The sequence below is a fragment of the Coffea arabica genome, chromosome 11e (assembly GCF_036785885.1).
Source record: "Coffea arabica cultivar ET-39 chromosome 11e, Coffea Arabica ET-39 HiFi, whole genome shotgun sequence".
NCBI lineage: Eukaryota > Viridiplantae > Streptophyta > Magnoliopsida > Gentianales > Rubiaceae > Coffea > Coffea arabica.
This window is the reverse complement of record NC_092331.1, coordinates 12411849-12483937: the sequence shown is the minus strand read 5'-3', so window position 1 is coordinate 12483937 and position 72089 is coordinate 12411849. Positions and strand designations below refer to the sequence as shown.

The 72089-nt window shown below is 35.1% G+C and overlaps 2 protein-coding genes and 1 pseudogene across 2 annotated transcripts; 2 read left to right on the top strand and 1 right to left on the bottom strand.

Annotated features, from left to right (window-relative positions):
• Positions 1-12507: 12507 nt before the first annotated feature.
• LOC140021656 (uncharacterized) lies at positions 12508-12831 on the top strand. The gene has a single exon (XM_072072943.1). It carries the CDS (start codon positions 12508-12510, stop codon positions 12829-12831), a length of 324 nt encoding a protein of 107 aa, XP_071929044.1.
• Positions 12832-41834: 29003 nt separating this feature from the next.
• Positions 41835-56292, bottom strand: LOC140021693 (tRNA-specific adenosine deaminase TAD2-like; annotated as a pseudogene).
• Positions 56293-59702: 3410 nt separating this feature from the next.
• Positions 59703-65300, top strand: LOC140021655 (uncharacterized). The gene is made up of 3 exons (XM_072072942.1): positions 59703-61316; positions 61657-65133; positions 65292-65300. Exons 1-3 carry the CDS (start codon positions 59703-59705, stop codon positions 65298-65300), a joined length of 5100 nt encoding a protein of 1699 aa, XP_071929043.1.
• The last annotated feature ends 6789 nt before the right edge of the window (positions 65301-72089 follow it).

The window sequence follows — 72089 nt, the reverse complement described above, 5'->3', positions numbered from 1 at the left end:
GCAACACAGAGGCGCGTGATCGACCATGACAGGGTGTCGAAACCTGTGCAATAATAAAAATAAGCCTAATTTCCAAATAAAATAGCCAAAACCCGATTCCAAGTACTGGAGCAGGGACTCTAGGTGTGCAATGGGTTACTTGATTCACCCTGTTCCCGAAGAGTTTGCTTGATCCGATATACCCGAATGAGATGACTTTTTTCCACAAATAAATATTAATTTATAAACAGGGCAAGTAGAGTCATATCCTCAGGAACTGGGAGTATTTGTCTCTTTCGAAATCCAAAAATAACACAGGGGGTGCTTTTTGTGCAGAAGTTGACAATCAAAGAAATTCAACTAATAATAAATAGCTAACTAGAAATTAAATGACAATTCACTAAAATCAAAGTAATAATAATTAAAAATCTAGTCAAGAAATAACTTCAGCAATGGTTCACCTAATTGATCATCGATGCACAAACAATTCCAATTATTTATTAATAAATAGGTTATAACTGCTAAACAAGCGATGACAGTCAACTCCTCCTTACTGTGTCGGTGATTAAGGTACGCCCGTTAATCACTGTTCTAATTGAAAAATAATTTAGGTACGTCCATAAGATTTAATTTTTCAATTATCTTACGTATTAGAGGAGCCCTATTCTAACCAAATAACGCACTACCAGGGTTATTTCGGATTAGCCCGCGCATCCCCCTGACACAAACCCAATCGTGCCAGTTCTCACTAATTTAAGGCAATTAAACAATTATGGATTTAAATGCCCTAGTTGACAATAGATTACCAAATTAACTAATTATCCGGATCCAAGACAATCAATTAATTAAATAATCATAAGCATAGCAATCAAGGAATATGCGAATACCAATAAATAAAAGAAAAAGATTAAATTAAATCGATCTCACAATTTTTAGGCGACCCAAAGCATCCATTGTTTCTTGACTAGAGTGAGGAAATTAGTTCATATTTGATGAACAAAATCCACAGGAAATTGAAACAAGAGTCGCGGCCATTGTCACAAAAATTGGGAAAATGCAATTCGTCTGCACAATGGAGGATGATGAAGCTACAGAGAAGAATTCAATACTTCCACTTTTTCCTAACATCCGAGGGAAGCTAGAATGCTAAAAGGCAAGAAAGGGAAAAGTCAAAGAAAGCAACTCCTAATTGCTCCTGACATGCGCAGGAGAGGTCCTAATCAAAAAGCCTGAAAGGGAAAATAAAAACCAAGCTAAAAATCGTCTTTTCTCTCTGCCCTCTCTATTTCGTATATAGTAGTCTTTTTTTCTTTTTTTTTTGCTACTGTGCGGCGGCTCTCCAAGGGAAGAGGACTCCAGCCTCCTGCCATCCCTCCTTTGCAGCAATTACCAAAATGGGCATAATGTCTTCTTTTTCAGAAATGCTCCTGAGACAAACTCTATCATTTGGACTCCTTTTCTACCAAATTGGCACCTGTTTTCATATTTTCGTTTCACTCCCTGAAATAAGTGCAGAATACTAAAAGTGAGTAGAATCCAACAATTAATCCACATCGGGTCAGGTAATAGGGGAAATTAATAACTGAAAGAGAAGAAGCAAGAGAGGAAGATATTTTGGGATGACATTCCTTCACTTCTTATGTGAGTAGTACAACTGACATATATATACAAGATTGAAATAATCTAGATCCTAAAATCAAGCTATCAAGATCCTAAAATCAAGCTAGAATAATTAGCTATCTACTTCCTATAATTAAACTAGGATAATCAGGCTAATAATCAGGCTATCTAATCCCTATAATTGATGTATAATATATCACACGTATCTAGATATATTCAACACTCCCCCTCAAGCTGAAGCATACAAATCATATGCACCAAGCTTGCCACATATATATTTTATACGAGGACCTCTTAGGGACTTGGTAAGAAAATCTGCAAGTTGATCACTTGAATTAACGAAACCCGTCTCAATAACTTTGGAGATCAATTTTTCTCTAACAAAATGGCAATCAACTTCAATGTGCTTAGTCCTCTCATGAAAGACTGGATTGGAGGCAATGTGAAGTGCAGCTTGATTATCACAAATCAACTTCATTGGGTCACTAGTCCCCAAATTCAACTCATTGAGCAATTGTTTAAGCCATATTAGCTCACATGTAGCCATAGCCATGGCTCGATACTCAGCCTCAGCACTGGATCTAGCAACCACATCTTGTTTTTTACTTTTCCAAGATATTAAGTTGCCACCAACTAGAATACAATAGCCTGTGGTAGAACGACGATCAATAGGTGATCCTGCCCAATCTGCATCAGTGTAACCAATTACTTGCATGTTTCCTTTATCAGTATACAACAATCCTTGGCCAGGTGCTCCTTTGATATATTTGAGAATGCGGAGAGCTGCATTCCAATGAGTATCACATGGGGAATCTAAAAACTGACTGATCACTGAGACAGAAAAAGATATGTCAGGACGTGTTACTGTAAGATAGTTCAACCGTCCCACAAGCCTACGATACTTTCCAGGATCCTTAAGTGGCTCCCCCTGTCCTGGAAATAATTTAATATTAGGATCCATTGGAGTTTCGACAGGCTTAGCATTTGACATGCCTGCCTCATCCAAAATGTCCAATGCATATTTTCGTTGGCAAATAACAACACCTTCTTTGGATTGGGCAACTTCGATACCCAAGAAATAACGAAGCTTGCCCAAATCTTTCGTCTGGAAATGGCCAAAAAGGTGGTTCTTTAATTGAGCAATTCCATCATGATCCTGTCCAGTGATAATAATATCATCGACATAAACGACAAGATAAATGCTACCTTTTGATGGAGAATGACGATAAAACACTGAATGATCAGCCTCACTACGGATCATGCCATATTTTTGGACAACATCACGAAAGCGTCCAAACCAGGCCCGAGGAGATTGTTTGAGACCATAGAGTGCACGTTTTAGTCGACAAACCATTCCACTAGACTTCCCCTGAATAACAAAACCAGGTGGTTGATCCATATAAACTTCCTCCTGCAATGCACCATGAAGGAATGCATTCTTGATGTCTAATTGGTGCAAAGGCCAATGATGAACAGCAGAAAGAGATAAGATGAGACGAACAGAAGACATCTTGGCCACTGGAGAAAAGGTGTCAGTATAATCCAGACCAAAAATTTGAGTATAACCCTTAGCTACTAGACGAGCTTTAAGACGATCAATTTGACCATCCGGACCAACTTTAACAGTATAAATCCAACGACAACCAACAGTTGATTTACCAGGTGGGAGTGGGACTAGCTCCCAAGTGGAATTGGAGTGAAGAGCAGCCATTTCATCTATCATTGCCTGACGCCACCCAGAGTGGGACATAGCCTCACCTATAGTTTTAGGAACAGACATGGACGACAAAGAGGACAAAAAGGCATAATAGGATGAAGACACGCGCTGATAATTGAGACAAGTATAGTTGGGACATTGATTGCGAGTAGAACGAATACCTTTGCGGACAGCAATGGGTGGGCTGGCTGGAGAGGAGATCGTGGTAGGTGACGAACTTGGAATAGTTCGTGAGACATCAGGGACATCAGCAGATTCTCCAACACCAGTATCTGGAACTGTAGTAGGACAATTCCCTACATTGCGTCTCTGGTAAGTGAGCAATGGTGGTGGTGATGCGGGTGAAGGTAAGGACTCTTTAGGAGGCTGACTAATGTCAGTGTCATGAGTAAGAGGAACAAAATAAGTAGAAACAGGAATATCTTCCGTGATTGTAGAATGCTCAGACTTGTTAGGCTGAAAGAAAGGAGTAGACTCAAAGAACGTAACATCTGCAGAGATGATGTATCGTCTAAGATCAGGAGAAAAACATTTGTACCCTTTTTGTGTTCGAGAGTATCCCAAAAATACACATTTGACAGCACGTGAAGACAGCTTATCTTTTCCAGGAGTGAAATCATGTACAAAACATGTACAGCCAAATGTACGAGGGGAAATAGAAAATAGTGGAGCATTAGGATATACAAAAGAGTAAGGAACTTGATCCTTAAGGACAGATGATGGCATGCGATTAATCAAATAACATGTAGTGAGAATGGCATCCCCCCAAAAACGTAACGGAACATTTGCATGAAGAAGTAAAGTACGTGCTGTTTCAACCAAATGTCTATTTTTCCTTTCAGCAATCCCGTTTTGTTGTGAGGTGTGAGAACATGATGATTGATGAATGATCCCTTTAGACTCCATAAAGGACTTGAAAGAGGTGGAGAAATACTCATGTGCATTATCACTACGTAAGATTTTTATGGAAACACCAAATTGTGTTTGAATTTCAGAGACAAAACTTTGAAAAATAGAAAACACTTCAGATCTATTCTTCATAAGAAACACCCAAGTACAACGAGAATAATCATCAATGAAAGTAACAAAATACTGAAAACCTAAAGTAGAAATAACACGACTCGGTCCCCAAATATCAGTATGGATCAAAGAAAATAGAGATTCAGCTCTACTATTAGCCCTTTTCGGAAAATGACTACGAGTGTGTTTTCCAAGCTGACATGATGCACACTCTAAGGAAGACATGGTAATAGATGGCACCATCTTTCGAAACTTATTTAAACTTGGATGACCCAAACGACTATGGATTAGCAGAGGATCATCTATTGCAGAACAAGATACTGGTGTTGGTAAAGACAGATGGTAAAGTCCCTGAGACTCACGCCCTGTGCCAATCGTCCGCCCTGTACCTCGATCCTGTAAAATTACAGATTCCTCATCAAATGTGACTAAGCAGTTAAGAGAACGACACAAACGACGAACAGATACTAAACTAAAAGGACAATTGGGTACAAAAAGAACAGAATCGAGAGGCACAGAAGGTAGAGGGTTAGCCTTGCCAATCCCTTTAGCTTGGGTTTGTGAGCCATCAGCAAGAGTAATATTGGGTAGAGAAGTAGAACTATGGAGTGAAGAGAAAAGTTGTGGATTACCAGAAATATGATCTGTGGCAGCAGAATCTAAAACCCATGGGCCAAGAGATGGAGATTGAGAGACACATGCGCTAACATTACTAGTGTGTACAACTGAGGCAGTTGGTGTGGAAGACTGTTTGGCTGTAAACCATTTCACAAAATCTTCATACTCAGGCTTGAGAGTTGGTTCTGAACTTGCGCAAGGTTCGGATTGAACAATATTCGCCACTTGTTGGGGAGGACGTCCATGCAAGAGCCAACACCGATCTTCTGTGTGGCCAACCTTTTTACAATAGTCACAGTAGGGTCGATTTTTGTTACCATTATAACCACCTCGACCACGGCCACGTCCACGACCTCCTCTTTGGCTGGATTGAGATGCCAAAGCTGATGAATCAACAACGATAGTCTCCGAAGATGATTTTGATTCATCCGGGAGCCGTAACAGCCGTGAAAAAGCTTGAGACAAAGTAGGAATTGTGGGGCTAGCAAGAATCTGGTCACGAATGGTAGAATATTCTGCAGGTAATCCAAAGAGAGCCAAAAGCATAAAAAATGTACCTCGCTGAGAGAGTTGTTCCTGCTGAGTTGCAGCAGGGGGTAGCAACTCATTGAAATCGGAAAGGACCCCTTGAATTCTGCCTAAGTAAGAACTCATAGGCATATCAAGTTTTCGAGGTGCAATGAGACTCATCAAATCAGAACAAACGGCATAAACACGAGATATATCATTAGTGTATAATACTTTGGCCTGCTCCCAAACACTAAAGCAAGTCTTATGTGGACGGAAAATTTGCTTTAGTGAAGAATCAATGGTCTGCCAAAGCATGCTACACAATTGAGCATCGATTCGCTCCCACTTGGATGGATCAGTCATAGTATCATCAGGTTTAGTAGTAAGATGATCTTTATATCCTTGTCCCATAAACCATAGCTCTACGTCAGCAGCCCAAGTAGAGTAGTTACTGCCTTTTAGTTTTTCGGTAGTAATAATAGTACAACCAGTAATAGATGGATTGGCCATGAGAGGAGTTGTGGATTTAGATGTAGATGTTATAGATGTATCGGATGTAGACATAATGATATCGGGTTAAAGAAAATCACCGGGTAAAATCACCGGGTGGGATGATTAGAAAACGAATTTCTCTTTCTAACTTGCTCTGATACCATGAAAGAGAAGAAGCAAGAGAGGAAGATATTTTGGGATGACATTCCTTCACTTCTTATGTGAGTAGTACAACTGACATATATATACAAGATTGAAATAATCTAGATCCTAAAATCAAGCTATCAAGATCCTAAAATCAAGCTAGAATAATTAGCTATCTACTTCCTATAATTAAACTAGGATAATCAGGCTAATAATCAGGCTATCTAATCCCTATAATTGATGTATAATATATCACACGTATCTAGATATATTCAACAATAACAAAATAACTGTTAAAATTGCAACCTATCAGACCAACTGGTCTCGAACAACAATGGCAGTATCCAAAACAATCAAGTACCTGCCGACGATAACCAACACGAGTTAGAAAATCCACCACCTCACATATGTCACATCATCCAACTACTTTCTTTCCATCTTTCACAAGTCCGACTGAAGGCACTTTTACATATCTCATCCCCAGTTTACCACACACCTACCCAAGAAACATCTTTATCAACCCAATCAGTCACTAGATTCCCCAAAGCTATCCATAAATCGACATGAACATTCCTGCTGACCCTCAAGGACCCTATCACCCCACCATAGAGTTTTTCATGTTGGATACCGCCTTTCAAACAAAGGCGGAAATGGGCGAGCCCTAGGCTCCGATTGACAAAAACCTACTAAAAAGATTGGATCGATTCGATGAATTTATGAAGAAAAATCAAGGTTTGAGCAAGCACAGGGATTTGGACTGTGACGAACTCTGCCTCTTCCTGAACATGCAATTGCCCATGGATTTTAAAGCTCCCAAATTTAGCAAATATGATGGCACCAGAAATCCAAAAATGCATCTTCACATGTTTGCAAATAAACTAGGAAAGCCGGTAAACGACGAGAACTTACCTGTACGTCTGTTTCTTGAAAGTTTGGAGAGTGATGCTTTGGATTGGTACTCTAATTTGAAACCTGAAGAGATGAAGACTTGGTTAGACCTATCGACGATTTTCGTGAGGCAGTATAAGTACAATTACGAACTTGCACCAACGAGAATCGCACTTGAGGGGACTAAGAGGAAACCGTCGGAAGATCATAAGACGTATGCCAAGTATTTGAGGAAACTAGATGCTAAAGTGGAACCCCCTATGACTAAGGACGAAATTATTCGAACATTTATTAAAACTCATGACTCGCCTTATTTTGAGGAAATTTTTTGAATGACTGGATTCTCATTTGTAGCTATTGTAAACAAGTTAGAGGAATTTGATGAATTCGTCAAAGCAGGAAAGATAGTCAACGTGTCAATTTTGAAAATGCAACTGGAAGCTTTGTAAGGTCAGAGTAGTAATGGCAAGAAACCTCAATTCAAGAAGAATGAGAGAATGCTTTCGTCTGGGATTAGGGCCCCCCGATTAGACCAAGATTTCAGAACTGACCCACCTACTCATCCCCCTACTCGTATTTTCAAAACTCTCGTCCTGTCTATCACACTACTATCAACCAATCCCGCCCCTGACCCAACTACACAAACATACCTGTACCACCTTTCCAAAATTTTCAACCAAATTTGCAAACTCGACCTTGACTTCCTTTTAATCCAAGACCAGTTCAACCAAATAACCAATCCTATAACTATCCTCAAACCAATGAAACCTAAAACCAAAATCAATATCGAACCTTCACCAACTTGGGTCGATCTCTCAACCAATTATATGAGCAAATTAAGATTGCTGGTAAAATTGGCGTGGTTTCTCCCAAAACCTACCCTAGGGGCGTCCTTCTTGGCTATGATGCTCAAGCCATTTGTGCATATCATTCTGGAAGTTCTGGACACTCTACTGTCAATTGTTGGGCATTAAAATATAAAATTCAAGATATGATTGATGCTGGAGATATAGTTTTGAGAAGAAGAGGTGAGTCAGGACCAAATATCAGTAAAAATTCACTTCCTAAACACAAAGGCATTGTAGGGGCCATTACCATTAACGAGGAGTTTGAGGAGCCCACCCAATACATCATGGATAAGAATGAAGTAATTGGAGTAGTTGAGAAACCTTTTGTGCTGGAGGAAGAGCTGTTGAAAAATAGTGAAGAGCTTTTTGTGTTGGATTTACCGGAACCTGTGGTGCTCAAATTTCCTGAACAATCACCTGTACATATTGCAAGAAGTATCGTAGGACTATAGTGAACCTGCTCTACTGATCGGGGATGTTGAGGTGCCCAAAGAGGAGAGGGTTACTGTTGCCAAACTTAGAAAGATCGTGGAGGAGAACTCTATGCCATTTAAGTCATCCATGACCGAAAAAGATGCATTAAATTTTCTTAAAATGCTGAAAAGGAGTGAGTACAAGGTCATGGAGCAATTGGATGGAACGCCTGCCCAAATTTCCATTTTAGACCTACTGCTAACCTCTGAATTGCACAGAGAGGCACTACTTTAGGTTCTGGGCAAGGCTCGGATACCAAAGAATATCCCAACTGACAAGTTCATGCACGTTGTGGAAAATGTTCTAACTACCAATCACATAAGTTTTTCAGATGATGACTTGACTTCCGAAGGAATTGGGCATAATAAGGCGTTGTATATCTCAGTGCGCTGCAATGAAAAGCTACTGCCTAGAGTTTTGATAGACAATGGATCTGCCTTGAACATCTGCTCATGGAACGCTCTCGTGAAACTCGAACTTTCGGATGTTAGACTGCGGACATCTGCAACGATAATAAGAGGATTTGATGGAGCTAGAAGGGAGCCAATGGGCGAAGTTGATTTGGTGCTAGAGATAGGACCCGTCCAATTTCAAACAGTTTTCCAAGTCATGGATTTCTCGAGTGTTTACAACGTGTTACTCGGACGACCTTGGATTCACACTTGTGGTGTCGTTCTGTCTTCTCTCTATTAGAAAGTGAAGTTCATTGTCAATGATCAACTTATCACTGTGTGAGCCGAGGACGATTGCACCATGATTGTTAATTCTACATCAAAGGAGGATGTTAGGTTCATGAGTATAAAGATTACGTCCCACATTGGTCTGAGAGATGGAGAAAGAGTGGTTAATATGTAAGTAAGGGCCCAAGACTTAATAACTTAAGGTTTTGGATCACAGTTCGGTTCCTGACTTACATATTGGGCTCTTTGGTGGACTCTCTCAAGGTGTTTCTCCCTAACAAATTGGTATCAGAGTTTCAGGTTGTGAGACTGGGCTACTTATGGACAAGTGGATTATTCTCGGAGTTGGACCGATGAAAATTCTTTTCTTGGTGGTGGACCAAAGTGCTAAGGAGTTTGGCTCCTGTTGGACCAGATGTACTATGGGTTTGGCAGGGGGTCCAGTTGGTGGAAGATGGAGCCAAGGGTTGGCAGAGGTTCAAAAAATTCAGTTTGAATGTTGAAGAAGAGAAGAGGTGACCTTAAGTGATAAGTTGGGCTTGCGTTGAGTATTAAGAATGGGCTCGAAGAAGAGCTTGTAAATTTGGGTTTAATGTGGGGGTTACTCATAAAGGGGAAGATTTATTAGGTTCACGAGTATAAAGATTACGTCCCACATTGGTCCGAGAGATGGAGAAAGAGTGGTTAATATGTAAGTAAGGGTTCAAGACCTAATAGATTAAGTTTTTGGATCACAGTTGGGTTTCTGACTTACATATTGGGCTCTTTGGTGGATTCTCTCGAGGTGTTTCTCCCTAACAGAGGAGAATGGTAGAAAAACTTTGGTCTCCCCCCATCATGTAGCTGATATTGTATCTGTGAATTAGATATCTAAGGAAAATTCGTTGACAAAGATGGGTATTCCGAAAGCTAGTGTAATGATGGCTAAGGAGATGATACGAGAGAGGTTTGAATTTAGCAAAGGTTTGGTACGAAATTTGCAAAGTATCCTGGAGCCTTTAGAGGTTTTTGGTAAGAAGGACACATTCGAATTGGGATTTCAACCGGCTACCAAAGACAAGAAGGAAATGCAAACTCGTAAGAAGGTGGAGAAGGAAGGCAAGCAGACCGCCATGAGTATCCCACCATTGCACTACACATTTCCTCGGTTATCTGGAATATTTCTGTCAGAATTGGAAAATGAGGGTTCTACTGAAGAGATTGAAACAAGCTTGTCTTAAATATTTGTCAGAGTTACCTGCGAGGAAGAGCCATTGACAAAAATGGAGTTTCCGGCCATCTCTGAGGGAGCCATGTAGAACTGGACTGTCGATTACATTCCCTCTCGAAGGGAATTTCGGTAAATTAAGGGGATTGTCCTTGGCCGAAATCTATCACAAAAACTGCTTTGTTTTAATTATTTGTTTCTTTTCAGTGTCATGTTAATACGCATTTTAAATGAAAATTTCACTCCTACTATACAGTTCCTGTGAAAATGTGTTTATTTCAACTAATATCTTATTTTTGCAAAGCACTTGTCTTTTGTTCTTTAATTCAATGAAAAGTCCTTGTTCATATTCATTATTTCTTGCTTGTTTATTGTGCATGTCTACTTTGTTTTCAGATCGTCAAAAAAAAATTATTTGACCCTTCGGGTATCACCATTCTGAAAGTTGATGATTGCAAACTCGATATTTCTCACGAATTTTGAAATTATGGAATCAAAAATCTAAAATGAGTGTGATAGCGAGGAGAAATCTGAGTCTATTTCAAAAATTCTTGAATAATATGAGGAGAAACCTAAATCGAATTTCGAAGAGACAGAAATTATTAATATTGGCACTAAGACGGAGGTTAAAGAAATCAAAATTAGTGTGCACTTGAATAAGGAATAGAGAAAAGAGATGATTGAATTATTAATCATATTCAAGATGTGTTTGCATGGTCGTATGATGATATACTTGGGATTTCAACAGACATAGTGGTTCACAGATTGCCGATCAATCGAAATTTTTCACCAGTAAAGCAAAAATCGTGCAAATTTAAGCCAGATATAAGTTTCAAAATCAAGGAGCAGATCGAGAAGCAGCTCAATGCCAGAATCGTCATGGTGTCTTATTATCCCATTTAGCTTTCAAATCTCGTACCTGTTTCAAAGAAAAGTGGAGAAGTGTGAGTATGCGTTGATTACAGAGATCTCAACAAAGGTAATCCGAAAAGATGATTTTTCGCTGCCAAATATTCATATTCTTCTAGATAACACTGCGGAGCATGAAATTGAATCTTTCGATGATTGTTTCATCGGGTATCACCAAATTCTGATGGCCGAAGAAGATAGAGAGAAGACAGCTTTCATCACCCCATGGAGAACCTTTTGCTATAGGGTAATACCGTTTGGATTGAAGAATGCTGAAGTCACCTATCAGCAGACCATGACCACTTTGTTCTATGATATGATTCTTAAGGAGATGGAAGTCTATGTGGACAATATTATCATTAAATCTAAGAAAGTTGAAGACCATCTCGTTGATTTGAAGAAATTATTTGAAAGGTTGAGAAAATACAATTTGAAGTTGAATCCTGCAAAATGTGCTTTTGGGGCTCCCGCCAGTAAATTATTAGGGCTCATTGTCAGTAAAAAGGGAATTGAGATTGATCTAGCAAAAATCAAGGTAATACGAGAGATGCCGATACCGAAAACTCAGAAGAACATGAAGAGTTTTTTGGGAAAGATCAATTTTATCGACAGATTTATCGTTCAGTTAATGGCTACATGTGAGCCTTTGTTCAAGTTCTTGAAGAAGATTGCCCCGATGCACTGGAACGAAAAATGTCAGCAAGATTTCGATAAGATCAAGGATTATCTCTGTTGAACCCTCCGGTCTTAGTGCCAATCAAGTCCGGTCGACCTCTGATCATGTATTTGTCCGTGTTGGATGAAGCTATGGGGTGCGTATTAGGACAATATGATGACTCAAGAAAGAAGAATCAAGCTATTTATTACATCAGTAAGAAGTTCACCGCGTACGAGGCCAACTATTCCTTTCTTGAGAGAAGCTGCTACGCTTTGGCTTAGGCCGCTCAGAAGTTGAGGCATTACTTGGTCAATCACATTACCTACCTCATTTCCTGCTCCGACCCTCTGAAATATTTGTTAAAAAAGCCTATGCTGACGGGACGTATGACGAAGTGACAAATGATTTTTTCAGAGTTCGATATCATTTTCACTATGCAGAAAGCAATCAAGGGTCAAGCTTTAGCAGATCATTTTGCTGAAAATTCAAGAGAAGATGATTACCAGTCATTGCATACCTATTTTTCTGATGAGAAGATCTTATTTGATGGTGCATCAGAAGACATGAATGAACAATGTCCTGGGTGGAGGTTATTCTTTGATGACGCTTCTAATTCTTTTGCAGCTGGAATAAGAGCTGTTTTACTGTCACCTGAGGGAAACCATGACCCTGCCGCTGCTAAATTATGATTTCCTTGTACTAACAATATGGCTAAGTATGAAACTTGTATTTTTGGATTAAAAATGGCATTGGAGATGGAGATAAATGATTTGATTGTGTTCAGTGATTCCGATTTATTGATGCATCAAACGCTCAAACAATTGGTGACTCGAGACTCGAAAATCATGGTGTATCATTGTAATCTGCTTAGTTTGGCCAATAAATTCAGAAGTCTAGAGTTTAGGCATATCCCTCATACTCGTAATGTTTTCGCTGATACTCTGGCCACTTTGTCTTCTATGATTCAATACCCGGACGAGCTGGTAATTGAACCTATTCAGATTCAGTTTCAAGATAAATCGGCACATTATCTGGTTGTGGAAGAGACATCTGACAATCGCCCGTGATCGAGAGCACGACTGTGTAGATTTTGTCAAAACATGTATTAAGTGTCAAATGCATGCCGATATTATACATGCTCCTCATACAGAGTTACATAGTATGATTGCTCCTTGGCCCTGCTCAATGTGGGGAGTGGACGTTATTGGAGCTATCGATCCCCCAGCTTCGAATAGGCATCGAATCATCCTGGTGGCGATCGAATATTTCACCAAATGGGTTGAAGCAGCATCTTATAAGAACGTGATAAAGAAAGTGGTATCGAATTTTCTGAGGGACCACATTATTTGTCGTTTTGGGGTGCTAGAGAGACTGATCATTGACAACGCCAGAAACCTCAATAATGACATAATACATGGATTATGCGAATAATTCAAAATCAAACACTGGAATTCGGCTATCTACAGACCTCAGATGAACAGAGCGGTAGAGACTGCAAACAAAAATCTGAAGAAAATCATTCGCAAAATGACAGAAAGACACCGAGATTAGCATGAGAAGTTGCCGTATGTATTAATGGCTTATCGGACTGCAATAAGAACTTCTACTAGGGCAATGCTTTATTTTCTCATGTACGGGATGGAAGCAGTGTTACCTACAGAGATTGAGATCCTCTCCTTGCGCATTTTAATGGAAGCTCAGCTGAAAGAAGCTGACTGGATCAAATAGAGACAAGAACAGTTGTCTTTAATTGATGAATGGCGCTTAAACGCTGTTTGCCATGGACAATGCTATCAAAGGAGAATAGCTCGTGCTTATAATAAGAAAGTCCGACCTCGATTGTTCAAAGAAGGAGAGACAGTTTTGAAGCAAATTCTTCCCATTCAACATGAAGCCAAAGGAAAATTTGCTTCAAATTGGCAAGGACCTTTCATCATCAAGAAAGTATTGCCTGGAGGAGCAATCATTCTCACAGAAATGGATGGACAGGTTTTTTCTCAGCCGATCAATTCAGATATGTGTAAGAAATTTTTTATCTGATTATGTGACTTTTCTTTTGAAATACCATCTAGGGTGGATTAAAGGCGGGCTTTCTTCTTTTCCCTTTGAACATCCTACCGCTAGTTTTTCCCTTTGAACCTCTAGAATAATTTAATCGTTCGTTTGATAGTTTCCCTAAAGATTGCCAACCCTACATTGGGGCAAATTTTATCTCCTATTTGTTATATATTAAAAAAAAGGAGTCAAAAGCCAAATTGAGACAATTTTTTAGTTTTAATACCCTCATACTGAAGCAAATGTTGATAGAATGCGGTCTTAGGGTTTTTGAAACCCTTTAAAATTTTGCCTTCGAGTTTTAACATTTCTTAACACCACACCTGACCTCGTTACAAAAACTGTAAAGTCCCGACCTCCATCTTAGTAGTATTTCTAATGAAAATCACTTAATCAAATGGCAAATGATGTCAATACACCTTCACCAATTTTACAAGGGAAGGGTTGTTGAATTGATGCCATCATTTCTTACAATACAATTCTGAGTTGATAAAGGCTGTCAGCAAGATTTGTTCATTATGTGAAAATCCGAAAGGGCGCCTTTTCAAAAAAAAAAGAGAAAAAGAAAAAGAAGAAAGAAAGAAAAAAGAAGGAAAAGAAAGAAAACCAACAGAAAACGAAAGCAAAAGAAAAAGAAAATAAAATGGGTGGGGATAACCTTGGTGAAACCTGGAAGGGCGCTAAGGTAGGGCTCTTGAATTATCAATTGAGTCAGGAATGGAAAGTTGAAGTTCGACTGCTGAGAAACTAGTGACTAGGTTCGTCTGGGTTTCTCCTCGTGTTGGGGTTCTTTTGGCAATACCGAATTTCAGAAATATGATATCCGAGAGGGTCAAATGCGATGTTTCTCTCATCATAGAAATGCCACTCAAGTTTGTATCTGAGTCTCCATGTTTGTTTTCATAAATTTAACAAGGGTCATTTTCTCATTAAAAATCATGTTACTCTATTCTTGTGTCATTGCATGAAATAATTTTGTTCAAAAATTTTATTTTTCGTACAATTAATCCAAGAGACAATCCCTATGAATTATCACAATTAGTGCGCAAGCGTATTTCTCATGATCTAAGCACCGTTGACTGAGTACAGGTACTAACAGATCAAGAAAGAGACATATAGAATTTCCAAACCAGACAATTTCTTGATTTCAAAAGACTTGCGTTTACAAGATTCTTAAGGCTCATGGGACCGCATAGTGGTGGCATTATGTGTTATCGTGATTATTTTGTTCTCTTTTGCAGGATTGAATTACGCACGCCTTCTCGAAGAGACGGAAAACAAAAATTATTCAAATCCAATCTACATTGGGGCAAATTTTATTACAAAGGTGATATCTGATCACTTAAGTGAGCCTAAGATTGGTTTAGAACAATGACAAAAATCACTCCACACCTTTTGATTCAAATACGTTTTCATACGATCGTTTGTTTCAGTGGGTTTGGATTTTATCCCACCGACCATTTTTATTTTGTTGGATTTGGGTTTTATCCTATCGATTGTTTTTTTTAGTTGAGATTGGGTTTTATTCCACCAATCTCGGCGAGTTTGGATTTTATCATTTTATTCCACCAACCATTGTGGGTTTGGGTTTTATCCCACCGATCGTTTTTATTTTGTTTCATCCCACCGACCATTTTTATTTTGTTGGATTTGGATTTTATCCCACCAACCACGGCGGGTTTGGGTTTTATCCTACCGACCGTTTTCATTTTGTTGGGTTTGGATTTTATCCCATCAACCTCGATGAATTTGGATTTTATCTCACTGACCATTTTTATTTTGTTGGGATTGAATTTTATCCCACCAATCTCGGCGGGTTTGGGTTTCATCCCACTAACCTCAATGGGTTTGGGTTTTATTCCACTGACCATTTTTATTTTGTTGGGTTTGGATTTTATTCTACCAATCTCGGCTGATTTGGATTTTATTCTACTGACCATTTTTATTTTGTTGGGTTTGGATTTTATCCCACCAACCTTTTTCATTTTCTAGATGTATGTTTTTCAATCCATTAGATTTATCTAGTTGTTTCAGTTACAGTTGAACTAAACAGATAAATAATTTAGTTTCTACGTTTTTATCTCGAGTTTCTTCGAAATCCAAACAAAGAGGGGCAAGCTGTAGACACCAAAATTTCATCATTTTATTTTTCTTATTTTTCTTCATTTTATACCTATTTTGTTCATTTTTAGTTAAATTTTATTTTAATTTATTTTTTTCATTTCTATTTCTTGAGAAAAATCATTTTTAGAAAAATCGAAAAAAACAAAAGGAAAGAAAAGAAAAAGCAGAAAAAGGAAACAAGAAAAGAAAAATCATCAAAATCAGTTTTGTAAAAAAAAAAATGCTGGCAACATTTGGAGCAATTTTAGTTCGTTTTTGCTCCTGTTTTCTTGGCCTTCCACGTTTAAACAAGGACTAAACATCTAATCTTTTGTTTTGACACCTAGAAGATTGATCAAGTAGCTCGAAAATGCTACAAAAAAATGCAGCACTATCCCCATAATTGTTTCTAGGTTTTGGGGGGGATTTGTTGCTATAAAAGGGCTCCAAAAATGCTGCCCTAGAAAAAGGGAGAGAATAGAGGCGGCGGACAAGAGAAAAAAAGAGAGAAAAACTGAGGGAAAAGGGAGAAACGGAAGGAAAGAAAGAAAAAGAAGAAGCAGAAAAATTCTTAACCAGGCTGATGAACCAACCGAGTTCCCGGTCAAATTTCGACTAAATCTCCGTTTCTTAGGGTGAGATTTATTTTTCTACATTTTCCTAGACGTCAGGCATCAACTTTTGTTCATAAATCATCCCATCAAAACGCCTCTAACATGGCCGAATTGGAGCTCGAAGTCGCGGATTCTCCAAAACTGCACGTCCCTGCGGCAAATTTTCTCTGAGCATCATTCTAGAATCTGTGCAAATTTCTTGCAGATTTTCACGTTCATTTTACTTTACCAACACTCTCAGGTAACTCTAACCCTTTCTTTGTTTAATTTGTCACACTTCCAAGAAGAAAAATGAAGTTTTTTGAACGGGAACTTTAGATCTTGTGCCATGAGTTTGATGAGTTTTATTACCTTTTTGTTGTTTTTTTTATGACGATTCTTCTGGATTGAAGCTTTTCGTTGTTCAGTTGATAAATCTTTAATATTTGTTTAAGTTTTTTCTTTTTTTCTCGCATAAACCTACCTGGGTTGTAAAAGAAAACCGCAACAAGAAACCTTCTGAATTTGCAGAATGTAGGAGAAAGCTTCGAAGGAGATGCATGGAAATTTCCAAAAATTGCATTTTTGCCCCCGAATTTCTAAATAATTCTGATATGGCAAAAAATTAGAAAAATCAATCATTTCTGCCCCTTTAAATTTTAATTTTCTTTGGCATGTTTTAATATGATTTTTGAACAGATTATTTATGGATTTTAGGATGAAATTTAAGGTTTAATAGTTTTGATGGATTTATTATTTTGATTGGGTTTGGTAAAATAGTAGAAGGTTTGGGTTGAGGTTTGTTTGGTTGGGTTTTGGTATAAAAATCTAGTCTATTTTATTTGGGTGTTAGGATTGGGCTTTTGTTTATTATTGGGTTTCGTATGGGTTCTGAGAGGTTGAAACCCATCCCTTTTGGTTGGTCTGATTTGGTCAAAGTGATGGGTTAGCCCGTCTCTTGTCCTTGAGGCTTTTTGTCGGGCAGGGCATCCTAGTTCAAGGAAACCTTGAAGATAGCCCAATGGACTGTTTCCTTTCAGATCTGATGACGAAATTGTGGATCTTTCCTCGTACTTTTAAGTAATTTTACTATGACCCTAGAAACTTTAGTTTTCTTTTAATTAGGTCCCTATTTTAATTGTAATTTGGTCCCTGAACATATTTTTTCTTTGATTTTGATCCAAAATTGTGTAATAATTATATTTTGACCCCTAAACTTTCTTAGTTTTGCAATTAGATCCCTGATTGTTTTTGTTTCTTAAATACAAGTTGCTTTTCTCCTTTAATTATTAATTATACTTTATTTAAGTGCTTTAATTGGTAGATTGCATGATGATTTCCATTTCTTTATGATTAAATTGGTGCCTTGATTATTTTGTTGATTTTGGAGTATAATTAGGGCAAATTTCACTCCATTTAACCACAACTTCAAGGGAGGTAATCTCTTTTATTATTTTAATTTTTTTATGTGTTCCAATGTGTTTTATGTGCAATTGCATGTTTTTGAGTGTTTTTTCTTTTATTTATTATTATTCATTTTTATTCATTTTAAGTTTCATTTTTATTTAATTTTAATGATTATTTGAGAGGCATTAAAATGTCAAATTATGATAGATAGGTGTTCAAGACATGTATTTAGCTAGCCTATGTAATAGATAGGTTTTAATTTTTGCTAAAAATGTATTTAGTTAGATAAATGTAATAATTAGGTAATTATTTTAAAATTTCCCCCTTAGATTGTAGTTAAGGGTCCGAATGTAATAGTTAGACTCTTATTTGCATTTATTTGCTTGTGTGCTTGCATGCTTGTGTACTTATGTGTTTACTCGCTTTTATTAGGGTTTTGCATCTAGAAATTATGCTTATGTGTTATGTGTTCTATGTGCAATATATGTTCATTTGCTTTAATTATGCTTTATATGATTTATTTAGTTATAATAAATGCATGACCACTACACTAGTCCAACGCTAGTTGTGGCCATTCTCCCCGATTTCTCACTAGGCCAACGTTAGTGAAAACTTGTAGAAATGGGTTAATCCAATGCTAGACCCTTTAGACCGTCCACGCGCTAGAATCACATGATTGAGTGACAAATAACTACATTTCATGCATATTTTCTACTTTTATGATCTTTACCATTTTGCATAATATTTTCTCTATATATTATCCCCCTTACCCTTATGTGTGCAAAACATGATATTTAAACTTGCATTCCATTTAGGAAATTAGATATAAGATTAGTTCATTTGCTTGACTAGGATTAGGAGAGTCGCCTTTCAAATATGGGAAATGGACGAGTATGGATTCTTAACCTTAACACGTTTGTATCTCCTCTATAAAAAGAAAAATTGAAGTCACGAATCTTAGTCCCCCGTACCGTTATTTTACATTCTTTTCCTTTAGGTCACATATATTTATTATAATTCTTCTTTACTTTGAATCTCATCTTTACATATTCGTGACCTCTTCTAAGGATCATTTTGGGCATCATAATTAATGTGATTTGCACCAATTAAATTTTGCAGAGATATTTCGACCCTCTCGACATTCACTAGGTCTAGATTTGCATCCATGTAGAAACATCCAAATGTGATAAGTTTTATAGGTTAAACTAAGAAAATTTTCGACTAAATCTCGCAACTAACTTTGGTTAGGTTGAAAGAGTGTTTTAGCTTTGGTTCTATCAAATCTTTGCCTTCTTTTCTTCAACCGTGACACCCGAATTCTTTTCTCTTATTTTCAAACTGCAGTCGTCTAAAAAGGGTTTCATTTATTTTTTATTAAAAATACATTTTTAGGTGATTTGGTACACTTTAACTCAATACCAAGTGGCGACTCCTATTTTTTCCTAAAAACCCTTTTTAGACTATTATTTTGGGCCAAAACCGTCGCACTTTTTAAGTCCCATTTTAGGCCTTCTTTTCCTTTTATTTTTCGAAAAACTCATTTTTTCATTTTTGCTCAAAATTAATCAAAATTTATTTTTTATAACTCGTAATTTTATTTTTAAAAAAATAGGGCGCGACAACAGTTCTACAAAAGACATAAAATCCAAAAAGTCAAGTGCCTCAAACAGATGGAAAGGCTAACCTCCTTTCTTTTCCCCCGCATCTACTACTACATTAAAGTCCTTAAATACAAGCCACAGCCCATGTAAAGGCTTATCTCTCAACAAACCACTCCACAACACCCGTCTTTCCTCCCCGTGCAAAGAGCATGGGCAAAAGAGACCGTCAAAGGGGCTGGGAAAAAATTATGGTAGACAAGAAAGGAGAAATGCTGCTCCCCCTCACCCAACAGTACAAGGTTAAATGGGGGCCATTATAAAATAACCATAGAGAACCAAAAGTATTGCACACTACATTATCAAAATGAAGCTTTTGTTGAAAAAATTCTGCAAGCATAACATTGACACGAGTTTCACAAACTACCAGTAGTTTAATGTGATTCAACAATATAATTTTCCTCAAACGCCTAAGTGAGAAGGTTTTGACAAACCTCTTATATTCCAGAACAATGAGTTAATCATCATTAGATAATGCTTGGAAAGAATTCGGCGATTTGGTTGTTGAAAAGCGTAGTATTCTATCCGAAGGGGCTATTGAGCGATACCCCTTATGCTTTTTAACAATCTGGAATGAGTCATCACTCACACACCGAACATCATTTGAAATGTTGGGCTGCACCACCTCTAGCATAGGTTGGCCTCTTATGGAAAGATTTCCTGCTGTAAAGGCAGCTGCATCATACTACTCTCATCACCTGGTATCCCACTCAGTGTGACCATCTCCAAAGCCACGAGGCGAGGCAAAACAACCACCTCCCCAGCCAATGGCTGCTGAGCAAGAGAAGCCCGACGTTCCTCCTCAACACCAGCTGCAGTACTCTCTTCGCCAGCCCCCATATCAGGCGCGACAACTACTGCATCAGAAAAAATTGTTGAAGATGGCACAGCCGCCATAGTCGTAGTGGGAATACCTTGCTGCCCCCTTGTCACCTGCAAAGAAATGCTACCCTGGACAGAATCGATCACCACAGCAGCAGGGGCTATTGTGGATGTCGAGGAAGAGACGGCTTGAATAATGTCACGAGCACTCTCCAAAATTGGAAACCATTCTTTGACAGCAGCCTACCCAGGCGCATCAGAGGTAATGGGGCCTCCAGACCGCTGAGTAAGCTGCACGTCTGGCAGCTCCTGCCCTGCTTGCAATGCAACCGAAACCTTGGAATCCTTCCTCAATTGATGAGACGACGGCCCAGCTGAATCAGCCTTTTGACAACTGCTATTTGAGTGACCCAAGTGCCAACAATTAGTGCAATATTGAGGTACATTCTCCCTCTAAAAAGGCTACCAGAGACCATCACTAGAGTTCTCAATTCCAATCCATACCCTAGACGGGGGAGGACGAAGTAAGTCAACTTCGTCTACGGCTGCGGGACTTTTCCTCTAGGGTTTCTCGAGTTCTTCTTCTAGCTTCGTCAATGACTGAAGGGCAACCCTCCTCCGCACACGGAACAGAAGTCCTTTGTCCAGCTGTTTGCGCTGGCTCCAACCTCTCCTATCCCTATTAAACTGCTCTCATCCCATAGAGGAGAAGCTGCAGTATTTTTCTCGACGGAGGACATCACCAAATTAGTGTCACCTTTTCGATTATCACTAGTTGGAAACTTCTCTCGGGGCCATCCCAAACTAGAGGAAATCAGGAAGTTCACCGGCTCCCTAGATTTGAAGGATACATGCACGGAGGGACGTATGGATGTTCGCCATGTACTCATTCACTGCTTGTCGGAATCGGACTTTCATCGTCTTTGGATGAGAGGAATCTGGTATGTGGATAAATTTCCCATGAGAGTCTTCAAGTGGTCTCCATCATTCCACGTGAATAAAGAGTTCTCGCTGGTCCTGTATGGTTCTCCCTCCCAGGCCTGCCTGTTCATTTTTTTTAACAAGCATTCCCTATTTTCTATTGTCCATTCTTTGCCCCATTGATGTTGTTGATTCTGACCTTTTTTTTGCCGCTTATATTGATTTTGTTGGAGAGGGATCTAGTTATATATTTTTTGTTCCCATATTTTAGAAGTGCTGGAAAAAATTTGATCAATTAATTGATACAAAAATCTAGTTTCCCAAAATAACTAATTATTTGCATGTTTAAGAGGAAAACTTCCATGGATGGTATTAGTTATCAATTATTCTTGGCACCATGAGCCAAAAGTTAGCACATATGCATGAACATATACTAGAACATTTATGAAACAACGGTGTGGTTATTAGAATTGACAAGTTGAACTTCTTATACTCAACAATTAATTAAAAGTGATTGTAAATTTATTATACAAAACTTCAATAACGTCCGCTGTTAAGCATAAACTTATTTTGAGATCTTGTGCCATCTCTTTTACATAAACTAATGTATTGTTGTAGATTTATTATTTATTATGAAGAACCCATAATCTTGATAAAGGGGAAAAAGAAAAAAAAAAGAAATTTTCTATGATTGCTGTGAAATTGAAGAATGTTTTAAACTTCAAAACCAATGGAATCCATACAGAAAAGACAAATACTAATTCTATGAATAGCTTAGAAGAAACAGATCGGTAAATTCTACTGCTTCAAACTTCGTCTCCACTCTCCACCAAAGGCATCAAGTACATTCCAGATCCTCCAGGAAAGCCGACTACAAGTTGAACTACTCGTTCCAACTGCATGCAAATAAAGGAAAATTAACAAAATCGTAATATTCGAATTAGATAAAGAAGTATATTTTATATATTCACAGATGTTAAATAGTCGAAAAATAAATCTTATAAAAGTAGTACATAAAGAGTATACCTCTTCTGTTAATTGAGCATTTTCCACGACCAACTGCTGCAAAACTAGTTGCTTCTCATTCTGCTGCTCAATGGTTAGACTTTCACCTGCAGGGCAAATAGTGTTCATTGATCTCTCTCTCATCATGGCATTCTCCAACTGAATTCTTTCGTTTTCTTCTCTGAGAACCCTGTTCTAAGCTCTTGCAGTTTGAATCTACAATAATATGTCAAAAATTATGTCATCTCAATTACTAATGCATAAAGAAGACCAAAGGGCTTTAGCTTTAATCATCTCAATTATGGAAAAAGTGGCACAATGAAATGCCTTTTGTTTTAAAGTACAGGAGGTTAAAATCGAATTACTATACCTTCGTTTTACTCCGTTTGTTTTGGAACCAAGTCGTTATTCTCTTGGGGTCAACCCCAAGGCCTTCTCCCAATTCATTTCGCTCTTCTTCAGTTGGACAGGGGTTATTCTTGAATAACCTTTAAAAAATTAGAAATAAGAAAAACAGCTAAGATAAGTGACAGGTTTTTGATATAAGTGCAAGTTTAATTCCGATTGATACCCGTTTTATGTCAAATTAGTAATTTAGGGCATGTATCAGGTCGATCCCACGAGGAGCAATTTAAACAAGTACTAGGTCCTTTACTTACTCTATTATTTAGACTACAATCAATTTAAGCAAGAGAATCTATCACTACTACTACCTAAAAATCTTAACTAGACAATTGCAAGATAACAAATGGAGAAAATTCACTAAATACTTGAGTCTAGGGATATAGATTCCACTTATGGCATAAACAACACAAATAAATAAATTTATCTCATGTTACAACCCTTGTTTAACTAGGGATTTATTTCCAATATTACCAAATCTCATTCTCATGATGAAATGACCTATAATAGTCTAGTTTTCCCTATTCTCATAGTGAATAACTAGTTCTACTCTTGTGTCCTTCATGAAATGCAAGTTTAATCCACTTAAGTGTACCTCTATTTTCATGAGTCTACTACTTAAGCTCTACTCATGTTGTTCCATCATTATTACCAATTTTCATTTAATAATAGCAACTAAGAGCTTGTTATTGGTGATCAAGCAACAACAAGGGATAAGCATGCACAAGTAGACAAGTTAATACAAGATGTAACAAGTGTAAATCATATTCACTTCATATCAAGTAGCCATAAGTTTCATCTACTCCCTAGATCTAGAAATTTAGCTACTCATGTGAGATATAACAAGAAAACACATAGGTTCATTGCATGAACACATCATGAATCACAAGTAAAAGATAGATTAGAGAAAACTTAGCCAAGGTTAATGAACAAGCTTCCAATGATCTTCAATTTCTTCAACAAAATGGTGTACAATGAAGTCTCCAATTGTTCTCCACAAAAGTTACTAGCTAGAGAGAACAAGACAAGACTAACTTCTAAGTTCTAATGCTAAAAATCTGATATGAACTCCTTCTACTATGTTCTACTCCTCTCTAATAATGTCTTTTCCTCTTTTTCCTTCCAAATTTGCCCCTCATTGAAATCATCACATCTTGCTTCTTCAAGTGTACAAGAGGTCTGCCAGCTTCCAGCCGAAATTTTGTGTGAAACATGAGTCAAAAAGTAAGTGTGAAATGAGCACAAGTTGTTCTACAAATTGCAGAGGAGAGAGGAAGATCCGAGGCCTAGATCCGAGGCCTAGATCCGAAGGGTGAACAGATGATCCGAGCTCGAATCCTCTTGCCTCAACATTTTCTTCATGCAGGATCCGAGGCCTTCTTTAAATCGATTCGAGCTCGGATCGCCTGGCCCTCGGATCCACTTCTCCAGAAGATCAGACGAGGGCTCGGATCTCAGGGTGATAAAATGGATCCGAGCTCGGATCCTTCTCCCCTGTTCGATCTTCAAATTCTTTTCTCTTTTGCTCCATTTTGCTCTTTGTTTCACTTGCATGTTGTCCTCCAACTAGCACATTATCTTATGTAAGTGTTTCATGCCCCGATAACCTACAAAATATCACATTTTTATGCATTAATCTACTCATTTTGCAACTTCCGATTACTAAACAATACTTGAAGCAATTTGCACCAAAAAGAGCTTAAATATGGCCATGAACTTCTAAGAATATGACAAAAGCTCATGCAAAACCGTACGAAATATATGTGAGATATTCACTTATCAATAAGGGATTAAAGAAACATATAACCACAAGAAGGATAGTCAAGACGAAATTTCTCTCATCAGTAGAAAGGGTAAATTTTACTTGATTTTTACAAATTTGTTCTTGTCTTATCTTGTGACGTCACCCCCCCCCCCCCCAACACACAAAACACAAGCATGCAGCTTTGCAGTGAATATTAGAACAAGCAAAGTATGAATAATTGTTAATATGTAAATTAAGACCATTATTTTTGCTATGATATATGAACTAAAGAAAATTCTATCAATCTTACTCTTCGAGCTGTTGAACCACTTGTCGAGAATTTCGATTATTATGATTCTTGCGCTTTTGTGTATCATTGGGTAAAACTTCATCATCGGATCCATTTCCACGGCTTCCTAAATCCATGATCTTTTACAACAAGAAAAGAGGGGTTTATGACCAATAATTCAATACATATAATAGCTAGCTAGGAGATGCTTATCTCAACCGTTTATGAAAAAAATTTTAGTGCTTGAGAAGAGACAATCACGTGCATGGTTAAAAAATGACACAACAAAAAAAACTTTGAAGATTATCATGTTGAACAAAGCTCAAACAAGTACACATTCATACACATGTCAAACAAGTAAGAAAAACGTTATGTTTCCACCTGGTTTAGAACTGCAAACGGATTGAGTTGTTCAAGGTATGCTTGTTTTATGCTCTGTATAATGTCTTTTATAGAGGGTTTTTTTTTTTTTTTTTTTTTTGCATTTGTGCAACACTTGTTGTTGTATAACGTAAGCAAACAAAGCACCCAGCTACCCACAAAATCATGTTAATGCAGTGAAAAATGGTGAGTGAGATTTTATTCAAAGCAAAGTAATTAAAGAATTGCCATAATTGGCGACTCTCAAATATGGAAAAACAAATATTTCATGATTGCTGCATTTATGATGGTCTAAAATATTCAGCTTTTTTTCTTAGCATTAAAGACTTAGAGTTCTATCTAAGGAGAGTGGAGAAGAATTTATTAGAAAAATCACGTGCATAAATCAAAAAATTGATTTGCTGAAGAATACACTTTTGAGTTTTTATTCACTAATAACTATGAGTTTGGTTAATAGGTGTAAATGTGTGTCATGTATTAGTTCTTTAGCAAAAGCATTATTAACTTGAAAAGGTGTTTAAATATAGGGGCATAATAAATGTTAGTGCGCATATGTATATATATATATATATGATAAGTTAGGTGCAAAATAAGTGCACTAATGAGTACTCAGTAGGAGCCTGCTAGAAAATTTCAATAAGTATTTAAAGGATTTTTCTAACTGCCCAATAGATCTCATCAATGTACCTAAATCAGACCAAACTTATCATGAATACACACACTAATGATTACTATCTCCCTTTGTATTTATGTACTTTTACTAATTAATTTTTTTTTTTAAATTTAACACCTCACCTATATTTTAATGAGTATGCAGTAGATACTTATTAGACAGACTCCTATTAAAAAGTTGTCCCTAGACCCAAATCAGGTTACAGGGTTATATCTATTTGAATAGAGTTTTCCTAATGTAGATGCTAATAAAATTGAAACTACATAGTCTGTGCAAGTGGAGTGGAAAAATAAAGAGAAAAAAAAAGTACAAATGAAGAAAAACTTAAAAGAAATTTTTGTAATGCTCCATCATCAGAATTCCTTTCTTAAGATCATCAGCATTTGCATACCTTTTGCACTTTCACACGCTTCCTTACAATAATAACACTGTGGAAAATTTGTAACCAACATATCAAATTATTTCTTATAATAACATTTATTTTGATAGGATGAGTTTATTATGAACGTTCAGGTAACGAAACGAACTTCAAATATTATTAAAATATACTCTTCTACTTGGTGCTTTTGGAGCACCAAATAAGCAGATTAAAAAAACAAATGAGCAACTATTAATGCTTTAATTATTATTATTTACTATCTGACTTACAACACTTTTGCACAAGAAATTTATCTTTTTTCAAAAAAAAAAAATACAGTTTTGATCCATACTTTCTAATTTTATGAACTTTAAGCAAGATATTTTTTGCCATTAGTAATCCAACTTTCATTGACCCTCTTCATGAATGGCACTTACTGAGTATGAGAACTACGTGTTTAAGTTATGGGTTATAAAATACAGCGAATAATGCTAAAAAATTTATACTATTTATGGTTGGAAAATCCCTTTTACTGTAGATTTAATTGCAACTGATAATGGATGTTGATAGCTTGAATTCATCAACAAATAGTTTTTTTTTTTTCAGATCATTGCCTTAATACATATCGAAGTGGATGTAGGCACTAAATTGGGGTAATTTGGACCAGACTAATGGTTCTACCAGTGTTTGGTAGAGTTCACAGCAAATTTTGTTTGACCAGATTATGTGAGATGTTCCATAAATTCTACCAAAGTTTCTGTTTTTCCAAATCATCTTTTCTCTTCCAATTTGAACTTTACATTGTCTTTGCCACCTCAGGCAAGAATCAAAGAAACCACATATCTGATGATTTCTTACGATGATATTTATTTGAATATGATATGATTGTTAAGTACATGTAACACAACGAATTTCAAATGTTACTACAAAGACAATTACATGAAAAATTAAGGGTTTAGAATGTTTACTTTAGAAACGAAAAGAACGTTTACAGAGACATAATTTGTGTAAAGAACAACAAACATAGAATAGTAAAAGATTTGTGATTGGTACAATAGGAAAATATCAGATTGTTGATTGTTGTTGACTGTAGTTTTGTTCTGTTCCATTTCTTCAGCAGCTTGCATCTAACTTGGTTGAACAGCAAAGTTGTTTCAAAATCATATACCGCGTTTGTTACGTAAATAAGCTAGGAATCTAACTTTTTCATCAAGCTGCACAATTCAAAAGAAAAAAAGGGTTAGATAGAGAAAAAAAAAATGCTTTCCATGGCCAAAATTTTACTTAATTCAAAAACATGAAAACTAGAATCCACCTCTTTTTTCATTTTGGCATTTTCATTGCCTAAACCTTGCAAATGTAGTTTCCTTGTCTCCTCTTCAGTAAGTCCACCATGACATTTTGTGCAAAAAGGATCCATTAGCATTCCCCCCAATATCAGATTCTCCATGCGAAGTTTCTCATTTTCTACTATAAGAGCATCATTCTCCTCTCTTTCATTCCGCAGCTAAAACATGTAAAAATCTAGAATTGAATTATCATAATTCAAAAGTAAAAGTAACCCAAGAAAGCCCTTAAATTTAAAGTACATCGATCCAATTTAATTAAGAACAAAAAATAAGTATACCCTTATTTGGTTTCTCTTGTTTTGGAACCAAAATTTTATTTGGCCGGATGAAAGCCCTAGTTCTGTACTCAATTGTTGTTTCTCATCTTTAGTTGGATGTTGGCTTGTCTTGAAAAACCTTCAATTGCATAAGCTAGTTAAGTAAGTATTAAAGCCAGACACCTTCAAAATGCATGCATATGAAAATACCAACATAGAGGCAGGAAGAATTAAATTTCCAAAAAGAACAAGATTTGGCAAAAGTTTCAGATCTTGCACTGTGCAGTAAGAAGATATATGATTAGTTTTATGAAAGTAAGTACATGAAGATACTAAACTTACGCTTCAAGACGTTGGATTTGTTGTGCAGAGTGCCGGCGAAACTGTTCCTTCTTTTTTCCTGTGTCAACAGAAGCTTCATCGCTAGATCCATCTCCACTATATGCGAAATCCATGCCTTCTTTCATAGAAAAATAAAAGAGAAAAATGATTCATCGATTAGTATGTAAAGCTCAAGAGATGATGCACTACTTGACACTAGGTAACATATATAGTTTAAATTATCAAAGATAGTAGAAGTACAGTGTTTATACTTGACATGAATCCCATACCTAGAATTTCAAACATTCATGTCCAAAATGAAGAATTTCAGAAGTAATATATCAAACTTGTACCTGGTTTTTCTGTTCTTGGGTCCATGCTTTAGTAGGGTTTGAATGGAAAAGTTGTGCTTGTCTTCTGTTGAACATGGCCATGGGTAAGAGTTATTTATATTGGTAAAATGGCTCTTATTCAGGTAAGTTATTTATACACGTGTATTCGTTGATGTACCCGGTCAGCAAAGAATCTGGAATGTAAGGGAAAAAAATGAAGGGTGAGATCTTTTAATAAAAGGCAATTGAAAGAGTTTCCTGTATGGCTCAAAAAATACTAATAGAGTTATTCGCATTGGTAAAATGACTCTTATTCAGGCAATTGAAAAAAAGATACTGATAGATTGATAGTATTCAAATTACCGCTTATCTTCCATTTGAAGCCGTATCAATATTAACGCATTTTTGTTTTTTTATGAGAACTCAAATTTGATAAGAAAATCGGTAGAAGAATTTATATAAATAGAAATAAAAAGGGCAATTTTTTTTATTAAATTTCAGCTTTTGACTTGTGTTATAAATGTTAAACAAGATATGTTTTTGCCATTAGTAATCCAAATTTCACCATTCTTGTTCAACGCCTGCTAGCTACCGAGTATGAGATTTACGTGTTTAAATTTAAGGTTGTTAGCTTAACTTTTAGTTGTTGAAGAATCCATTTTTCTTGTGCTTTAATAACACTTTAATTGTTTCATAGAAGTTCTGGTAAAAAACTTAAAATGTACAACTAGGTACATTTCTTGCTTAATTAGGTCATCATTTTTTTTCCAAATTCTGATGCAAATAAGATATTATTCATTGATTGAATTAAGTGATATATGGGCTGGGTGCCTTTCGTTGTTGACTACTACTTTTGTTCAATGAACCCTGAAATTTTGCTGCTTTCCAGAGCAATAGTTAACTACTATTTTTGTGACACTAATTAATTGCTCAATGACTTATCTACTCATTATTTTCATTAAATTTATCATGCTAGCATTATTATTTTTAGGTATAACCTTCTCCAATGTGAAAGAAAATAATTTACCATCATAATGTGAATTATGCATAGCAACACACCTTCCCTCTTTATTTAATGGATAACAACTTGTTCTTTATAAGGTGAAAGTAAATCTCACCAATTATATAGTCAATCTCATTCTAGACTAGCAATTTTAGTGAGACAAGAAACAATTATTTACTCTACTTATCTTATATTGCTACCTACCCATTAGGTATAAACATGATTTTGACATCATGCACAGTCGGGTTCACAACGCCCTTAATGCTAAACTTTGTTAGTACATGAACCTTGGTTGTAGTTATTTATTTCTGATAATCAATAGAAAAGTTCATTTTTGCTAGAGAAACAATACTGGCTTTCACATATTATTATTATTATTATTTTTTTAAATTTTGGTCTTTTATTGGAAAAGCAAAATAAATACAGGAGGGGGACATGGAACTTACCTCCAAATAATACCAAGAAGCAAATGCTAGAGAAGGAATAGGGGAAGTATTCCCTTTACATCATTTGCTCTTACATTTTCTAATTGAAGGCAAGCCTATTTTATCTAACCGAAACGCTCCACGAGCAGTAATAGGGAGGTTTAAAAATTGAAGATACGTTGTATCGAAACCTTGATCATACCCCACGTTAGATAAACAATCAACAACTTGATTAGTTTCTCGAAAGCAATGAGAAATTTCAACAAAATTAGACGATAACCTTAGAAGGTGCTTAACCTCTGTAAGAACACTCCATGGACAACTAGATATCTGTTTTAGGATGTGAACAAGAACCAAAGAATCCACTTCAATGTGCAAGTTAATATAACCACGAGAAAGACACAGTTTAACCCCAAAGAGAAGAGCGCGCGTCTCAGCTTGAATGCTGGTTCCATTTCCAAAAAATGAGGAAAAAGCGAGCAGGAAATCCTTCATCATCACGCAAAATCCCACCACCACCTGCCCTCCCTACGTTACCTCTTGAGCAGCCATCAGTATTGAGCTTAAATACACCCAAAGGTGGCCGACACCACCTTACAATCTTAAATGAAGCTATTCGATTAAGAGAAGAGAGCGAAGAATAAAACTGCATCCATGTTGAGGAAAGGAACAGGTGCTCAGGGAATTGCAACCTAAAGAGGTTTTTCACCTCTTCAAAAACAAACTCACAAATAGCAACGTGAGAAAGAAATTTCCCTTCGAAACGTGCTAAATTTCTGGATTTCCAAATATTCCAGCAAATCAGAGAAGGTATAATAAAATGTACAAATGCAAGAAAACCATTCCTGCTTGCGCTATACCACCAACCCGCAATATATGCACGAACCGAACAACCCAAATTCATCACGCCTGAAGCAGAGCCAAAGAAATTCCAAACATATACTGCTACCTGTCCATTACAAAAAACATGGTCCATAGATTCAACATTTGCCTGAACACAACAGAAACACTTCGATGGTCCAGAAATACTGAGTTTGCATATTGTCGAATCCAATGGTAATCGATTTCTCAACAAGCGAAGGAGAAAAACAGACACCTTCAAAGGAAGTCCTGGATGCCAAATTTTTGTAAACATAAATGGCCGTTGCATATGTGATCGCACCAGGTTAAAAGCTGAGCATAGTGTGAAAGTTCTAGATTGAGAAGGAGCCCAAATCATCAAATCTTCCACTCCATGCTCAATTTGAGGGAGAGAGAGCGTTTGTATCTCATTGATGATAGATGAAGGGACCCACAAACTCAGTAACCGAAAATTCCACCCGCCATCAATAAAAAAATCAGACACTTTGTGATCCGAAACACTCCCTAATCGCAAGGCTTTCACATATTAGTGGAAGTCAATATATTCTAGAATTCATGGTGGAAGACCAACAGTAACTATGAAAAGATAATGCTGATAGTAAACCAAAAACTGTACAACTAAACCAACTATCAGAACTGGTTCCTTGAGCTAGCAAAGCAGTTGTGGAAGCCAATATTCGTTTCTAATAAATTGTCAATTCTTCCTTGTATTTTGTTTCTTTCTACCCTTCCCAATGTTGCAAGTATCAAATGATTGTTCATCAATTATCTCTCAATATTATACCAAAACCAATATAATATTATTGATAAAGATATTACAGTAGCTTAAAATATTGTATTCTTCATTCTTCCCAAAGAATAATGAATCATAGGAATCATTACACTTCAAGATCTAGTCAAATATAAAGAAGGTTAGCCTTGTTCTAGTTATTTTTAGAAAAAAAAAAAAAAGATGAACAAGATATACTGCCATAAAACATCTTGTAAATGCATTCTTTTATCTGAGGAGGCCTTGGTCTTATAGCTATAATTGAATCTCAAGGAATTAGAATTTTGGGCCTAATTCCCCCTTCCCCTCCTAAGATTGAGATAAGAAAAAAAATGAAAGAAATTTTTTTTTTTTTCAAAAAGCCCTAAAAGCACTTCCTACTAGTATTTACCCTCACTAACTATATATATATTGAATGGAGTTATGTACTACAATTAGTGTCCTCCTCTTCTTTCTCTAGTTTTTATTTATATATATTATTTATTATTGTATAGCTACTCAATTTTAATGAATTTAACAAAGAATATTTTTAGGCTAAATGATAGTGTTGTGCAAATATGAAGCGCTATTTGATATTTTTATAGGAATTAGGAACACATCTTTATTTTGTATTTCAATTCATATTTTATTTTATTTTAAGACCATAACTATGCTTATTCAAATCCAAAGGACCTTATTGATAGAAGTTTCAAACTTTAAGGATTAAAAATGCAAAATCAAAACTTTTGACTAATGCCAAGTTTAGTTTATTTCATCCATTTGTTTTTGTGATTTTGCATAATGTCCTAAATTTACATAATACAGAAGCTTTGGAGACCAAATTTGTTTTGGTCAAATCATAAGCGATTAGTTTTGTAACATGGTCAAACATTTGGACGCAAAATTGCATTCCTCTCTGTTCATAATCTTAAGGAAATAATGACTCAAAACTTTAAGCATAATATTGCCCCATCGATGTCGTGGATTCTGGCCTTTTTTTTTTTTTGGCCGCTTATGTTATATATTTTCTGTTCCCATATCTTAGAAGTGCTGAAAAAAATTTGATCAATTAATTGATACAAAAATCTAGTTTCCCAAGATAACTAATTATTTGCATGTTTAAGAGGAAAACTTCTATGGATGGTATTAGTTATCAATTATTCCTAGCACCATGAGCCAAAAGTTAGCACATATGCATGAACATATACTAGAACATTTAAGAAACAACGGTGTGCTTATTAGAATTGACTAGTTGAATTTATTATACTCAACAATTAATTAAAAGTGATTGTAAATTTATTATACAAAACTTCAATAACGTCCACTGTTAAGCATAAACTTATTTTGAGATCTTGTGCCATCTTATTTATTATGAAGAACCCATAATCTTGATAAAGGGTACAAAGAAAAAAAAAAGAAATTTTCTATGATTGCTGTGAAATTGAAGAATGTTTTAAACTTCAAAACCAATGGAATCCATACAGAAAAGACAAATACTAATTCTGTGAATAGTTTAAAAGAAACAGATTGGTAAACTCTTCTGCTTCAAACTTCGTCTCCACTCTCCACCACAGGCATCACATTCCAGATCCTCCAAGAAAGCCGACTACAAGTTGAACTTTTCGTTCCAACTGCATCAAATAAAGGAAAATTAACAAAACCATAATTTTCAAATTAGATAAAGAAGTATATTTTACATATTCACAAATGTTAAATAGTCAAAAAATAAATCTTATAAAAGTAGTACGTATAGAGTATATATACCTCTTCTCTTAATTGAGCATTTTCAACGAGCAACTGCTGCAAAACTAGTTGCTTCTGATTCTGCTGCTCAATGGTTAGACTTTCACATGCAGGGCAAACAGTGTTCATTAATCTCTCTCTTATCATGGCATTCTCCAACTGAATTCTTTCGTTTTCTTCTCTGAGAACCACGTTCTCAGCTCTTGCAGTTTGAATCTAAAATAATATGTCAAAAATTATGTCATATCAATTAACAAAGACCAAAGAGCTTTAGCTTTAATCATCTCAATTATGGAAAAAGTGGCACATTGAAATGCCTTTTGTTTTAAAGTACAGGAGGTTAAAATCGAATTACTACCTTCGTTTTACTCCGTTTGTTTTGGAACCAAGTCGTTATTCTCTTGGGGTCAAGCCCAAGGCCTTCGCCCAATTCATTTCGCTCTTCTTCACTTGGACGGGGGTTATTCTTGAATAACCTTTAAAAAATTAGAAAAAGGAAAAACTGCTAAGACAAGGGATTAAAGAAACATATAACCACAAGGATAGTCAAGATGAAAATTCTCTCATCTGTAGAGAGGGTAAATTTTGGTTGATTTTTACAACCCAGCATGCAGCTTTGCAGTGAATATTAGAAAAAGAAAAGTATATCTCTAATTTTCTCTTCGACAGACATAAATAATTGATAACATGTATATTAAGACAATCATTGTTACTATGATATATGAACTAAAGAAAATTCTATCAATCTTACTCTTCGAGCTGTTGAACCACTTGTCGAGAAGTTCGATTATTACAATTCTTGCGCTTTTGTGTATCATTGGGTAAAACTTCATCATCGGATCCATTTCCCCGGCTTACTGAATCCATGATCTTTTACAACAAGAAAAGAGGGGTTTATGAGCAATAATTCAATACATATAATACCTAGCTAGGAGATGCTTATCTCAACCCTTCATGAAAAAATTTTTAGTGCTTGGGAAGAGACAATCACATGCATGGTTAAAAAATGATACAGCCAAAAAACTTTGAAGATTATCAAGTTGAACAAAGCTCAAACAAGTACACATTCGTACACATATCAAACAAGCAAGAAAAAAGTTATGTTTCCACCTGGTTTAGAACTGCAAACGGATTGAGCTGTCCAAGGTATGCTTGTTTTATGCTCTGTATAATGTCTTTTATAGATTTTTTTTTTTTTTTTTTTTTTTTGTATTTGTGCAACACTTGTTGTTATATAAGGTAAGTAAACAGAGCACCCAGCTACCCACAAAATCATGTTAATGCAACAAAAAATGGTGACTGAAATTTTATGCAAAAGCAAATTAATGAAAGAGTTGCCATAATTGGCGACTCAAATATGGAAAAACATATATTTCATGATTGCCGCATTTATGCCCATTTATCATGGTCTAAAATATTCAATTTTTTTCTTAGCATTAAAGATTTGGAGTTCTTTCTAAGGACAGTGGAGAAGAATTTATTAGAAAAATCACATGCATATGTAAATTTAGTGCCCATCAATTATGGTTCAAGATCTTCATTCTATTTCAAGGCAACCAAATTTAGAATACCATCGAATGAAAATGGAAAAAAATCTATTCAAAAAATCATTTGCCAGTTTTGAATTCTATACTGTCTCTCACTTCATTCTTAAAGATCAGAATTTAGATAAAATGTTCACTGCGTGGTTGTAAAATTACGTGACTTCCTCTACTGCAATTTTGAGATTTTGTAGTATACTTTTGTTAGCATTCTTCATCACTGCCAAGATCATAATGGAATCCTGTAAAAAAAAAAAAAAAGTTACAAACTTTTGACCAGAAAATTGAATGAAACGAACCCAAACTCATTTTGTATTTTTTTACGATCAAAATAAAGATAAATGGTGAACGAATAGTAGAATGCCACAAGAACTATTCTAACATCTCATATGTAAAATACTATCTTCAAATCCAAATGCCACCATCTTGGATTCACGTTCCAGACACATGATACAAAATAATTTGCAAAGAGAACAAATTTAAGGGATTCTGTATAATCTCTTTCTCTCAACTCTTTCTCTCGCTTCCATTGTTGTGATAATTATGCTTCAGGTTTAACATTTATCGTAACCATCAATTTTTTGTCAACATTTCTACAGTGTCTAGATCAATCAACTGTACATGTTGTGTCTAAACATGGAGGATTATCCTTTGGATAATTATTCCACTATATCACACAGTAAACTCTAAAACTACCTGCTACGATCAAATGGCTTACTTGATCATTATGCACTTTTGAGTTTATAATTCAAATATTGAGTCAATTTCATTTTACCCACGAAAAAATTTGTAGTGGAACTCGTTGATAAATGAGACTCAATTTAGACAATAAAAATAGATTTTGAACAATTTCAAGAACATTATAGAAACATGTTTGAGAGCATTTATGATGAGGACTACTCGTATTATTAAGTAACTTATATGGAATGCATGCACTTGTGACTATAGGATCTCTTAAAATTCCCTTCAATCGAGTGTGACCAAAGATTCTTAATAAGCATTTTCTTTGTGTCAAAGATTTGTAGAATCCAATAAAATTGTAAACATGGGGTCATTGTACATGTTCAGAACGTCCATGAAAAATCAATAATGTGTTCTTCTTAGGGATGACTCCTTCATTTTGTACTCATGTTTTTCAATTAACAACGCATGAGAACCAAAATCACCGCAAAAAAGATGTCACAATTGTATTAAAAAAAATGTCCTTCTTTCAATGATGGTAGGTTTTGAATTCTAATGATAAAATAGGTATTTTCATATTAAATTGATCTTTATACACCCCCAAAACAAGTTTCTAGGATCCTGTACACTTGTTACACTATACACTTTCACACACTTCCTTACAATGATATTGTGGAGAATTTGTTATCGGCTCAAACTAGTTAAACATTTAGCTTATCAAGTTATTTTTTGAAATGGTATTTGTCTTAATGTGGTACATTTATTTTGTTCTTTCTACGATTTTGATGATCAAAATATCGACGGCCGTATTATGTGTAACAAAATGAATCTTCAACAAGTACTAAAAAATAAACATCCATAATTAAAGGTTTACAATTTTAGTTATCTTGAAAATGAAAATAACATTTATGGAGGCATGATCTATGTAAATCGAAACTGAGAACAACAGACGTAGCATAATAAAAGATTTTGTAATTGGTGCAATGGAAAAAAAAAACATATTGGTACTAAATTATTTTTGTTGCACTTCATGTGATGAGCAGTATGCATCTAACTTGGTTTCCAAATTCAAAGTCATTTTAAGATCACATACCTTGTTTGTTACGTAAATGGGCTAGAAAGCTAACTATATACATCAAGCTGCATAGGAAAAATAGGAAAAACAGAAAAAGGAGTAAGACAAAGAGAAATTATACTTTCATGGCTACAGTTAATTAATTCAATGACAAGAAAACTAGAATTCACCTCCTTTTTCAGTTAGGCATTTTAAATGGACAATATTTGCAAATGTAGTAGCATTGTCTCTTCTTCAGTAAGTACCCCATGACATTTTGATCCCTTATCATTTCTTTCAATATAATCCTCTATATGAAATTTCTCATTTTCTGCTCTAAAAGCGTCATTCTCCTCTCTTTCCTTTTGAAACTAGGAAAAAAAAACTAGTATTGAATCATCATAATGCAAAGTATATACAACCCAAGAAAACCCTTAAAAGTACACGCAATTTTTATTCTTTAAGAAAAATAGTATACCTTATTTTGGTTTCTTTTATTTTGAAACAAAAACTCTATTTGGCTGGATGAAAGCCCAAGGTTTGTCCCCAGTTACTGGTGTTCGTATCAAAGCCATACACCTTCAAAATGAAAATAATAACATAGAGATGGCAAAAGTTAAACCAACAAGAAAAGAATTAGCCAAAAGTTTCGGATCATATCACTGAGAGAATGAAAAAAGGTTAGTTTTCCTATAAAACAAGTCATTAAAGAAAAAGATATTACAGAATGCAGTAAGCATATGATTCATCTTCTGAACGTGAGGGAAAATACTAAACTTACACTTCAAACTGTTGGATTCGTTCTACAGAGAGAAGCAGTTCCATATCTTCTCCTATATCAAAGAAGCTTTGTCGCTAGATCCACCTCCACCAAATACAAAATCCATGACTTTTTTCACCAAAAACAAAAGGATTGATTGATAAGTATGTAAATTAACCTCAAGAGATACACAATTTGACACTAGGTTGTTTTTAATTCACATAGAAAATAGAACTATGTTTTGTTTATTTGACTTTAGTCCAAATATCAGGAACATCAAACATTCATGTCTAAAATGAAAAATTTGGAAAGAAAGGAATCAAACTTATACCTGGCTTTCTTCTGTCTATGCTCTGATGGAGTTTGAATGGAAGCTAGTGTTGTACGCTTCTCTTAGTTGCGATGAATATGGCCAATAAGCATAGTTATTTATATAGAAAAATGACACTTGTTAAGATGATGTAGTTATATATTATACCTAGCCGGTAAAGAATCTAAAATGTAAGAAAAATAAATTGAAGGTGAGATTTTATTAATAAAAGATAATTGAAATAATTCCCTATAAGCCCCACCACATATTGTTATTAAAAGCTCTTGTATTTGAATTGTGCCTGACGAGATTCTACGATACATCAAATTTTAATAAAATCTAAATACCTCATTTTGCTACAAGTATATAGATCGTTTATTGAGTATAAGGCATTAGGTGTTGATCCCATAAGAAATATTGTCACTTACTGATGGTTTTCAAACTCCTTTATTATTTAGACTATCACGAATGCAAGAGATTAAATCTACACTGCAAACATAAAATCAAAGTAATAAAAATAACAATATAAAACTCCTAGAGGTATAGAATTCCTTACTACTCTTGCAAGTGAAATCACCGGTTAATTGAATGTGATTATCTTGACTAATTATGGCGTAATTTTCTCCTATATGTGAAACTTACTCTTGCAAGTGAAATCACCGGTTAATTGAATGTGATTATCTTGACTAATTATGGCGTAATTTTCTCCTATATGTGAAACTTACTCTCGCAATGAATCAACTATACTTGTAAGTAAACCATACCTACTCTCGTGATTATGAAATTAATTATAAGATTATTTCTTCTATGAAATTACATTGAACAAACCACTAAAGCCACAAAGGTGTACGTCTACTCTCGTGAGCGTACTCTCTAGGTTTAACACTTCTTTGAACTAGTATCAAATCTCAATTTTCATTATAAACTTGACACCTAAAGATTATCACAATTAATGGCCAGTTAATCATGATTAGATAAGCAAAAGTGATAAGTAATTTGTTCAAAATAATATCATCAAATAACCAATTAAATATTACTAACAAGATATAGAAAGTCCATCTATAACTCTAGACATAAACTTTAGCACAACATGAAGAGAATGAAAGAAAAGACCATACATGTATTATGACTAACCATGAATTCAAGTATAAAAGAGAAAGTAATAGGAGAGAAATCTTTTTTTTTTAACATAAGTATTTTATTTATTTTAAGAAAATTTTGACAGAGTTTCCCCTTATAAATAGACGAAACTCTCTGCCAACAAACCCAATTTTAAGAGAAAATATGACATGCTATCAAATAACTGGTACGAGTGCACCATTTCCTGTCCATGCGAATTTCCCCTTGCATCTGTCTTGGAATTGCTCTTCCCTGACTAGGCTAGTTACTCAGACGATTTTTTAAGAAATCGGAGAGAGGGAAGACCTAATTTATCCAGCCTGACCGTCCCTCTTGCCAGCTGTGGCAGGCGACTTGGTTGGTCATAAACCCTAATCTGGTCAAGTGGGTGCAAGAGACCTTCATTAGCGAGTATGTCTGCCACCGTGTTTGCTTCTCTAAAGCAGTGAGAGAATTGCCCTGGACCCTCAGCCAGCTGCCATATTTGGAAGACCTCTCTACGAATTTGCCAAGGACACTGAAATCTGCGTTGCAATATGCCTATTAACACCAATGAGTCGGATTGTACTTGAACCTGTGTAAAGCCTTTCTGACCGCAAAGTCGGAGACCCGCTAACAGAGCCAATACCTCAGTACGCAAACTTGTACCGACCCCCAGGAAAACTGAATATCCTACCAAAAATCGACCATCTGAATCCCGGAATACACCACCCCCGCCACTCATTCCTGGGTTACCCTTAGAGCACCCGTCTGTATTAAGCGTAACTATCCCCGTACCTGCTGTCCGCCATCAGACAAGGCTGCACTGGAGAGGGGATGAGGGTTGGGAAAGACTTTCAAAAAACTGACCAAAAGTCGGTGGGAAACTACCTTTGTTAAACTTGTCTGCAACCGCCATAGCAACGTCATGGAAAATGCCATGACAAATATCTCCAGACGACAATCTGATCCCTTCCCAAAGTGCTTTATTTCTCACCTTCCATATGTGCCAACAGATGAAACTCGGGAGAATAAAGACCACAAGCCGTTTTTGGACCTCCGTTTGCTTGGACAACCACCAAGCCATCGCTCTGTCACGTAACTGACTGCTAGGCAAACCTATTCCACAAACGACCCCAAAGAAACCCCAAATCTCCCTCGAAAGTTGTCCCAATGCAAAAATATGCTCAATAGATTCCCCTGCTGCCATACAGCAGCAGAAGCATTTTGACGGCGATTGGACCCCAAACTTACCCAAGATATCATCGAGCGGTAGTCTCTGCAGTAGTAGGCGGAGCATAAAGAAAGATACTTTTAATGGGATCTGGGGATGCCAAATATGAGAGAAGAACCATGAGGCGTTTCGAGATTGCCTGACCTCATGGAAGGCGGAAGATAATGAGAACTGCCCGGATGTCGACGGCATCCACACCATCTCGTCCGGCCGCTCAGCCTCTGGGGGTGGCTGCTGTAATATCAGAGCCGTGATGTCCCTTGGAAAGTATTGGGCAAGAAGCATTGAATTCCACCTTCCATGTACAAGGAAATCCTTGAATGTCAAGGTCCCGTGAACCTGAACTTTATGGAAAAGAGCCCCATTACCCAACTAGTTGTCATACCAAAAATCACAAGTTCCCGCATTTACCAACCACCGCATGGAAAGCTCCGCTTGACAGCTCACATTAACTAGTCGTTTCCAGGTAGCCGGTGCCCTCACACTGTACTCCACCTGACATGGGTGACAGGAGCGACAATATTTTGCTAGCAGAAATTTGGCCCAGAGAGAAGTGCGACACTTATTTTAGGAGGTTGGTGGGAACTCTCAGGTATTTAACTTCTACGAGGCCTGACATCACTTATGGAATTGGTTTGATTAGTAGATTCATGAAATCTCCACGCCAGTCTCACTTGCAAGCTGCTAAGAGAATTTTGAAATACGTTCAAGGTATGCAATCTAACAGTATATTTTATTCATCTTCACAGGGTAGCAACTTTGTTGGATATACAGACAGTGATTGGGCTGGTGATACAATACGAAGGAGGAGCACTTCTGGTTATGTATTTTATTTGGGATCTGGTGTATTCTCTTGGTCTTCAAAGAAACAACAAGTGGTTGCTTTGTTCACAGCAGAAGCAGAGTACATGGCGGCTACGAGTAGTGCTACTCAAGCACTTTGGTTGCGGAGAATGCTTGGATTCTTACAACATAAGCAAGATGGTCCTACCAAAATATTTTGTAATAGCATGTCTGCTATTGAGTTGACAAAAAATCTTTTCATGGGCGCAGCAAACATATTGACATCAAGTATCATTTTATTCGTGAGTTGGTTCAAGAGCAAGAAATTGTCATTGACTATTGCAGAAGTGAAGATCAAGTAGCTAATATTTTGACAAAGCCGCTCAAGTTGGAGATGCTCATGAAATTGAAGAAGATGCTCGGCATGGTGAAATTTGAAGATCTTGATTTAAGGGAGGCAACGTAGGAATTAAATCAAGATTATTATATGTTAGTTTCTGAATTGGAGTTGGTTGGAATTAGTATAGTTCGGGTCTACGTCTAGCTAGTTGAGCTCCAGTCTAACTAGGATGCTTGATGTCCAATTCCAATGTGGTCTTTGATTCATTAGATGGTGCGGACAAAATCCCTGAGCAATATGGAGACTTGGTGCCCATATATATATGTGTAGTACTAGTCTGCTTGTGTGTGGCATGTAAAGGAGCCGAGAGACTTATAAAGAAATATAGGTTTTGCCTCTTGAAGCTTTTCATAGTTCTGCTTCTGCTTCATTGCCTCGCTTCGTCATAAACAGTGCTATTTATTTATCCCTTTTTTATTCTTTATCCTTCGCTGCCTAATTAATTCATTGAGTGAAATTTATTTGTTGTTATCCTGTGGGTTATATTTCTACAAGTACACTAATGTTGCTCAAAATCTCAAGCAACATTTCCATAATTTTGATATTTTTTCAGAGACCATGCATGAATGTGAAAGTGATATGTAACTTTAGGATCACTGTATTTCTTTCTTGGCAAGAGTTGTTTTGCCAATGGGAACAGTATGCCAACAATGGGAACAGTATCTTGCTATGAAGATCCTCTTGCAAGTGTATGAACAAGTTACACGAACTAATCCAAAAGGATAACCTTGAGCGCACTCAAGACGCGTTGAAACCAACTAACATAAAGTGTTTGTATGTGATAAAATATATCAAAGATGAATGAATATTACAGTAACCCTAACTGAGCCTATTTATAAGCACATAACTACTAAAAACATATAAGGAATAGGGAAACTACTAAAACTACCAAAATAGAAAAAGAAAAGAAATAACAAGAAAATTAGCTATTAAAATCTCTATTGGCACATGCTACCTGCTCCGGGGCTGGATCCAAGGCCCACGGTTCAGGCTCTGGGGCCGGATCATTGTCATAAGAGGCCAAAATTTGCCATTGTGATCTGCCGCTGGATCCAGCACTAGGCACCCTTGGATCCAGCGCAGGTTCTTCCTGGGGGGCCTGAGGATGTTCCACTGTCAGGGACACCAACCATTGATCAACTTTTGGTTGAGTTACCTTATCTAGCAAATCTGAAAATGAACTGATTGATATCTGGATCGTCTCCTTTGACAATTTCTTGGTTAGAAAAGTGTGATAGAGAGAAATAATCCCACTAGCAACCTCTTCAAAGTGTGATAGATTCGGTTTCACATCCTCGACCGGGTGATGTTTGACAAGTCAGTAAGTCCTGCAAATATCTCCCTGCCTTGGAGAGAAGAATTCTTAGAAGCATCATTGACAGTAAATTCCTTATCTTCGACTCTGTCATTTTCTCAGCTTGAAACGATTGATAGAGAGACTCTATCTCGCCAACCACTTCCTCCATCACAATCAAGGCCTGGTTCGCATTGTTTAACTCCGTCTGCGGTATATCTCTGGATGATGATGTTCTAAGCATTTCCAGTCCCTTACTGAGGGCATTAATTTGGTCTGCAGTGTCTGGTGAAAACATTGTGCCGATACCTACTTGATGCTCAAGGAAGATCTCTACCTTGAGAAGTAAAATCTTCTGCTCGAGATACCAAAGCTTGGCCTTATGCACCTCACAAGATGAAAGACTAATAAATGGGACATCTCGGAGAGGTAAGGCCTCTCTAAGCACTGCCATAATATCTGCCATGCGACATTCATCCTTCTCACTCGATTCCTCTTGATGATGGAGGACATAGCTTACCAGGGTCATCAACCCTATATGACGATGATTAGTGCCCTGTTTCAAACCAAAAAGATGATCTAGAAAGAACATGGTTTTGTAATCAGCTTCTCTAAATGCTGTCATCAATTTGAGGTCTTTCAGGAATTTGAGATTCAACTCGAGAAACTTTGAATCACTAGGGTCAATCTGTTGTTGCAGATCCAAAATCCCAACAATTGCACTTACTACCACTTTTGAATTCATTTGCCCGAACCAGTAAATACAAGAATAATATGCTGTCTGAACAGTAACAGATGCTACATGGTGCAGGAAATCTTTAATTTGCCAGTTTCTATCACGTGGAATATAATAACTACTTGTCACTTGACTTGAGAAAGGAAAAATCTGAGGAATGTCACCTGTTTTCTGAAGGCATGAAATTTTTCTGCTAGAACAGGATCAGATTCAACTCTTGTGGAGATCAATTCCAGATTCTCTTCTACCGAACCAATAAAACATTTCAAGGGATAATGATTATAAAAGGGCCAGGAATTCTTCAGATGAATGGATTCACTAGGCTGGAAACAATGAAGAGCTGCTTCAGCTTCTGGCCTTGGCTGCTCAATGTTTTTAAGAGACTCACGCATAAAGTGAGCCAATTTGGAAGGTCTTCTTAAAGCATATCTCTTTTCACGGGCAAAGTTTAGATTGTGATTTATCTCATCCTCTGCAGCTTCCATCTTAGATATGAGAAATCCTGTACCCTGCACATCCTTTCCTGTTTTAGTCCAATAGTGACTTGACCACCAAAACATCATCACAAATCCCCACTCCATTTTAAGGCTATCAATCAGAGATTGCAGAACAGAGCTCGTAACCTCCTCCTCTGGATCCATCTCCGTTAAGCCTCGTTGTCCAGACAACACGCGACAAGCAGTAAAAAGCTGTGTGCAGTGCACTGGATGACCATCCTCCTCATGCGAACCTTTGGTAGCAGCAAGAAAATCATCATTCCTCAGCTGCTGGCTCAGCTCCTCTACCAGAAACTCTTGTGCCTCTAGGGCACAAGAAACTCTTTTAAATTTACCAGAAACCTCAGCCATCAAAGACGTCAATAATTGACACCCTTTTTGCAATCTCAAAACTTTTCACTCTTAGGCAGCAACACTAATATTAGATGGAGAAAGAAAAATGGTATAATATGCCGGTTAAGCAGTGCTGATTGCACATTGAACAGGGTCTTACTCTCCTGGGCGGGTGTTACTGGAAATTCTCTTATGTGGAGTCTTTGGTAAAAGACTTGGCTTGTAAGCAAAAGCAACATGAAGAACCTCTAATAAATGAAGCTTGATAGATCTAGTGCAAACAAATACAGATGCTTTTGCACCAATATTTTGATTACAGTAACTCTTCCCTAATAAATGACAGAATTATCCTATAAAACAACCAAATACTAATCAGTACTCAAAAAGCACACATAGATTTTGAATATCTGTGCGATAACTTGTTATATCTACCATACATCTATTAACTAAAATATGTCTATGATTATGTCTACTATATGACCATTAACTAAAATATATCTATGGTTGACTGATTGAGGAGCTGCACGAATAGTCGAAGCCATACCCAAAGTTTCTTGTCAAGCTGGCCATATGATTATATCTGTCTCAGTTCCTGACCAGTCCTTTTTTACAATAGTTCAACATCTTCAAGACGCGTGTGTTGTTGTACACCTAAAACCACCATTCTTCAACTCTCAGTTGAAAAAATAAATCACTCCAAACTATCAAAATTCATTTCCTTTCTAGGACTTCAAGCCAAACAAGATCAAGTTTATGTCACACAATTATGGAGGCATTGATCATTTGGTTCATCTAAATAACTCAGAATGAAACTCTTAAGTCACAGGCAATGTACTTGAAAGACAAGGACGGAAAAATTTTCACTAATGGAACATTGAATCAGGCCTTTTGACTTTTTTTTTTTCCAGTAAACAAAGACATCAACTGCCAGATGCCAGCCATCTTTAATGGAAAGTAAACGCTAATTGTAACAAGCAATGCAGAACTATTAATTTGTTTGTCACTTAATATATTCTAACGGAGGCAATCGAGAAAGAGTTATTAATCAAAATTATTACCAGCAGCTGACAGTCAGGAACCGGCCAAAATAGAAAATAATCCTATAGAAAAACTTTTTTATGGGGTACATGGATACGTGTACCCAACACTAGTTAAGCATGAATATTTAAATAATCATGATTAAATAAGCACAATTAGGAAAGATTATCTCCTACAGAAACAATAATGAGACAGGATACATGGACGAAAAAATTGTTTAACCACGTATCTAATTCAAGGGAGAAAAAAAAAGTCAGAATCCTAGATGACCAGTACACGAATAAAAATACATGCCTGGGAGGGAACAGAAGGAAGTCTTGTCAACGCCAACAGCTTGGGCTGGGCGTATAGGCGCACCATCTCACAAAGCATAGTTTAAATTACCGGTGCCATGCTGAGACAGCATCTTGACAAGGGGATCTAAATATGTTAAAAAATTTTCAGCTAAACTTTGGATTTGTTCTTTCAGGATGAATTTAGACCTATATTTAAACTTGGAAGTGCAGTACGTGTAAGCAGAGACTGGTGCCCTGTCCCTTTTTTTTTCCTTTAATGGCAAACCCTGTACACGAGATGCTGTTATGTCCTTTCTCTGATGAGTGCTAGTGGTGACAAACATTCGAGAGAACATTTGCAGGAAATGAAGCAAATCTCCAAGCAAGAAGAGGGCATAGGATATAACAGTGATAAATTCTATTAAACCAATGACAAGTTATGGGATGGTTTTAGTTGATGGATCCAACCAAATAACAAGGACTGATATTATTCTTGGGCCTGCTAATTTCCGAAAGAGCCTCAGGAAAATTTACCAACTTGTTTATGAATTCCTAATTTACAACAGCATTTACCATGCTTTCATTGATCTCTGAATAACTAAATTGCAATTAAGCTTCTTTCTGAGCAAGTAAATTGCAATTAAGCTAGCTGAAGAAAGAATTGCTTTGCCTGGGATAGCTCTGTAATGAGTATGTTAAATGTAGATCTTGAACATGCAGAGCCCTACCCGCATTTTGACATGCATCTAGATGCTTCATAAGTTGATACTACAATGCAACCGTTTTCTTTGTCTTAAAATTAGCAATTAACTCACTGTATCTAATTGTAGGTTCTTTATCTACAAAATTACTTAGTTACAAATGTCAAATGAAAGATTCAAAGAAAGACATATACAGAAGGCAATTAAAAGGCACATAATGCTTTACTTCAGAACTTACTAAAGCAATGGTTTCCAAACACCATGATTACAGGGGTATCATTTTAGGAGCTCATTAGCCAACAAAAGTGCACATCCATTGACCTAAATCAGAAACTTATATTTCTAAACCAATTAACATGGTGGTCTATAAGGCTTAGGAGCATTGGGATTTCCTTGCTCATAGAAAGTCCGTAGAAGAGAGATTGCCTCTGATGCCATTATTCCTCCTTGGCACTTGAAACCCTTCCTAGAGTGGTCTCTAAAACCAGTGGGAGTCTGAATGCTACCAGAATGCAGTGACAATATAGATCTGCATCCTCCAAATTTATCATTCGCACAACCATAATATACTTGTTTTATTCCAAGAACGAATAAGGCTGCAGCACATATTATGCACAGCTCGCATGTGACGTAAAGGGTGCAGATTGAAAACTTTCAGCAACTTGAGCCTTTGAATGTCCAGTTTTCTGCCACTGGTCCAGCAGGACATCTATCGCTTCCATCTCCGCATGCCTTGTAGCATTTTGGCTCTCAGTGGTTCGATTTCTTCCAGAGGCAATAACATTATTCCCTTCATTCACAATAGTACAACCAACAGGCACTTCAAGGCTATCTAAAGCAAGCTTTACTTGGTCCAATGCAAACTTACATAAACCATAGTATCTGGAATGGTGTCCATCTTTAGTCTTATTGTGGCTGCAAATACCTACATTTATGCCAAATGAAACGGTGGCTACTAAGATTTGCTGAATGCAAGAAATGGCCAGGGGAGGAATAGCAAACAAGAGGAAAATTGCCTTAAATACATGTATATCTACAGTAATGAATAACATCAGCCGTGGAAACACATGCTTGTCACATAAAATGTTTCATAAAATACATTCTTTGAACAAATTAGTATTCAATGCTTGGAATTTTAAAAAATGAATTTCCTTAGTGCGCCCCAGGAGGGTTGTTACAAGAAAATTAAGTAGAAGAATAAACCTTCTTGAATAATAACAGAAAGACACTCCATTCTTCTTTGTATTCCTCACAGAAGTCAACATAGAAAGAAGCATAATCAACTTTCAAGCACCCCTCTCCAAACTTGAAATTCAATCACTCCAAATCCAAGATGTTCTTTTAAGAAAAAGATTTTTTGCCCAAACATTTCCCAACAAGTAATCCCAACTCATATCAAATGCACTGCCTGTAAAATCTAGTCTACAACTATCACAGATAATGCATTCACTGAACTATTATGTCACACTTAAGAAAGTTACAAGCCTATTCTTCCCTACAAGCACGAAGTACATATTCTCATGTTGTGGTGACAACGATTTAATGTGGGGCTGCGATAATAAGACAATCCACAGAACAACATGCTTTTTATTTCTCCATAACATCAATGCAAGATACATGGTCTCTGTACTTTGCCCCTGTTGTCCAAAGACTTAACAGTATTAGGGTGTAAAGAAGCAAAAGCAAAGATTAACTAGCTTAAGACACAGGATGTCTCATATCTTTTCAGAGTAGAGCATACAGAAAGAAGAATCCTGCATTGGTTGCTTTTTAAAAAATGTGTATCTCTCATTAATTCGCATTAGGCATGCAACTTTACATATAAGGTTACAAAGAGAACCACCCCAAAAAAAAAAAGGCAGAACAGCAAGCGTAAATACAGTGGTTCAAGTTACATGTAAAGTATCCTAGTAATCCAGCTTAAAATCAAAATGCAAATGGGAAATTTCCATAAGAAATGCATCTGCAGATAGATCCAGGTATTAGAATTATCATTGCTGCAGGCTAAAATCAATCTTCATGCCACATCATAGTCCACAGTCCCCAAAAATATTTCTTTTTCCCACAACGTAATCCTAGTTGTTGAAATATTAACTCTGGCTTAAAACAGTGCCTCAAAGCTATGATATAATAAAATTGTTCACCAACAGTAGAATTGAGTGCTAGTATTCAGTCAAAGTACCTATTGATAATATACAACCACCAAGCTTTCAGCAGATGATGAGATGTATATCATCATCTTAATAGATTTCTAAGAATAAATAAATCTTGTCTTTTCACCAGAGAGAGTAACCAGCAGTAACACTTGGACATCAGGGCATCAGCACAAATTCAATAACTGAAGAGGTCCTTCACGACTGGCCAGAATTACCTCTCTCGTGCCACACACGAACACACAATACACACTGAAATTTTAAAGAAAAATGCAGAAAAACAGCAAAAACAAAAAGAAACATGAACCACAAAAAATCTGTCAAAACTTCTGTCATTTTGCCAGAGAACTCAGATGCTCGGTTTTCCTCTTTTGAATGTGCATAGTCACCAGATTCTTCCCTCTAGCTGAAGTTGTTATTGGGGCATTTTCACTAATGGGTTTTTGGCCACAAAAAAAAGTCTTTTATAGGATTTAAAAGTAATCATGTGAAAAAATTTCTAATGTAATCACATTCAATCCATACTAATTCAAACGACATTCACCTTCCAACCAAAATCAACAAGCAAGCCAAAAAAAAATCATGCTACATGAAAACAAAATAACACTATTTTCATGAAAATAATGGATAAATAGAAAAACAAGGCTTGTCAGACCTTTACAGTATTTCAAAGGAGCTTTTGGCAGTGGCAGTGCTGGATTACGGTGAGATAGTGATAAGTACCTTATATGCACTATCTTTTTTGGCTATTTTAAGGAATTTCTAATCACTTTTTAATCAAAATCAAGTGTTGAAGATGATATTATCCTAAAAGTTAATGTTTGAGCATTGTTGTTCAATGACTAGAACTTTTGTCTCTTTTTACCTATTTGGTTGGTTGATTTTGTAGGAAAAGGGGCGAAAGACTTGCAGGTAGTTTGGTCATCAAGATAAGCGAAGAAAGCAAGAAATGTTTGTAAGGACTTGAAAATTATTTTATATTCTTCCTACAATTTTCTTTATTTTTGAATAAGTTAATTTATATATTCTTTTGAACTAATTTGCTTGTCTTAATTTCTTAAATACTTTAACAATTGAGTCAAGTGTTTTATCTTTTCTTTTATAGTTTGGTGCATGTTAAGTTTTGTAGTACATTGTGGTAGTGTGACCAACTAGAGAGGTGTGTATTAAATTTGGTGGATGAGAATGGGTGCGGTGTTAAAAGGATTATATGATTAGAAGTGTTAAAAGTTAGAAGTGTTAAAAGTCTATTAGAGGAACATAAACAAGCAATAAGAGGCTAAGAGAGATGAAGAAATCGGAATGAAATCATATGCCGTCAAATATCGCACTTCTAGGCAACTTTGACCAAGACTTCTTCTAGTCTTTACCTTGTAATTTTTCACCAAAAATCCTCTACTTTTCTTCTTCTTTTGGCCGAACCTATAGAGAGAAACTACTACAAATTTCTGCCTTGATCTTTGCTTGATTTAGTAAGAAAATCAACAAGAAAGCTAAATCCAATCCGTAGAAAGTAGCAACAAGGGAGTAAGTAAACTTGTGGTGAAGTAATTTGGGAAAGAAAGCTCTTATTTTTGCATTTTCCTCTTGGGATTTGTAGGTATCATGCTAAGAAACTTTTCTCTCTTTATATATGACTTGATTATGAAAGTTTTGTGAAGGATTTCGTGGTTTTGTGAAGTTGGTTGAATTTTTCAATTTTAATTTGTATTTTTCCAACTTTGAGATGAGAAGTTCTAGCTTTGATATGAACTTGTGGGTTTTGATATGAGAATTTCTAGCTTGAATATGCACTTTTAGCTTAGCTATACGATTTTCTGGCTTTAGTTTGCAATTTCTAGCTTAGAGTTTGTGACGACCCCACCTTCCCCTAGGACGAACCCAAAGGTTTTGGCGGACCGCCTGCTCAACTCTTGTCATGATTCACTCACTAACATTCTTGAAATAGTCTTTCACGCCTCTAGATTAACATAAAAGTTCCATTCATCCAAGAATTTCAACTTAACTTAGAATCCAAAAGTAAAACATAGGATTCCATTAACAAAGATCCCAAATACATTTCATCTACAAAAGTACAAGTACATGAAGATTATACACACTATTTCATGCTTACTTGCTCAGACCTCCATTCCTGTAAGGAAAACAAAAACTAAAACAATGAACTAAAAGTCCAGTGAGATTCCCAAACAAGCACTCAGGTAGATAAACTATGGAAGTATTACATTTAACAATTTGCACAGTAATAAACAATCATTCAAGAATCAAACATTTAATCATTGGAAAGATACGTACTCACTTGAAATCGTGAAGTCGCCTACCATTTCCCTTATTCCTCCGACATTTGAAAACATTAAAAGTGAAAACTCTTTCAGTGTTCATTTCATTCATTCATTCATTGCATTGCATTCACTGGCCAGTTCTCCACCTGATTTCGTGGTCATGCTCGAGTATACCAAATACTGTCCCAGTATCACCAGCGGCCCGATCGAATCCGTTTCTAGTTCGAGTCGACTGGCAATGAAGAGTAAGGGACTAGTTCAGCCAAAGGCATACATTCATGCACAAGTAATTCACTTAGGTCAAATGCAATAAAGTATACACTCGCCCATCGAAAATCCATTTAACAATCATTGAAAAGCATTTAACATCCAAGCAAATATTCACAATATTCCACATAACCATTGGAAACACAACATGCAAGGAACACTAACCGATATTAGTAGATTAAATATCAACTCTTAGGATAATAATCTTGATCGCTACCAAAACCCTGAGGCAAGATTCACAATCACAATAGGTTTAAATTTCGTAGCTTCAACTAGCCACGTCTAGTATTCCAAGGTATTCCATATACTTCTCACTTTGAGCTCAAGACTTAAAGATAAAATCCAACACAAATATTCTAAAAGTGAAGAGAGCAATTTAAGCATCCAAAATCACACCAAATTAAGGTTTAAGACCTAGAAAAGTATTCCAACTCCCACTCAATTCATTTGATAAAATTCTCAACTTTGGAGACATTCTTTGAAAAAGCATACCTTGACTTCCATAGGTCAAAATATCACAAAACTTGCACCATTATAAAATAGACTCGAAGCACTAACAGGCTTTAGAAGACATCTTCATGAAATTCAGCTCATAGGTTAGTCAAATTTTAGTTCAAACTCACTGCTGTCTCATGTGCAAAAATAGGATAGTCATAGTTTTCAAGAAAGTTTACCGATTTGCTGGTATTTATAGGAGTTGAACCAAATCCTGAATTTTATATCGTTGAAAGCCCTATGAGTCTAGTTTCAAACGCAACAATTGGAACTCAATTTCGACTTTCCTATACAAAGTTATAGTCAATTTCCCAAAACTGCGCAGGACTTCCTGTGAAAATTTTCCAGCAAGTTATTAGTTTGGAAAACTAGGTTTTTCCCCTTCTTAAACTTCTTTGTTTTGGTTGAAAACTAACACACATGCAAAGAAATAGATTGTAACAAGTGTTTTGAGAAAATTCATATGAAAGTTAGAAATCTTAAAGATCAACTTAAATATCCTTACGTAAACCAAGTCCGAATTGATCACAAATCACACCTCTACTTCCACTTTTACTCACTTACCCCACAAGAAGAAAATTGGGCAGCACCTCCCCTATTTTTCTTAACTTTTCCCTCAAATTTTTTAAGTTAAGTTTCATGGCAAAATAGCCCAAATCAACTCCACAAGTTATAAGATAAAAGGGGTTCTTATACTAGGTTACAATACCAACTAATTTAAACTTATCTCTAGCATATAAACATCACATATCTAAGTTGAAAATTTTTCTACCAAGGCTGAAAATTTGGAACTAAAGCTGGAAATTCTTATTTGCAAGCTAAAAGTCACATTAAAGCTATAAATCTTCATACAAGTCCATATCAAGGTTAGATACCATCATATCATGGCTAAAAAATATAATACAAAGCTGAAAAATTCCACTAATCTTCACAAATCCAGGTTATCTTCCATAAAACTTCTATATTCAAGTCGTTTTCCTAATAAAATGCAAGATGAGAAAGAGAAAGAAAGTTTTTCAACTTAATACCTTCAACCTCTAGGAGAAAATGAAAAATTAAAACTTTCCTCTCCAAGTAACTCCACTACAAGTTTGTTCGGATTAAACTAGTGATTCTTGTTGATCTTCACTCAATCAAGGCAAGATCAAGATGAGAAATGAAGCTCTCTTCCTCTCTTTTTCCCTCTCTTTGGTCGGCCAACATGGAAGGAAAATGAAGGGAATTTTGGTATTAGGAAAGATAAGAATGGAAGAAAACTTTTGGTCAAAGGTAGCTTTGATTGCCAACACTTGGCAATCATCTACTTTTCCTCTTTTTTTTTTTTTTTCTTTTTCCTCTCTTTCTTGGTCAATAATTTTGGTCAGCCCTAGGATAAAATTAGGGAAAGGAAAATTAAAGAAAAATAAGAAGATTTGGGAAAGAAAGTCTTGGTCGAGTGGTGTCTTTGACAGGTAACAAATGGCGCGAGTCGGTTCAAACCTATTTCTTTGTTTCTCTTGTACTTTTGTTTTAACTTATGATTCACTAACTTACTTTTAGCACTTTTAATCATATACTTCCTTTTACTTAATACCTACTCTTATCCACAAAATTTAGTACACACACCTCACCGAACTTCCTTCCTTGTTGCAACCGTCTATGGATGGATTTAGGGTTTGAGGTTGATTTTTTCACAAAATCTAGTTAGGAATCAAGATGAAACTAGTAGAAACTTTCTCTCTTTTCTTGCTTGAGGGAGTCGGGCAAAGGGAGGAAGAAAGATGATGGATTTTTCTTCAATTTTTCAAGATAAGAGCAAGGACAAGTCTTTGGTTAAAGGGGCTCAGTCAAACTTTAAGAGATGAGTGACAAATGGCGGCAAATGGTTCAAATCTATCTCTTTGTCTCTCTTGTGTTTCTAATCTCCAAGGATCTATTTGGATTCAGCATTTTTTTGAAAAATAATTTTTTCACCTACAATACTACAGTAATACACAAACAAAAACAACTCCAAAAACATCATATCTAAACAATATATCAAAAACAACTCCAAATATACAAAAAAATTCAAAATTTTTGATTTCAAATTATGCGAATTTGGTTCAAATTCGGCAATGGAGTTTTTGAAATCGAAAATAGAAATCAGATTTTTTTATTTCAATTTCGTTTTATATTATATATATATTAATATTTATTTATTTATATATATAATATTTTTTATTTCAATTTTATTTTATAATATGTATATTTCAATTATGTATATTATATTATATATATAAATTACATTAATATTAATATGTATATTTCAATTATGTATATTATATTATATATAAAAATTATATTAATATTAATATGTATATTTCAGTTATGTATATTAATATGTATATTATATATATAATATCAATTGAAATAAATATATATATTTATATATAAATATAAATATTTTGTTTAAAATATAATTATATAAATATATTTATTTCAATTTTGTTTTATAATATGTATATTAATATAGATTAATATGTATATTTCAATTATGTATATTAATATGTATATTATATATATTATATCAATTGAAATAAATATTATATATTTATATATAAATATAAATATTTTATTTAAAATATAGTTATATATATTTATATTTATATTTATATTTATATAAATATATTTATTTCAATTTTGTTTTATAATATGTATATTAATATATATTAATATGTATATTATATTTCAATTATATATATAAATTATATTAATATTAATAGGTATATTTCTATTATGTATATTATATCAATTGAAATAAATATATATTTATATATAAATATTAATTTTGTTTTAAAGATATGTTTAAAATATGCCTTATACTTTGCAAAAATCTTAGCAGTCCAAAATTACCTCAAAGATCTAGCACTCAACCCAACAGAAGCATCAAACAGAACCTAAAGATATTTTCGAGTTATCATATTAACCCCAGAAAAAGTTGTCCAGAAATAGCAGAACATCCCTGTAGACACACTAAATTAAACACCCATTGTATATACACTCTGGACTACTTCATTTTTAAAGCCTCTATTATTATGCATAGATACAATAGACCTCCTAGACTTAATGTCAATGGACAAAGACTTGTTTTAACCCCACAACTTCTCATGGATTATGGATTTATTGAAAATATTTATTTCATAAGACTAGATGATACTTTCAGGATGGGGACACATTTGGCATATTTTGTAAGAAGAATGTTAGATTATGGTGATTGGGTAAAAGTCCAGATCAGATCAGCACCATCAGAATGGATCGGGCTATTTGATTTTGAACCCACAATACACAGAATCAAAATATTAGTTAGCAATATATGACCAATTTTTGAAGGAATAATCCCTGCAAATCAAATTGTAGAATGTCCAGCATCTTTAGAAGAACAGCTCAGACAGAAGAAAGCAGTACAATTGGCGTACAGACATTTTAAGGCAGACTGGAGAGATTTGAGACTTGTTTCTGAGAGCAAATTTCAAAAAATTTATACTCCATACAACTTTAATTTGGAAAAAGATTTTACAATCCAGACTACTTACCCAGAATTTTTTCAAGAACACTTGGAAGATTATATGGGTGAAGACAGAAGAAATATGGATATAGAACCATTAGTCATAGCACCAGGAGCAGAAGAACAAGATATGAAAGACTTTTGGGATACAACTCATTATTACAACAGCATGACCCCAGAAGAAATCCATAACATCGAAAACATGATGGAAGGCTAAAACACTAAGTCTTGTCGGCCATTCCTCAGTAGAAGACAACCAGCAGGAAAAGAGTACTTTCCGGATTTAAAAACTTTGAAATCCGAAAGCTGTACATAATAATGACAGCTGATTAGAAAGAAAGTTTTTTAGGTCATTTGTCGGCCACATTCTTTTAGAAAAAGTCCGGATTCCAAACTAATTGAAATCCGAAGGTCACATTTTAGAAAAAGTCCGGATTCCAAACTAGTTGAAATCCAAACAGTTTTTTCTTTATATACCTCAAGAGTGCTCATTCATCGAATAGTATGAAACCTTGTGAGCAACCTGAGCATAAGGCATACTTGTAAAGTATAACCTCTCTAATCTCTCTCAAGTACCAAGTACTCATAACCATATGCATATTTTAAAAGCTGACATTTGCTTGTGAATACAATACCCTGTATGAATTACTATAATTTCACTAGTACACCATAACAAGCATACGACGTAGCTTTAAGAGAACTTAAAACACCTAATACTTATCATTTTTTCAGTAATATATTAGAAACCTTAGAAACTATAGATCAGTGTAAAGCATATTTAATAATTTTAGAAAAGTTAGTCATCACCACCCTTCCTCATTTATTAGAAATATTAGACAAGCTAAAATAGATTTAGTATACAATAGAATCCAAAACCTAAACATAGAAAAAGAAATCCAAGAAAGTATATCTGAACAAGCAAGATCTTCTAAAACAAAGTGGTTCATTTAATTGATTTCTAAATTTTTGGATTAAAACAAAGTGGTTCATTTAATTGATTTTTAAATTTTTGGATTTTAAATTTTTGGTTCATTTAAAAATTTGGTAGAGGTTATACCTTCCTTTTATTGCATCGTCTTATTATCCTTCTGATGCAATGAGAGTGGGAATCCTATTCTCCTAAGAGATTTGCCTCGCCCGATCTTCCTTGTAGCCTTCAACGCCTTCCTGGCAACACGGCTCTAGTGGTACTACACGGTCTTTTGGTCTTTTTAAGGCTCTTAGTCACAGGGTATCTCTCTCAAAGTTTCCGGTAAGACTGCAATCTAGGGTTGGCTGCTACTAACCTCTACTCTCTGTTTCCCTTACCTCCTTCTAAGTAATTGGTTTTGGATATGGTTGGTTTTGGATGAACTGAGATATCTATTGAATGCAAAAATTTACAGGTAGAATTTACAAGTATGCCTTATACTCAGGTTGCTCACAAGGTTTCATCCTGTTCGATGAATGAGCACTCTTGAGGTATATATAGAAAAAACTGTTCGGATTTCAACTAGTTTGGAATCCGGACTTTTTCTAAAATGTGGCCTTCGGATTTCAATTAGTTTGGAATCCGGACTTTTTCTAAAAGAATGTGGCCGACAAATGACCTAAAAAACTTTCTTTCTAATCAGCTGTCATTATTATGTACAGCTTTCGGATTTTAAAGTTTTTAAATCCGGAAAGTACTCTTTTCCAGCTGGTTGTCTTCTACTGAGGAATGGCCGACAAGACTTAGTGTTTTAGCCTTCCATCATGTTTTCGATGTTATGGATTTCTTCTGGGGTCATGCTGTTGTAATAATGAGTTGTATCCCAAAAGTCTTTCATATCTTGTTTTTCTGCTCCTGGTGCTATGACTAATGGTTCTATATCCATATTTCTTCTGTCTTCACCCATATAATCTTCCAAGTGTTCTTGAAAAAATTCTGGGTAAGTAGTCTAGATTGTAAAATCTTTTTCCAAATTAAAGTTGTATGGAGTATAATTTTTTTGAATTTTGCTCTCAGAAACAAGTCTCAAATCTCTCCAGCCTGCCTTAAAATGTCTGTACGCCAATTGTACTGCTTTCTTCTGTCTGAGCTGTTCTTCTAAAGATGCTGGACATTCTACAATTTGATTTGCTGGGATTGTTCCTTCAAAAATTGGTCGTATATTGCTAACTGATATTTTGATTCTGTGTATTGTGGGTTCAAAATCAAATAATCCGAGCCATTCTAATAGTGCTGATCTGATCTGGACTTTTACCCAATCACCATAATCTAACATTCTTCTTACAAAATATGGCAAATGTGTCCCCATCCTGAAAGTATCGTCTGATCTTATGAAATAAATATTTTCAATAAATCCATAATCCATGAGAAGTTGTGGGGTTAAAACAAGTCTTTCTCCATTGACGTTAAGTCTAGGAGGTTTGTTGTATCTATGCATAATAATAGAGGCTTTAAAAATGAAGTAGTCCAGAGTGTATATACAATGGGTATTTAATTTAGTGTGTCCACAGGGATGTTCTGCTATTTCTGGACAACTTTTTCTGGGGTTAATATGATAACTGGAAGATATCCTTAGGTTTCTGTTTGATGCTTCTGTTGGGTTGAGTGCTAGATCTTTGAGGTAATTTTGGACTGCTAAGATTTTTGCAAAGTGTTGTTTTTGAACTTTCTGGCTAATGATTTCTATAATGCGTAAGGGAAATGGTTCTAACATATGATGTGGTTTAAAAAATATTCTGGGCTTTATATAATCAAAAGGTCTTTCACTATTGGGCTTTTCTTTTATGAATATTTCTTTTACTGGGCCGGACGAAGAACTGGCCAGTTGTGATACTGTTTGAGACGGTCTTCCTTGAAGTTCTCCAATTTCTGAGATTTGTGTAAGAATAGTGTCACTTTGTGACCATGAAATCTTACACATTTCTTTAAACTGCCCTGTTAAGGATTTAACCTTCTCTTTAAGAACTGGTTTCTTCTTCAAAATTTCTACATTTAAAATTTAAACTTCTAATAGCTTCTTCCATTGTTTTACAATGTCTGCAAAATTCTATTCTGTTTATGTTGTCTCTTTCTATTGCATGCTGATAACTTCTACTACTACTACTATTATCTGTTTGTATTGGCACCCTCATACTATCCATACTAGCTTTAGGATCTATGTAGATCCTACTAACTAATATGTTTAAGAATTAAATATGTTTAGATAATATTGTTTCTTATATCCTATCTTTTTTGGTTTAAAATATTTTTTCTTTTTTCTGTATTCTTTGTTTTTTTTCTCCATATCTTTGTGGTGTATATATTTCTGAACAAAAACTATATTCTCCTTTTAATTGTTTTTGAATTTTGATAAACGTACATTCTTCTACTAATTTTTCTATAATATACCTAATGGCCGTTGATACATTTTTTTAGAGTAGGGTCAAATATTACAGTTTTATACTGAGTATATATTTTATTTCCTAAATCATCTGGTAATTTTGTAAATAATTTTTCTATTATTCCTTCATCATAGAAACATCCTGCTATGCATGAATAATATAGATAATCCTGTAGGAAAGGTTTAATGTATTTTCAATTTCTAATTGATAATTGTTCTAGCTTTCTGATTGATTCTATTTGTGCCATTGTTCCTCCTCTATTTGGGCTTTGTGCTAAAAGTATTTCTTGTACTCTATTAACAAAATTCATTGGATTTAGCCCATGTGCCATATCTTGTTGTAATCTATCTGGAAATTTTTGTTTAAAGGCTTCCCATGCTGCTGATGCTACTCCTCCTAAATGTGTTTCTAAATAAGCATACATTTCATTCACATTATGTTCAAAACCTTTTTGTATATAATTTCTAACTACTTTTGCTTTCCAATCTCCTATTACATCATCTATAAGTTGAGGGTCATAAGATGTTAACATTAGAGTTTTACCTTTATCTACCGTGTTAGCTTTTACTATTTCTTCTAATGGTTTTCTTTTTCCTTTAGATTTATAAGTTTCTACCGGTTCCCTATATTCATTGTACATTAATCTAGGTATTTGTCCTGGATCATATCTTCCTAGGCTTCCTTCTGGTCTATTGGTACTACGAGATGGTTGTTGGAATTGTTTTTGTTGGTTTTGGTTACTACTTTCTGTTTCCATCAAATCTTTATATGATCCTATACTAATAGTGTCTTCTTCTATTAGTTCTTTTTCTATTCTTACCCTTATATTTCCTAAATTATCATAATATATTTCTTCATTTATTTCTATTTGTCCGTCCATTTCTAATTTTCTTTCTAATGCAAATAATGTTTTATTATCTAAGACCATATTTAATTCTTTAGGATATATTATTCTATTTTCATTTTCTATTTCAAATTCTACTAACTTTTGTTCTTCTATAGTAAACTCCATAAGATCCTGTTCTATTTTTTCTTCTTCTATTTCATTATCACTCTTATAATTTCCTATATTTGTTTGTTCATAATTATGAAATCTAATACTAGTTCCTCCTTCTCTATTTTCATACATTATATTATCTTTAGGTACTATAGGTGTCCTTCTTTCTATAAATTTACTAAGGTTCGATTCTTCTCCTGCTAATATAGTTGGGTCTATTTCTATTGGTTTTATTAATTGTATTCCTTTACTGTGCATTGCTTCTATTATTGATTCTACATTAATCCTATAATTAGTGCTACTCCCTGTAGTAGTTCTTCCTATAAATCCTATATTTATCATTATATTATTTCCTACAAATTCTCCGTATCCTTTAGTTGTATTGCTACTTCTATTTTATTTAAATCTTCTACGATTAATTGAAAATCTGGTGTACAGTAAAATATTCCCCTGTTATTTGTCATATCTACTTCTATGGTTGCTATTAATGCTTTCTTAACATTATTCCATCCTTTATCTAATAATGTTATTAATACTTTAGTTCCTAATCCTGGTCTAGTTAATCCTTTTAATCCTATTACTATTAACCCTAAATGCCGAGTTCAATGATTCAACTTTCAAAAAACTAGCATTCTCTCCTCATTTCTCTCTCTTTCTGCAAATATTTATTAGGGTTTGTAATTCTTGCATGGCTGCCCTTCAGCCATCGGCTGAGGGGCAAGGATCTCCTACAGGAAAAAAAACTTTCTCCCAACTTTTCTCACAGCCTTCAACATCTCCTATCCAAATTCGGCAGGCAACTGTTTACAAAGGTGAAGCTGCGGTCATCTTCTCGAGAGCAGATGTGGAAAAACTAGCAGTGCCGTTTCGATGGGCTTTGGTTGGAAAATTTTCTCATGGGAGACCTTCGTTGGAGGATATTCGCAAGTTCTTTGCTTCTTTAAATCTAAAAGACCACATCTCCATTGGATTGATGGATTATAGACATGTCCTGATTAAGTGCTCTGTTGAAGTAGATTTTAACAGGATTAGGACAAGAGGGATTTGGCAATTGGGCAATTATCCGATGCGGGTATTTCGCTGGACCAGGGAGTTTCATGTGCAAAGAGAGTCATCTCTGGTTCCGATTTGGGTGGAGCTTCCAAATTTACCCATTCATTATTTCGATAAACACTCTTTGTTCTCCATATTATCTCCAGTAGGAAGACCATTGTTCCTGGATTCGGCAACGGCTGCTGGGACACGTCCTAGTGTGGCCAGGGTGTGCGTGGAGATCGATGTAGCGAAGATTGTTGTGCCAAGGATATTGGTAGCTGTTGAAGGAGAATCAGGATTTTGGCAAAAAATTGTTCCAGACAACATCCCGCCATATTGTTCATCTTGCTGGAGATTGGGTCATTCGTCTAGCAACTGCAAGAATAACGTTTCCAAGGGAGAACTTCAATACCACAATCATCAAACCAACCGGCTGCAGCAAGGTCCTAAGATACTTGGGGACAATCAGTATGGGTTAGTTATTACACCTACGGGCAACCCAAAAGCTGAAGGGAAATCAACAATGGAGGTTACGACATCGACTGAAGATGCGCGACCTGGTGCTGTTGCAGTCCAAGGAGCTTCCACATCTGAAATGGAGAAATCTGTTGGACCTGATCGGATAGCTGAGAAACAGAATACAACTCCTCCACAAGATGATAAGCTCAACTGCATTACTGCCCAAGCTCAAGCTGCCGAAGCTTCCGCTGCTGATGCAAATGGACAGTCGGTGGTTGATGATGACAGGGAGGGACCATTGCACAACGTTCAAACGACAATTGCAGGCCAAGACCATGCACATAATTGTGAAGGGTCCCATAATCTAGTGGAGCAAATCTTGGGAGATGTTCAACAACAAATGGCCGACACTACCACATTGATTAATCATAATGCCGACAATCATAGTTGGAACAAAGGTGAAGGGTCCCAACCTGTTGAGGAGAAGCACTTGGGAGGTGAACATCTTCAACAGTCCGACACCACTGAGCTTGAAACTCTTTATGTCGACTTGTGTGGGGTCGAGGAGGAAGATTCCAAATCCGATGCGGTTGATGAAGTAGCTTTGCCAACTACAGCAGGGAATTTATCTCCAAGATTGGTTGTAACAAGTGAGAGGTCAGTGGAGCCATCAATTAACACTTTAAACATTGACCAATCTGTAGCTATGGAGAGGGATTGCCGACAAGAAAAGGTTAAAGGTGTGCGAGCTTACTTCCCATCCGACAGACAGCTACGTTCGGCAACATCATCCCATAACTCATTCCAGGTTTTTTCTCATGATTAGTGGAATATTTTGGAATATTAGAGGGGTAACTAAGGCCCCTAATCTACGAAGATTGATTAAATTAGTTCGTACTCACCATGTTCAGTTTGTCGTGATTTGTGAACCAAAGTTAGACGAGTCCAAAATTGAGTCCATTCGTCTACGATTATTATTTGATCATACCTTTGTTAATAACTCGGGTGATATTTGGGTATTCTATAGTAGTCCTTTTATGTGTTCCATTGTGGGTAGATCGGAGCAGCATATTTCTATACATGTCCAAAGTCAATTGCTTTCTTCTCCAATCGTCATGTCTTTTGTTCATGCTAAATGCTCAGTGCAGGAGCGCCGTGTCTTATGGTATACCTTATTAAATGATAAGCCAATTTCTCTTCCTTGGTGCATTGGGGGTGATTTTAATGTTATATTAGCACCTCATGAAAAACGAGGGGGACGTCCATTTGCTATAGCGGAGGGGATGGAATTCATGTCTTTTATGGAAGATGCCAGAGTTTTTGACGTAGGATTTTCAGGAGCTAGCTTCACATGGTCTAACAATCGGAGAGGAAGAGCTCGGGTTTCAAAGAGGTTGGATAGGTTTTTAGTCAATGGGGCTTGTTTGGATCTCTCAAACGCAATTTCTGTGCTTCACCTGGCAAGACATCCTTCAGATCATGCACCGTTGAAAATTTCATTTAAGGAGAGATCAGATCATACGCCACGGCCTTTCAGATTTTTGAACGTCTGGACAACCAAATCTGAACTCTTGGAGGTAATTCGATATGCTTGGAATCAAGATGTGTCTGGTTCTCCATTGCGTGTTTTGAGCTCTAAACTTTTGGCAACGAGGAGGGTTATTCAAACTTGGAACAAGCAACACTTTGGGAATGTATTTGATGCTGTTCGTTCTGCGGAAATGGGGGTTCAACGCGCAGAGGAAGCTATGGATCAATATGCATCGGAGGAATGTCAGGTTGAGCTTAGCAAGGCTCAGGCGGAGTTGCGACATGCATTGTCAATTGAAGAACAATTTTGGAGCCAAAAAGCCAGGGTCAAATGGCTTAAACACGGAGATCGTAATTCAAGGTATTTTCATGCGGTAGTAAGACAGAGACGGGCTCAAGGAATGATTCACCGCATCAAAAAGTCAAACGGTGTTTGGGTGGACAAGAATGATGATATAGCAACTGAGGCAATAACATATTTTTCTGACCTATTCACGTGTTCTTTAGAGTCATCTTCCGATTTGCGGTACCTAATTCCATCCATAATCTCGGAAGAGGACAATGAAAAATTGGAAGAGGTTCCTTCGATTGAAGAAGTCTATCGAGTCGTGAGATCAATGGATGGGGACAGTGCTGCTGGCCCAGATGGTTTCACAGGTAAATTTTTTACATTTGCCTGGGAAGTTGTCGCCCAAGATGTATATAATGCAATACTCAGTTTTTTCTGTGGGGCAGAGTTGCCTCGATTCATCACATCTACCTCCATTGTGTTAATTCCGAAGATGCCAAATCCTCAGGATTTTTCTCAATATAGGCCCATCAGTCTGTGTAACTTCTTCAACAAATTATTATCCAGGATCTTAGCTGATAGAATTGCTTATGTTCTGCCCAAAATTATTTCACCCCAGCAGACAGGCTTTGTGAAGGGGCGCAATATAACAGATAACTTTCTGCTAGCTCAGGAGATAGTTTCGGGTATTGGGAAAAAGAATAGAGGAGGCAATGTGGTAATGAAGCTTGACATGTCTAAGGCTTATGACCGGGTGGCATGGGATCATATTATTGATGTTCTCAGGAGATTTGGCTTCGGAGAAATATTTATTGATTTAGTATGGCGATTGATCTCTAATGTCTGGTTTTCGGTCATTTTAAATGGGGCATCTCATGGTTTTTTTAAATCTACGAGAGGCCTCCGTCAGGGTGATCCTTTATCGCCTGCTTTATTCATTATAGGGGCTGAGGTGTTATCTAGAGGACTGAATAACCTTGCCATGCAATCGGGTTTTGTGGGATTCAAAGTCCCGTATGCATGTCCTTCTATAACTCATTTGGCGTTTGCGGATGATGTTCTCATATTTGCAAACGGATCCTCTTATTCTCTAAAGGTTATCATGCAGGTGCTAGAGGCTTATCAAAGGTGTTCGGGTCAGCTAATAAATGTGCTAAAAACTTGTTACCTGGTTCATCCATCTTTACCACCGGCAAGACGAAGGGTGATTGAACGTATCACCAAGTTTACCTGGCAACCATTTCCAATTCGGTATTTGGGTTGCCCCCTTTACTTTGGGAGATGCAAATCATCATATTTTGGAGAAGCGTGTCAGTCTATTCTAGGGAGAATTATATCATTGAAATCAAGGATGCTTTCCTTTGGAGGTAAGATAGTTCTAATCAAACATGTCTTGGCATCGATGCCAGTACATCTGATGTCGGCTGCGGTTATCCCGAGTAAGGTATTTAGAACTATAGAAAAGGCTTTCTCGACCTTCATATGGAGCTCTTCACCCGAGGAGTCGAAATTTCACTGGATACGTTGGTCCCATATGTGCTATCCGATAGATGAGGGAGGAGTTGGATTTCGGAAGCTACAAGACATCTATACAGCTTTCTTATTCAAACTTTGGTGGAATTTTAGAAAGGGTTTGTCATTGTGGGCTGAATTTATGAAAGCAAAATACTGTAGACACCTTCATCCTTGTCAGGTAGAAATCAAGGCAATGGACTCCGCACTCTGGCGCAGGATGGTCAATGTGAGTCGACAAGTGGAATTCTCTACGCTATGGATTGTAAAAGACGGCGCTTGTCATTTTTGGTACGACAATTGGTTGGGGGGTGGTGCTTTGTTCCACCAAGCGACCGTTGTCCCACATTTGTCTTTTGCTAATTTCATCATCAATGGACACTGGGATGTGAATTTGTTATATCAGATAATGCCGAGGGAAATGGTGCCCTCTATTTTAGAGCACCCGATTCCAGAAGAAGGGGGTGAATCTGAAGTCATTTGGACGCTCACAACATCTGGAAACTTCTCTATAGCTTCGGCATTTCGGGATATTAGGCAGGCCCGCAACAAGTCTATGGTCTTTAATACAATTTGGCATTCTCAGCTCCCTTTCAAAGATTCATTCTTCATGTTACGATTGTTGCTGGGGAGACTGCCGGTTCCAGATCGGTTATGTAAACTTGGTTTACATTTACCCTCAAAGTGTTTTTGCTGTGCTTCGGCATCTGAGGAATCAATTGAACATTTATTTTCTAATGGCCATATAGGGTCGACAGTTTGGCACTATTTTGGAGCTTCATGTGGTTTGTCCTTTCCAGGGTCATCTTTGAGGCCCCGTATAGTGGGTTGGTGGCTCAGCTCATATGATTCTGAAATACAACGATTTATTGGGCACATTCTACCCAGCATTGTCTGTTGGCAGATTTGGAAAGCAAGGAATAAAGCAATGTTTGAGGATGTTCAGATGAGGCCGCTTGCCATTTGTCGTGCCATTTTCTCGGAAATCCAGACCATGGTGGGAATTCATTTCAAACAAGTGTTCAGAGTACAGTCATTTCATCATTTGTATGATTGGTCGTATTCTTCTCATATTGAGGTTACATACAAACTTGTTCGTTGGGAAGCAAAGGAATCCGATCGGTTCATATTAAATACGGATGGCTGTTCTAAGGGCAATCCAGGAGTGAGTGGAGGCGGTGGGGTTCTTCGGGATTCAAATGGCATACCTTTGATTGGCTTTTCGGCATATCTTGGGGAAACTACAAGTCTATGTGCAGAGGTTCGGGCACTCCTTATTGGTCTTCAAACTTGTGTACATAGGGGTTTTCAAAATCTCTATGTTCAATCGGATTCTTTATTATTAGTTGGAATTCTTCAGAATCGCATTCAATGCCCCTGGAAGATTCGACGAGAGATTAGGCAGATTTGGCAGTTGGTGAAAGATCCTGATCGTTTTTCGCATTGCTATAGGGAAGCTAACAAAGTTGCTGATGTGCTGTCCAATGTGGGCGTATTTCATCCAGAGCATCAAGTCAAGCTTTACGAGGCCTTTAATTCGTTCCCAACTATGGCTCGTGGGGCCATTCGACTTGATAGATTAGGAATGCCTTCAATTCGGAAAAGTAAGCGTATGAAGGGCTGAGAACAAAGGACAACTGGAGCTAATATGCGGTTGAATGAGACATGGAGGTTTTGTGTTTGATTTATTACCTTTTCAGTCGATTGCTGTACTTCGAATTGGTCTTTCTCAGTGTGTAAAATTTGCTCCTATCTATAAAATAAAATAATATTTAAAAAAAAAAAAAACCCTAAATGCATATAATTATGGTTTCTTTTGATTTGTCTAATACTTTCTCGGGTTACTAATTTTAAAGTTTTAGCTTGTGTAGTTACTCTGACTGTTTCTTCTCTATTAGTTCTAAATAACCCAGTCCTATTCCTTATCCATCCTGTTCTATATAAAGTTTGTGGTGCTAATAAATTTATTTGTTGATTTCTACATATTTCTAGATCAATATTTACGTCTACTAGTTCTTCAAGATGTAAATTTCTACTATTAGTACTTCTGATTCTATCTAATATAAAAATAATTATATTAATATGTATATTATATTTTAATTAAATATATAAATTATATTAATAGTAATATATTTTAAACAAAATATTAATATTTATGATATGTATATTATAATATGTATATTATAGCATTTTATTTATAAATATTTATATAATAAATCTACTAGTTCTTCTAGATGTAAATTTCTACTATTAGTACTTATGATTCTATCTAATATAAAAATAATTATATTAATATGTATATTAAATTTCAATTATATATATAAATTATATTAATATTAATATGTATATTATATATATTATATCAATTGAAATAAATATATATTTATATATATAAATATTAATATTTTGTTTAAATCATGTTTATATATATTTATAAATATATTTATAATATACATATTATATATTTATTTGTTTATAATATACATATTGTAACTGTTGTGCCATCTTTTGAAATATCAAGAACATTATTAAATAGGCGAGATAAAAATCTGCTAAATTATTATTTTTACCTTTAATGTGTTCAAAAACTACTTTGTACCCATTACCTATAATGCTATCTACAAAATTTAACCATCTTCTTGTAGAACTTCTTTTTTCATTATGTTTTTCAAAAAACTTTTTTATTGCTTCACAGTATGTTCTAATAGTGATTTCTGAATTGCTAAGAATAAAGAGTCTAAAATTATCTAGACTATATTTAATTGCCAACAATTCATTATCTATGTTACTTCTATTACCTTTTTCTTTATATTTGCCACTGGCATATCTACAAATTTGTTTACTATTCTTACTACTATATTTATTGAGTTTTGCAAAAAGAACTGCTCCCCATCCTATACTACTCCCGTCACATTCTATTATTAAATAATTTGTATCTAAAGGTAATCTTAAATCTGTTAGTTTATTTATTGTTTGTTTAATTTCCCTAACTAATTTTATGTCTTCCTTGTTAAAAAACTTTTGTTCTTTTAAAGATATTTTGTTATATAATGGTCCTACTAAATTGTTTAAATTCTTAATAAAAGGTCTTGCATAATTTAATAATCCTAAAAATTGTTGTAGTTTCTTTGTTTCTTCTATTTTATCTGGAAATTCTAATACTTTTTTACTAATATGTGGTTTAATTTTATTTTTCCTTGTACTATTTCTATTCCTAAAAATTATATATTTTTTCTAAAAAAATGTGCCTTTTTATTACTAATTATTATTCCATATTTAATAAATTCTGCAAAGACTAATTTTAAGTGTCCTATATGTTCCTCTTTATTTCTGGAGAAGACTAAAATATCGTCTATATATATTATGACAAAATCTTTATATTTATTAAAAATATTATCCATTTTTTTTTGAAATATTGTCGGTGCATTTTTTAATCCAAAGGGCATTACTAACCATTCAAAATGTCCTAAAGGACATGTAAAGGCTGTCCATTCTATACTATCTATATTCATTCTGACTTGCCAAAATCCTGATTTACAATCGAATTTACTAAAAATATATCGATATTGAATTCTATTTATTAGTTCATTTTTAGCTGGTATGTCATAACTATCTTCTTTAGTATTATCATTTAGTCTTTTATAATTAATTACCATTCTACTTTTTCACCTGACTACTTCACTATATTTTCTAATTATGAATGCTGCACTTCTATGTGGACTGGTACTTCTTCTGATTATTTTTAGCTCATTTAGATCTCCTATATGCATTTCAAATTCTTTAATGTCTTCATTACTAGCTTCTATTTTTGATGTACTTATTTTTAGATTTGGATTTAAAATTTCTAATTTACATTCTGTTTTATCTCTGTCCCAATAAATAGTTGGATTTTCTCCAAAAATTTCTAATTTTTCTAGCTTGCTTATTAATTGATCTATATCTGTATGTCCTGTTTCTAACATGTTATAAATTTTTTCATTTTCTAAGAGATCTAAACTAATTTCTATTTCATTAAATTCTTCTATTTTTTCTATAGTTTCTATGTGATTATATTCTTCTATCTTTTCTATAGTTTCTATGTGATTACATTTGCAATTTTTTGTATTACAGTCTTTTTCTGTATTTTTATTGTTTCTTAGGATTCCTAATGCTTTTTTCTTTTCTTTATTTGAAAAACTATTAGAGAAATCCTTCTTTCGTACTTCTGATGTAATGAATGTGTTATAAGGTAAAGCATGGTCTCTTAAAAATGTTAATCCTGTTCTTGTAAGAACCATGCCATGATATGATTGTAATATGAATGCTAACCCTAAAATCATTTGATATGGAAATTTTCTAACATATATTTCTTCTACTGGATAAGATGTTGTGCAATGGTTATTATCAATTTCAAAAAATAGAATACTATTGTGAATTGCAGTGTCATAAGTATAAGTACTACCATCAATTTGTCTTGCTATTCTAATATTATATGCTTTTTCATAATACTTTTCTGGTATTAGGTCTTGTTGAATTATTATATAACTAGGTCCTGTATCTACTATTGCTAATACTTCTGTATCAAAATTTCCTATTATTATTCTTGTTCTTATTTCTATGGAAGTTATTGTTGGCATTGCTTGTTGTATTAATTCATAATTATGTTTTATTAATTCTGTTTCTAGGAGAATTTCTATATCTATATTTTCTATAGATATTTCTTTTTCTATTGATTTTCCTTTATCTAATTTTTCTATTTTTTTTGTTCTAATTGTTCTACCTTATTTTCTAAATTTCTTATTCTTCTTTCTAAATAATGTTCCAAAGACATAGTTTCTTCAACTTTATCTTTTTTGATTGGTTCTATTAACACATATGTTTGTGCCAATTTGTCTAGACAAAATTTAATATAACTAATATTGGAATCTTAATTCTATTGCTGGATATTTATTACAATTATAACAAGTTCTACTATAGTTACCTTTTCTATGTTCCCATTTATGAATACATTCTACTTCTACCAAATCTAAGTCTTCTAATTTTTTAAAATCTCCTTTCATTTCTTCTAAGTATATGTTATCCATGATCATTTTATTTTCTGATTTTTCTAGCATTTCATCTATAAATCCTGTATCTTCTTGTTCTACGAAATCTGTTAAATCTAAATCTTCTGATATTATACCATAAATGCTTTCTATTTCTAATATATTATCATCTATTTTTATTAGATCTTCTGAAAATAATTCTACTAAATGAGCTTCTCTGTTAAAAGAATTATGTTTATTTGGACAATTGGTTGCTAAGTGATTGGGTTGTTTGCAAATAAAACAAGATAACATATTTTCATAAGTTCGTTCTAGTCTGTATCTTCTAACATGATGTTCCTTTTTTTAGAAATGGTTTTCTAGCCTTACTTTTTCTAAGATAATATTGTTTTCTAGGATATTTTTTTAATGTTTTTTAAATTTTCTTTTTTCTTTATCTCTTTCTCCATACTTTTGTGGTGTGTATATTTCTGAACAAAGACTATATTTTCCTTTTAATTGTCTTTGTATTTTTATAAATGTGCATTCTTCTACTAATCTATTCATAATAAATTTGACTGCTGTGCTTACATTTTTTAATGTTGGTTCCATAGGTGTTGCTTTATATAAAGTATATATTTTTTTTCCTAAATCATCTGGTAATTTTGCAAATAATTTTTCTATAATACCTTCATCATAAAAACATCCTGCTAAACAGCTGTAATATAGGAAATCTTGTAAAAATGGTTTAATATATTTCCAATTTCTGATTGATAATTGTTCTAATTTTCTTATCGATTCTATTTGCATCATAACTTCTCCTCTATTTGGAATTGTTGCTAAAAGAATTTCTTCTATTCTATTAACAAAATTCATAGGATTAACTCCATGTGCCTGGTCTTGTTGTAATCTATCTGGAAATTTTTGTTTAAATGCTTTCCATGCTAATCTTGCTACTCCTCCTAAGAATGTTTCTAAGTAGGTATACATTGCTGTTACACTATGGTCAAATCCTTTTTGTATATAATTTCTAACTACTCTTACTTTCCAACTACCTATTACATCTTCTATCATTTGTGGGTCATAAGATGTTAACATTAAAGTTTTTCCTTCATCTACTGAATTTTCTTTTATTTCTAATTCTAATGGTCTTCTTTTACCTTTAGAAATATATTTTTCTTCTGGTTCTCTGTATTCATTATAAATTATTCTAGGTGGTTGTCCTGGTTCGTATGTTCTAACATTTCCTTCTTGGCTAGGGTCAGTCTGCATATCTGTTGGTTGATTACTTCCACTATTTTGTTGTTGTTGATCTCTATCCATTAATTCTCTATATGATGTTATACTAGCTGTTTCTATATTATCTTCTAGGTTTTCTTCTGTTTTGACTCTAATGTTTCCTATGTCATCATAATATAAAATTTCATCTAATACTATTTGTCCCTCTGATTTTAATTTTCTTTCTAAATCAAATAAATCTTTTTTGGTTAAAATCATATTTAATTCTGCTGGATAAATAATTCTATATTCTAATTCTACTTCTTCTTCTTCTTCTATTAAATTTATTTCTATAAGATCTGATTCTATATCAAATTTATCTAATTCCTCATTATCTGTTCCTAAAGATGTTGATTCATAATTATAAAATCTTAGACTTGTTTTTCCTTGACTATTTTTGTATATTATGCTATCCCTAGGTATCATTGGATTATTTTCTTCTATGAATTTGCTAATTTCCCATTCTTCTCCTGCCAAGTTTTCTGAACTAATTTCTATTGGTTTTATTAATTTTATTCCTTTACTGGCCATAGCTTCTACTATTGGTTTAATTTCGACCTTGTATCTAGTCTTACTACTATTTGTTAATCTTCCTATAAATCCTGTACTAATTGTTAAATTATCTCCTTGAAAATTTTCATACCCTTTAGTTTGTATTCCTATTTCTAAATTTTTAATATCTTCTAAGGTTATCATAAAATCTGGACTGCAATAAAATATACCCCCGTTTTGATTCATATCTACTTCAATACTGGCTATTAATGCATCTTCTACTTTTTTATGTCTTTTATCTAATACTGCTAAAAGCACCTTTTTCCCTAATCCTTTTCTTGTTAACCCTTTTATTCCTATAACTATTAGTCCTATATGCATATATGTATATTGTCTTCTGATTTGATTTATGCTTTGCTGTGTTATTATTCTAAGATTTACTAGATTTATTAATGCACTTACTGGTTCTTCTCTATTTTGTCTAAATAATCATGTATTACTTCTAAGAAATCCTATTGAGTATAAAGTTCCGGGGTTTAATAAACTTATTTCATTATTTCTATATATTTCTAAATCTCTTTCTATATCCATTGTTTCTTCTAAATGCATACTTCTATTTCTTCTTAATTGTCTTCCTATAGTTAATACACTAGTCTCTACTTGTGTACTTTCATTAACCGTCCTACTGGGTCCTGTGAATGATCTTCTACTTGTCATTTTAAAATTTTTGTGGTTTAGTATTTACTGAGAATACATTACTAAGATGTGGCTTGCTTTCTTTCTTTGTTATTGGTAGTCTTTTAAACTGATCCGTAATCTCTTCTAGGTCTTTTTGAAATTCATCTATCTGCAAAACTCTAACTTTTTCTGTTACTGCATCTATTTTCTTATGTAATGATACTAACAAGGCTATTATCACGTTATTTTGTAAACCCCAAACCACAAAAATTTTAAAATGACAAGTAGAATATCATTTACAGGACCCAGTAGAATAGTTAATGAAAATACACAAATAGGAACTAATGTATTAAACATAGGAAGACAGTTAAGAAGAAATAGGAGCATACATTTAGAAGAGGCAATAGATATAGAAAGAGATTTAGAAATATACAGAAATAATGAAATAAATTTATTAAATCTGAGAACTTTATATTCAGTAGGATTTCTTAGAAGTAATACAGGATTATTTAGACAAACTAGAGAAGAACCAGTAAGTGCATTAACAAATCCAGTAAATCTAAGAATAATAACACAGCAAAGTATAAATCAAATCAGAAGACAATATACATATATGCATATAGGGTTAATAGTTATAGGAATAAAGGGCTTAACAAGAAAAGGATTAGGAAAAAAAGTATTATTAGCAATATTAGATAAAAGACATAAAACAGTAGAAGATGCATTAATAGCCAGTATAGAAGTAGATATGAACCAAAATGAAAGAATATTTTATTGTAGTCCAGATTTTATGGTAACC

Coding starts and splice junctions, on each gene's coding strand:
- LOC140021656 (XM_072072943.1), top strand. CDS start 12,508: ATGGCATTGGAGATGGAGATAAATGATTTGATTGTGTTCAGTGATTCC.
- LOC140021655 (XM_072072942.1), top strand. CDS start 59,703: ATGGCTGCCCTTCAGCCATCGGCTGAGGGGCAAGGATCTCCTACAGGA. Junction 61,317..61,656: donor CATCCCATAACTCATTCCAG/GTTTTTTCTCAT, acceptor TGCTCAGTGCAG/GAGCGCCGTGTCTTATGGTA.